Here is a 60,948-nt window from a genome sequence, read left to right as displayed (position 1 = left end):
CGCACCTGGAGTACTGCGTGCAGTTTTGGTCACCTTACTTAAGGAAGGATATACTGGCTTTGGAAGGGGTACGGAGACGATTCACTAGGCTGATTCGAGAAATGAGGGGGTTAACTTATGATGATAGATTGAGTAGACTGGGTCTTTACTCCTTGGAGTTCAGAAGGATGAGGGGTGATCTTATAGAAACATTTAAAATCATGAAAGGGATAGACAAGATAGAGGCAGAGAGGTTGTTTCCATTGGTGGGGGAGACTAGAACTAGGGGGCACAGCCTCAAAATACGGAGGAGCCAATTTAAAACCGAGTTGAGAAGGAATTTCTTCTCCCAGAGGGTTGTAAATCTGTGGAATTCTCTGCCCAAGGAAGCAGTTGAGGCTAGCTCATTGAATGTTTTCAAGTCAAAGATAGATAGATTTTTAACCAATAAGGGAATTAAGGGTTACGGGGAGAGGGCGGGTAAGTGGAGTTGAGTCCACGACCAGATCAACCATGATCTTGTTGAATGGCGGAGCAGGCTCGAGGGGCTAGATGGCCTACTCCTGTTCCTAATTCTTATGTTCTTATGACAGTGTAGAGGGTACTTTACTCTGTATCTAACCCATGCTGTACCTGCCCTGGGAGTGTTTGATGGGATAGTGTAGAGGGAGCTTTACTCTGTATCTAACCCGTGCTGTACTTGCCCTGGGAGTGTCTGATGGGACAGTATAGAGCGAGCTTTACGCTGTATCTAACCCGTGCTGTACCTGCCCTGGGAGTGTTTGATGGGACAGTGTAGAGGGAGCTTTACTCTGTTTCTAACCCGTGCTGTACTTGCCCTGGGAGTGTCTGATGGGACAGTATAGAGCGAGCTTTACGCTGTATCTAACACTGCTGTACCTGCCCTGGGAGTGTACAGGGGGTTTCCCTACTCGACTAAGCTCTAACAAGGATGTGTAGCCTGTGATCTCTGCGCTCCTCCAATTCTGGCCTCTTACTCATCCTAGGTCCAGGACTGGTGAAATAACCTTAAAGTCAGAGCCAGGCCGTTCAGAAGAGAAGTTTGGAAACACTTCTTCACGCAAAGGCTGGTGAAGTGTGGAACTGTGTCCCACAAAAAGTAGCTGCGAGCTGAATTCATTTTAAATCTGAGATCTCTGGGTGGATCTCCAGGGATATCTGGGGGGGTCGCTGTGGATCTCCAGGAATCTTTGTGTGGATCTCCAACCTCTGTCATCGAGCTACAGTACGCGGACGACGCCTGCGTCTGCGCACATTCAGAGGCTGAACTCCAGAATATAGTCGACGTATTTACCGAGGCGTATGGGCTAAACATCCGTAAGACAAAGGTCCTCCACCAGCCTGTCCTCACCGCACAGCACTGCCCTCCAGTCATCAAGATCCACGGCGCGGCCCTGGACACCGTGGACCACTATCCATATCTCGGGAGCCTCCTATCAACAAGAGCAGACATTGACGATGAGATCCAACACCGCCTCCAGTGCACCAGTGCAGCCTTCGGTCGCCTGAGGAAAAGAAAGTTTGAAGACCAGGCCCTCAAAACTGTCACCAAGCTCATGGTCGACAGGGCTGTAGTAAAACCCACCATCCTGTATGGCTCAGAGACATGTACAGTAGATCCCTCAAGTCGCTGGAGAAATACATCAACGATGTCTCCGCAAAATCCTACAAATCTCCTGGGAGGACAGACGCACAAACATTAGCGTCCTCGTCCAGGCCAACATTCCCCAGCATTGAAGCACTGACCACACTCGACCAGCTCCGCTGGGCAGGCCACATTGTCCGCATGCCAGACACGAGACTCCCAAAGCAAGCGCTCTACTCTGAACTCCTCCACGGCAAACGAGCCAAAGGTGGGCAGAGGAAACGTTACAAGGACACCCTCAAAGCCTCCCTGATAAAGTGCGACATCCCCACTGACACCTGGGAGTCCCTGGCCAAAGACCGCCCTAAGTGGAGGAAGTGCATCCGGGAGGGCGCTGAGTACCTTGAGCCTCATCGTCGAGAGCATGCAGAAACCAGGCGCAGGCAGCGGAGGGAGCGTGCGGCAAACCAGACTCCCCATCCACCCTTCCACCTGTGACAGAGACTGTGGTTCTCGTATTGCACTGTTCAGCCACCTAAGAATTCATGCTAAGAGTGGAAGCAAGTCTTCCTCGATTCCGAGGGACTGCCTATGATGATGATGAAATATTGGCCCCAGGACACTGGGGATAACTCCACTGGTCTTTGAAATAGTGCCATAAAATCTTTTACTTCCATTTGATAGGGAAGTTCTCATCCGAAAGATGGCACCTCCAACAATGTGGCAATCCCTCAGTACTGCCCCTCCGACAGTGCAGCACTCCCTCAGCACTGCCCCTCCGACAGTGCGGCGCTCCCTCAGTACCGCCCCTCCGACAGTGCGGCACTCCCTCAGTACCGCCCCTCCGACAGTGCGACACTCCCTCAGTACCGCCCCTCCGACAGTGCGGCATTCCCTCAGTACCGCCCCTCCGACAATGCGGCCCTCCCTCAGTACTGCTCCTCCGACAGTGCGGCACTCCCTCAGTATTGCCCCTCCGACAGTGCGGCCCTCCCTCAGTACTGCCCCTCCGACAGTGCGGCCCTCCCTCAGTACCGCCCCTCCGACAGTGCGGCCCTCCCTCAGTACTGCCCCTCCGACAGTGCAGCACTCCCTCAGTATGCCCCTCCGACAGTGCGGCACTCCCTCAGTACTGCCCCTTCCAACGATTGTGACAAGGAGATCCCTGGTTTGTGTGATAAATGCTGGCCTTCTATAACCCCGGTTAGTGACCCAGAAACAGAGATGCTGTGCAAGGTGAGTATTTCTGGCATCAGATAGATGATTTTAAAATTCATATTCAATTTTAGGTCTGCAACAATAATTAAGAAAGGAACAAACTTCAAGTATGGGATTTGAAGAACTTTAATGAATCTAAACGAGGTTTTCCTGAAGTTCTTCCTGTATATCACGTTAGTGTCACTACTCCCCGTTCCCCCCCACCTAAAATAAAACAAGGCCCTTTCCTGTGGCCGAGCCCTGGGCTGAATGGCTCCGGATCCGTGGACCACGATTCTCCAGTTCATTCTGATCCTGTTTCTCAAGTCTCTGCAGAATTCTTAGCTGCCCCAGAAAAGGAGGGTAAGGGGGGAATGGGGTAAGGGAGCGCACGGGGTAATAGGGAACGGGGTATGGGGGCCACGGAGTAAGGGGGGATAGGATAAGGGGGCGTACAGGGTAAGGGGGAACAGGGTAAGGGGGGAACAGGGTAAAGGGGCAAGAAGAATGGGGTAAGGGGAGGCGCACGGGAGAACAGGGTAAGGGGGCACCGTGCCAACATGGACACGATGTTGCAAAAGCCCTACCATGTTGCACTGCAACCCACACGGCCTGGGCAAACATGCGGATCAGGACTGGCACTGGATCAGGACTGGCACTGGATCAGGACTGGCACTGGATCTGGTCTGGCACTGGATCAGGATTGGCACTGGATCAGGATTCATGGATCGGGACGGACACTGGATCAGGTTTCATGGATCGGGACGGACACTAGATCAGGATTACTGGATCGGGATTCCTACATCAGGACGGGCACCAGGGACGGTAAGTTAATGGACACGGAGCTGGGAGCGGAAGCACTGCGTCGAGTGAGGATCAATGGGCCACACGGGGCTCCAGGTCAGGAGGTCAGGGAGTCAAGGGCCCCTCTGAACTCTGAAAGAAATTGGCAAATCTGATCCAGGAAAATTGTTTGTTGTGGAGAGGGGTTCAAACCCCAGGGGACAAGTTAAAGATGAGGAAAGTTTTCACCCAAAGGGGAATAGAGTGTGGATTCAGTTCCCAGGGGAGGTCATTGATGAAGAGAGTGCAAATATAGTCGGGGGAGAGGTGTTTCTGGAGAGAGAGTGATATAGGGAGAAGGTGGGTGGGTGGGATTAGGGAGCAGGTGGGTGGGTGGGATTGGAGGATATGGGGAGATGGTGGGTGGGGGGGGGGGGTTGGGATATGGGGATGGGGAGATGATAGGATTAGTCAACAGTGCACCAAAGGTCCAAGGTTTTACTGTCCTGATTATTGACATTAGGGGCAAAGTCCGTGCTGTATTGGCTAGTCCACAATGTTAACGGTATTTCAGGCTTCAATCAGCTCCTCGGGCTGAGGGGAAACAGAATTGATCCCAATCTGGGCCCAATCGGTCTGATAGACTCGGGCGCAAACACCCAGCTTCCTTCAGGCGGTTAGATGGACTTTTCCATAAGCTCTACAGAACTCTATCGCTTTGATCCCTAAACTGAAAACGTCAGAATTTCTGCCTCTCCGGCAAATCTTATTTTTTCCTTTTTTGTTTTTTGGCAAAACATTTGCTACTGTCCTTGTTGTTTGTCACGGTTTGGTGACAGCTGGTTTGCAGTAGTCTGGAGCACGGTCCAGGCCCGAGGTCGGCTATGCCGCTCGGTACTTTTGTATTCAGGGGCAGAGGTCGGCCATTCTCCTCTGGAGTCTCCTCCTGTGGGTAAACCACAAAACACAACTTCTGGCCGGCAAACGTCGTTGATTCTGAAAAAGAACACAACAGCTGGATCAAAACATAACAAGAATTAGGAGCAGGAGTCGGCCATTCGGCCCCATCTTCTACCTGAATATATTTAAGAGGGAGATAGATAGATTTTCAGACACAAAAAGGCATTAAGGGGTATGGGGAAAAAGCAGGAATATGGTGTTGAGTTAGAGGATCAGCCATGATCATATTGAATGGCGGTGCAGACTCGAAGGGCCGAATGGCCTACTACTGCTCCTATTTTCTTTGTTTCTACCTCAACTCCACTTTTCTGCACTGTCCCCGTATTCCTTGATTCCTGGGAGTCCAAAATCTATCGATCTGTCTTGAATATTCTCAAAGACTGAGTCTCCACAGCCCTCTGGGGCAGAGAATTCAAAAGATTCACCACCCTCTGAGTGAAGAAATTCCTCCTCATCTCAGCCCTAAATGGCCGACCCCTTATCCTGAGACTGTGACACCTCTCCAGCCCGGGGGAAACATCCTCTTAGCATCTACCCTGACAATCCCCCTCAGAATCTTGTGCGTTTCAATGAGATCACCTCTCATTCTTCTAAACTCCAGAGAGTATAGGCCCATTCTACACAATCTCTCATCATAGCACAGCCCTCTCATCCCAGGAATCAATCTAGTGACTCTCCGTTGCACCGCCTCCAAGGCAAGTGTATCCTTCCTTAGATAAGGAGACCAACACCTTGCACAGTACTCCAGGTGTGGTCTCAGCAAGGCCCTGTACAATTGTAGCTAGACTTCCTTACTCTTATACTCCAACCCTCTGACAATAAAGGCCAATGTGGCATTGGGGTCAGGGGTTAGGACAGGAAGGATTGAGACGAGGAAGCTCTCATCACACTCTGCCTCAGGTCACTGCAGTAAATACAATGGGCCCACTTTATAGAAATTTCATGAATTTCCCCTTTCTCTTAATTCCCCTCCTTTCCTTGAGGGGCGAAATTCGAGGAAATCCTAAACAGGATTTGATAGACTGGATCGAGAGAAACTATTTCCTCTGGTGGGTGGTGTCCAGAACAAGGGGACGTAACCTTAAAATTATGGCCAGGCCGTTCAGGGGTGATGACAGGAAGCACTTCCTCACACAGAGGAACATAAAGAACAGGAGGAGGCCATTCGGCCCCTTGAGCCTGTTCCAACATTCAGTTCATCATAGGCAGTGCCTACGGAGTCGAGGAAGACTTGTTTCCACTCTTAACATGAGTCCAATATGAGAACCACAGTCTCTGTCACAGGTGGGACAGACACTGGTTTGCCGCACGCTCCTTCCGCTGCCTGCGCTTGGTTTCTGCATGCTCTCGGCGACGAGACTCAAGGTGCTCAGCGCCCTCCCGGATTCACTTCCTCCACTGAGGGTGGTCTTTGGCCAGGGACTCCCAGGTGTCAGTGGGGATGTTGCACTTTATCAGGGAGGCTTTGAGGGTGTCCCTGTAACGTTTCCTCTGCCCACCTGGGGCTCGTTTTCCGTGGACGAGTTCCGAGTAGAGCGCTTGCTTTGCGAGTCTCATGTCTGGCATGTGGACAATGTGGCCTGCCCAGCGCAGCTGATCGAGTGTGGTCAGTGCTTCAATGCTGGGGATGTTGACCTGGTCGAGGATGCTAATGTTGGCTGATTTGCACCTCCACTCCATCTACCCACCTTGCTCCCTATCCCGTGATACCCTTCCCCAACAAACATCTTTCGATCTCCGTCTTGAAAGCTCCAATTGACTTGAGCTCACCCTATCACCATATCCTTCTATTCCTTTCTCCCTCTTCTCTATGTCTACCCTATCGAACCCCCTTCATCATTTTAAAGACCTCTATCAGGTCATCCCTCAGCTTTCCCTTTCCTAGAGAAAAGAGATCGGCCTGTTCCATGTTTCCTGATATACCCATCATTCTAGTAAATCTTTTCTCTCCCTCTCCAGTGCCTCTGTATCCTTTTCATAATATGAAGACCAGAACTGCACACAGTACTCTAAGCCAGGTTTTATCTTTCCCATCACCGCCCCCTCCCAGGAGTAATATTCTAACGAAGCTGTCCCCGGGAAAGGTTCTGCAGTCGACATAAGTCTTAATGAGGGAAATCTCAGCCTCCCAGTCACTGTGTCTTGTGATTAGCAGAGCTGCACTTTGTGAACCAGCCAGGAGATGGCAACTGAGAGCTGCCTGTCCAGGCCCGGCCTGAACTGGGCCCAACACCAGGCCCGGCCTGAACTGGGCCCAACACCAGGCCCGGCCTGAACTGGGCCCAACACCAGGCCCGGCCTGAACTGGGCCCAACACCAGGCCCGGCCTGAACTGGGCCCAACACCAGGCCCGGCCTGAACTGGGCCCAACACCAGGCCTGGCTCCCTTTCCCGAGGGATACAGCTCACTATCCGACAACTGACCCTGTCCAAGGTGGCATTGTGGCCAGCGTTTAAAATTAATCTGTTCTGAGGCCCATTCTCCGTTGACCTGAAGCGACAATGCTTTGGAGAGGGTGTAGAACAAGATTTTCTAAAATGGTCCCCAATAATGTTAACTCGACCGCCTCCATATCGTGAGACAAACTGTGAAAAATCCTGAGATTTGGGAAGAGACGTGAGTTGCGATTTCATTTAACCTCCAACAGGCCACAAACTCTTTACAAAAACGATATTACTGCATCTGAAAATGCTTCACAAAAAACTTTTAAAAATCTTACCCGTTATCTCCATCTTTCATCTGGTGTCCCCCCCCCACCCACTCTCCCCCCCCTCCCCCACCCACTCTCCCCCCCTCCCCCACCCACTCTCTCCCCCCCCCTCCCCCACCCACTCTCCCCCCCCCTCCTCCCACCCACTCTCCCCCCCCTCCCCCCACCCACTCTCCCCCCCCCTCCCCCCACCCTCCCCCCCCCCCCCACCCCACCCACTCTCCCCCCCCCCCACCCCACCCACTCCTCCCCCCCCCACCCCCACCCAGCTCTCCCCCCCCACCCCACCCACTCTCCCCCCCCCCTCCCCCCCACTCTCCCCCCCTCCCCCCACCTCCCCCCCTCCCCCCACCCACCTCCCCCCCCCCCACTCTCCCCCCCCCCCCACTCTCCCCCCCCACCCCCCCCACTCTCCCCCCCTCCCCACCCACTCTCCCCCCCCTCCCCCACCCACTCTCCCCCCCCCCTCCCCCACCCACTCTCCCCCCCCCTCCCCCACCCACTCTCCCCCCCCCCCTCCCCCCACCCCCCCCACCCACTCTCCCCCCCTCCCCCACCCCTCCCCCACCTCTCCCCCCCTCCCCCCACCCACTCTCCCCCCCACACCCGCTCTCCCCTCCCCCACCCGCTCTCCCCTCCACCACCCGCTCTCCCCTCCACCACCCGCTCTCCCCTCCACCACTCTCCCCTCCCCCACCCACTCTCCCCTCCCCCACCCACTCTCCCCTCCCCCACCCACTCTCCCCTCCCCTTCACCCCCACCCCACAACCCCCCTCCCCCCACCACCACCTCATCCCACTCCCCCCTGCCCTGCCCCCCCCCCCACAGTATCTACTGCGCTCTCTACCTGCCCGCGCTCTCTCTCATCCTCGCCCAATCTCTCCCCCACTCCTCTCCCTCTTTCCTTCCGTATCTCCATCCCTCTCTCTGATCTTGATGTCTTTCCCCCTCCCCATGTCTCATCCTCTCCCTCTGTCTCTCTGTCTGTACCCCATCTTCCTGTCACTCTCCCCACCCCCCCCCCCCCAATTGCACCATGACATGGCCCACAGCAGTGCGTTGTGGCCGCGGTGTTCTCACCGAGCTGGACGTGTGGGGCTCCGGATGGTGTTACGACGGGAATGGAACGATATCTCCCAGCATTGGCAGCGAGAGGGACCCCTGCGTGGAGTGTGTGGCGGAGCCCGCCCTCAGGGGCCACTCAGTGAGTCGGCAATATCACAGGCCCAGTGTAAACATGAGTTTTCTGCGGTGAATCGCGAGCTCGTGAGTTGGGGCTGAATTTTCACTAAAAATCACGTGCGGGGCGATTAAATCGCGAGAGTTGACATTACTGTGTGCCGGGGATGAGGGACTTCAGTTACGGGGATAGACTGGAGAAGCTGGGGTTGTTCTCCTTAGAGCAGAGAAGGTTAAGGGGAGACTTGATGGAGGTGTTCAACATTATGAAGGGTTTTGATAGAGTAAATAAGGAGAAACGGTTTCCAGGGGCAGGAGGGTCGGTAACCGGAGGGACACAGATTTAAGGTAATCGGCAAATGAACCAGAGGGGGAGATGAGGAGAATGTTTTTACGCAGCGAGTTGTTGTGATCGGGAACGCGCTGCCTGAAAGGGCGGTGGGAGCAGATTCAATAGTAACTTTCAAACGAGAATTGGATAAATACTTGAAGGGGAAACAGTTACAGAACTATGGGGAAAGAGTGGGGGGAGTGAGACTAATTGGATTGCCTTTTCAAAGAGCTGGCACGGGCACGATGGGCCGAATGGCCTCCTCTGCTGTATCATTCTATGATTCTATCTTGTTTTGTAAGCTATGACGGGCACACAGCCAGACTGATCCCAAGTGTAAAGGGGACAGGTGATGAGGAAAATATATCGGCCGTTCCTTCATCGTCGCTGGGTCACAATCCTGGAACTCCCTCCCTAACAGCACTGTGGGAGCACCTTCACCACACGGACTGCAGCGGTTCAAGAAGGCGGCTCACCACCACCTTCTCCAGGAGCAATTAGGGATGGGCAATAAATGCCGGCTTTGCCAGCGATGCCCACATCCCAGGAATGAATTTAAATAAAGACTCAAAGTGTAGATCCGGGATAAGGGAAGGATATTCCGGCACATTATTAAATAGGATAGTTCAGGAAATCCCAAGTTTGTTAGTCAAACTCAAACTAAGGGGGAGTGTTTTCGGGCTGTTCCCTGATCTGCCGATGGAGGAAGGCAGGATTCACCTTCAGGCCAACGATAGTTCATCAGACCGTAAACTTATAGCCGACTGTTCTCTCTCCACAGATACTGCCAAACCCACCCATCTTTCCAGCATTTTCTGCTTTTAGTTTAAATTTCCAGCATCTGTAGCACTTTGCTTTCTGTTACATTCAGAAACAGCTGGACTCTTCCATGGGGAGTGGGGGTCTCCTGGAGGGGCTTCCATGGGGGAGTGAGGGTCCCAGGGATGGGCTTCAATGGAGAGTGAGGGGTCTCTGAGGGATGGGCTTCACCCCATGGTGTACTGCAGCCTGGAGATTCCCACTGTTTCTCATTCAGAGTCGCTGCTCCGCTCATCACCTGTGACTGGTGGGCCCCCTGGCCCCAATGTGCACAGCATGTCCCTGTTAAATCTCACAACCCTTTCGCTTCAGACCCTCTCTGCCAGTGGAGACCCTTGGGCTTGGTATCTCCCACTCCTCCCAGCATTACTGCCTCCGGCAATCTGAAGCATTTTACCGTGCTCATCACCACCTCGCCCCACACTCACCAATCACATCATCAAAATACTTTGGCTTCTTATTCCATTGGATCCCGAGCAGGTAGACGGGAACACCGGTCAGTATGATGACGAGGGCAGTGCCACACACCACGGGCTCAGAGTAGAAACTGAAAACCAGCAGGAAAGCCCAGAACAGCAGGTAAACGACCGGGAACAGGAGATTCACCTGGAGGGAAAGGTGCCATAAACTGAGGCTGAAATCAGGGTCATGGGAGCAGCGTTGACAGTGAACGAGAGCAGTCTATGGGTCACTCAATAACTTGTCTCTATACATCGCCTTTAATGTAGTGAATTGTCCCAAGGTGCTTCACAGGGACATAATCCAAACAAAATTGACACCGAGCCACAAGAGGAGATATTAGGGCAGGTGACCAAAAGCTGGGTCAAAGAGGTAGGTTTCAAGGAGCATCTTAAAGGAGGAAAGAGAGGTAGAGAGGCAGAGAGGTTTAGGGAGGGAGTTCCAGAGCTTAGGACCTAGGCATCAGAAGGCAGATGGTTGAGCGATTATAATCAGGGTTGCTCAAGAGGGCAGAATTTGAGGAGCACAGATATCTCCGGGGGGGGGGGGGGCTGGAGGAGATTACAGAGATAGGGAGGGGCGAGGGCCATGGAGGGATTTGTAAACAAGGATGAGAATTTTGAAATCGAGGCGTTGCTTAACTGGGAGCCAGTGCGGGTCAGTGAGCACGGGGGTGATAGGTGAGCGGGATTTGGTGCGAGTTAGGACACAGGCAGCCGAGTTTTGGATGAGCTGAAGTTTATGTAGGGTAGAATGTGGCACTGGTCAGGAGCGTGGGAATAGTCGAGTCTGGAGTTAACAAAGGCACGGATGAGGGTTTCAGAGCAAGTGAGGCGGAGGCGGGCGATTTCACGGAGGCTGTCTTGGTAATGGAGCAGATATGGGGCCGGCAGCTCAGGACCAAGTGGGACGCCCAGGTTGCGAACAGTCCAGTTCAACCTCAGGCGCTGGCCAGGGAGGGGAATGGAGTGGCTGGGACCGCAGTCTGGCAATTTAGAGACCAGGGAGGGGTTGAGAGAAGTGGTGGTGAGGTAAAGCTGGGTGTCGTCAGCGTACATGCGGAAATTGACGCTGTGTTTCCAGATTATGTCACCAAGGAGCAGCATGTAGATGAGAAATAGGAGGGGGCCATGGATAGATCCTTGGGGGACACCAGAGGTAACGGTGCAGGATGGGAAGAGAAGCCGTCAGAGGTGATTCTCTGTCTAGGTTTAGATGGATAAGATTGGAACCAGGCGAGTGCAGTCCCACCCAGCTGGACGATGGTGGAGGGCTGTTGGAGAAGGATAGAGTGGTCAACTGTGTCAAAGGCTGCAGACAAGTCAAGAAGGATAATTGACAAAAGAACCAGAGGGAAGATGAGGAGAAACTGGTTCACGCAGCGAGTTATTGTGATCTGGAATGCGCAGCCTGAAAGGGCGGTGGGAGCAGATTCAATAGTAACTTTCATAAGGGAATTGGTTCAATACTTGCAGGGGAAAAATTACAGGGCCATGGGGAAAGAGCTGTGGAGTGGGACTAATTGGATGGCCCTTTCACAGATATGATTGGCCGAATGGCCTCCTTCTGTGCTATATGACTCTATATACTAGCTTTAACGTAAAGCATCCCAAGACACTTTGTAGGAATGTCATCAGAGACGAATATTTGACACCAACCCACATAAGGAGATATTAGGAAAGGTGACCAAATGCACCATCATAGAGGTATGATACAGGGCTACGGGGAGAGCGTGGGATTGATACAGGGCTACGGGGTGAGCGTGGGATTGATACAGGGCTACGGGGAGAGCGTGGGATTGATACAGGGCTACGGGGAGAGCGTGGGATTGATACAGGGCTACGGGGAGAGCGTGGGATTGATACAGGGCTACGGGGAGAGCGTGGGGTTGATACAGGGCTATGAGGAGAGAGCAGGGCAGTGGGATTAGTTTGGGATTGATACAGGGCTATGGGGAGAGAGCGGGGCAGTGGGATTAGTTTGGGATTGATACAGGGCAATGAGGAGAGAGCGGGGCAGTGGGATTAGTTTGGGATTGATACAGGGCTATGGGGAGAGAGCGGGGCAGTGGGATTAGTTTGGGATTGATACAGGGCTATGAGGAGAGAGCGGGGCAGTGGGATTAGTTTGGGGATTGATACAGGGCTATGGGGAGAGAGCGGGGCAGTGGGATTAGTTTGGGGATTGATACAGGACTATGGGGAGAGAGCGGGGCAGTGGGATTAGTTTGGGATTGATACAGGGCTATGGGGAGAGAGCGGGGCAGTGGGATTAGTTTGGGGATTGATACAGGGCTATGGGGAGAGAGCGGGGCAGTGGGATTAGTTTGGGATTGATACAGGACTATGGGGAGAGAGCGGGGCAGTGGGATTAGTTTGGGATTGATACAGGGCTATGGGGAGAGAGCGGGGCAGTGGGATTAGTTTGGGATTGATACAGGACTATGGGGAGAGAGCGGGGCAGTGGGATTAGTTTGGGATTGATACAGGGCTATGGGGAGAGAGCGGGGCAGTGGGATTAGTTTGGGATTGATACAGGGCTATGAGGAGAGAGCGGGGCAGTGGGATTAGTTTGGGGATTGATACAGGGCTATGGGGAGAGAGCGGGGCAGTGGGATTAGTTTGGGATTGATACAGGGCTATGAGGAGAGAATGAAATGTTAGAGAGGAAGTAGCGCTGGAGATGAGACAGGAAATGCTTACCGACCTTAATTGGCCTGTGAAGGTTGGGCTTCTTCCATCGGAGAACGAGGAGAGCGGTGACGGTGATTCCGTAGCACAGGTAGTTGATGAACACGACGTAATTTATCAGCGTGTAAATATCCCCAATAATCAGCATCAACAGTGAGGTGACGCACTGGTGGAGGGAAAGGACCCAAAGCATTGGAGTGAGGAACAGAGGTCAGTGTAACACCGATAACCCACACCCCTCACTGTAACACACTGATATACCCCACACCCCTCACTGTAACACACTGATATACCCCACACCCCTCACTGTAACACACTGATATACTCCACACCCCTCACTGTAACACACTGATATACTCCACACCCCTCACTGTAACACACTGATATACCCCACACCCCTCACTGTAACACACTGATATACCCCACACCCCTCACTGTAACACACTGATATACCCCACACCCCTCACTGTAACACACTGATATACTCCACACCCCTCACTGTAACACACTGATATATTCCACACCCCTCACTGTAACACACTGATATACCCCACACCCCTCACTGTAACACACTGATATACCCCACACCCCTCACTGTAACACACTGATATACCCCACACCCCTCACTGTAATACACTGATATACCCCACACCCCTCACTGTAACACACTGATATACCCCACACCCCTCACTGTAACACACTGATATACCCCACACCCCTCACTGTAACACACTGATATACCCCACACCCCTCACTGTAACACACTGATATACCTCACACCCCTCACTGTAACACACTGATATACCCCACACCCCTCACTGTAACACTGATATACCCCACACCTCTCACTGTAACACTGATATACCCCACACCCCTCACTCTAATACTCTGATATACCCCAAATACCTCACTGTAACACTGACTAACATATGCAAAGTGCTTTAAAGCCACTGAAGTACTTTTGAAGTGCAGTCACTGTTCTAATGTCGGAAAAACAGCAATGTGATGATGACCAGATAATCTATGTTAGTGATGTTGGTTGAGGGATAAATATTAGCCAGGACACCAGAGATACGTCCACTGCTCTTCTTCGAATAGTGCCGTGAGATCTTATACATCTACCCGAGAGGGTGGGTAGTGATTCGGTTAAACATTTAATCAGAAACAGGGCATCTCCGACAGCACAGTGCTCTCTCCGTACTGCCCCTCCGACAGTGCAGTGCTCCCTCAGTACTACCCCTCCGACAGTGTGACGCTCCCTCAGTACTGGCCCTCCGACAGCACAATGCTCCTTCCGTACTGCCCCTCCGACAGTGCAGTGCTCCCTCAGTACTGCCCCTCCGACAGTGCAGTGCTCCCTCAGTACTACCCCTCCGACAGTGTGGCGCTCCCTCAGTACTGCCCCTCCGACAGTGCGGTGCTCCCTCAGTACTGCCCCTCCGACAGTGCGGCGCTCCCTCAGTACTGCCCCTCCGACAGTGCGGCGCTCCCTTAGTACTGCCCCTCCGACAGTGTGGCGCTCCCTCAGTACTGCCCCTCCGACAGTGCGGTGCTCCCTCAGTACTGCCCCTCCGACAGTGCGGCGCTCCCTTAGTACCGCCCCTCCGACAGCGCAGTATGGCGCTCCCTTAGTACCGCCCCTCCGACAGTGCGGCGCTCCCTCAGTACTGCCCCTCCGACAGTGCGGCACTTCCTCAGTACTGCCCCTCCGACAGTGCGGCGCTCCCTTAGTACTGCCCTCCGACAGTGCGGCGCTCCCTCAGTACTGCCCCTCCGACAGTGCAGCACTCCCTCAGTACTGCCCCTCCGACAGTGCAGCACTCCCTCAGTACTGCCCCTCCGACAGTGCAGCTCTCCCTCAGTACTGCCCCTCCGACAGTGCGGCACTTCCTCAGTACTGCCCCTTCGACAGTGCGGCACTCCCTCAGTACCACACTGGCAGTTTTAGCCTGGATTCTGTGCTGCAGATTCTGGAGTGGGATTTGAAGCCACGCCCTTCTGACTCAGGCGAGAGTGCTGCCCACTGAGCCACGGCTGACAATCTGTTAGAAGTGACACGGGTCATTCCGTCTGTTAGTTGTGGACAGCTGGCCTCTGGGAAGAGTCGGGAGGGTATGATTTAAATGTTAGTGAGCCGGATTCAATCTTCCTTACGGAGCAGAGGAGCGCCGGGATCGGTGTGCAACGTTTCATGTGGATCATCGTCAGCAGACTCGGCAGGTGACCCTCGCGGGCTCCGGCATAGCACAGTCTGAAACACAGAGTCACGTGAGACATCACAGCATCCCGTACACACTCCCAGCGCAGGTTAGATACAGAGTAAAACTCCCTCTACACTGTCCCATCAAACACTCCCAGGGCAAGTACAGGGGGTTAGATACAGAGTAAAGCTCCCTCTACACTGTCCCATCAAACACTCCCAGGGCAGGTACAGGGGGTTAGATACAGAGTAAAACTCCCTCTACACTGTCCCATCAAACACTCCCAGGGCAGGTACAGCACGGGGTTAGATACAGAGTAAAGCTTCCCCTACACTGTCCCAAACAATCCCAGGTTCAGCTCGGGATTAGAGTGCATGACCTCTCCAATGACCTCATCTAAGACCGTGGCCTTTGGTATTTAAGGTTTGGGGGCCAGACTAGTGATCGCTCCCTGGGCCCGACCCACCCTCGGTTGGGTTTACCCAGAGGCCGAGTTTCCCAGAGAAGTGATGGGATTGGAGGGAAATGCACTGGGCCCTGGGCCCTGGGCCCTGCCCTCTGACCCCATTGACCTGCAGGGAACGGATAGCGTCGCCAACTCTGGAGGTTTCATCAGCTGACCTGCCGCCTACACTCTCCCGCCATTGGTCGCTCCCAGAGACAATTGCAGAGCCAAAAGACTCTTTGTTAATCAATTGGATGATTTCGGACCATCTCCAAAAGAGCCTTTCTCCCCCCAAACTCCAATACTATTATAATAAATAAAAGTGTTCAGTGCAAATGAAAAAAAGAAGTTGTTTTGATTGACCACTGCTTGTTCTCATGGGTTTAGCTCTCAGTGGCCTGAAAATTGATCTGCAATTCCTGGAGAATTCAGGCCCATCCTGGGGGGGGGGGGGGGGGTGACGGCCCACGGGGGGGAGGGCAGGGGGTGGGGGTTGGGGGCAGAGTGGTTTGGCACCATCATTCCTGTGGGGGGAGGTCCCTGGGGGTGGAGATTCCTGGGGGGGGTTCCCTGGGGGAGAGGTCCCAGGGGTGGGGGGGGGGTTCCCTGGGGAAGAGGTCCCAGGGGTGGGGGGGGTTCCCTGGGGGTTCCCTGGGGGAGAGGTCCCGGGGGTGGGGGGGGTTCCCTGGGGGAGAGGTCCCGGGGGTGGGGGGGGGGTTCCCTGGGGGTTCCCTGGGGGAGAGGTCCCAGGGGTGGGGGGGGGTTCCCTGGGGAAGAGGTCCCGGGGGTGGGTTCCCTGGGGAAGAGGTCCCGGGGGTGGGGGGGGGGGTTCCCTGGGGAAGAGGTCCCGGGGGTGGGGGGGGGTTCCCTGGGGGAGAGGTCCCGGGGGTGGGGGGGGGGTTCCCTGGGGGAGAGGTCCCGGGGGTGGGGGGGGGTTCCCTGGGGGAGAGGTCCCGGGGGTGGGGGGGGTTCCCTGGGGGAGAGGTCCCGGGGGTGGGGGGGGGTTCCCTGGGGGAGAGGTCCCGGAGGTGGGGGGGGGGGTTCCCTGGGGGAGAGGTCCCGGGGGTGGGGGGGGTTCCCTGGGGGAGAGGTCCCGGGGGTGGGGGGGGGGGTTCCCTGGGGGAGAGGTCCCGGGGGTGGGGGGGGGTTCCCTGGGGGAGAGGTCCCGGGGGTGGGGGGGGTTCCCTGGGGGAGAGGTCCCGGGGGTGGGGGGGGTTCCCTGGGGGAGAGGTCCCGGGGGTGGGGGGGGGTTCCCTGGGGGAGAGGTCCCGGGGGTGGGGGGGGGTTCCCTGGGGGAGAGGTCCCGGGGGTGGGGGGGGGGTTCCCTGGGGAAGAGGTCCCGGGGGTGGGGGGGGGTTCCCTGGGGAAGAGGTCCCGGGGGTGGGGGGGGGTTCCCTGGGGAAGAGGTCCCGGGGTTGGGGGGGGGTCCCTGTGGGGTGATGGAGGGGGGCTCCCCGGGAGGAGGTGATGATTCTGACCTGGACGAGGTGAAGAGAAAACCGTTGATCCCTCCGAACGTTGACAGGGCGACGGAGAAGGGCATGATCCACGGCATTGACCCCAATAACTTCTCCCCAAACGTCTGCGGGAACAGAAATAAAGAAAATCTTGTATTTATATAGCGCCTTTCACAGCCTCAGGATGCCCCAAAGCGCTTTACAGCCAATGAAGTGCTTTTGAAGTGCAGTCACTGTTGTAATGTGGGAAACACAGCAGCCGATCTGGCCACAGCAAGCTCCCACACACAGCAACGTGATAATGACCAAATAATCTGTTCATTGAGGGATAAATATTGGCCCCAGGCCAGCGGGGAGAACTCCCCCTGCTCTTCTTCCAAAAGTGGCCCCGGGATCTTTTATGTCCACCTGAGAGAGCAGACGGGGCCTCGGTTTAACGTCTCATCCGAAAGACGGCACCTCCGACAGCGCAACACTCCCTCAGTACTGCCCCTCCGTCAGTGCGGCACTCCCTCAATACTGCCCCTCCGACAGTGCGGCGCTCCCTCAATACTGCCCCTCCGACAGTGCGACACTCCCTCAGTACTGCCCCTCCGACAGTGCGGCACTCCCTCAGTACTGCCCCTCCGACAGCGCGGTGCTCCCTCAGTACTGCCCCTCCGACAGTGCGGCACTCCCTCAGTACTGCCCCTCCGACAGTGCGGCACACCCTCAGTACTGCCCCTCCGACAGTGCGGCACTCCCTCAGTACTGCCCCTCCGACAGCGCGGTGCTCCCTCTGCAGGGAAGCGGGAGGAGGAGGGGGTATTCCCCCGACCAGAGGAGATACCGTTTACCCCTCTGTGGTGCTGTGGGACGGGAGCCTGCTGGAATGGCTCCAGCTGACCACGCACGGTGAGGAGCTTGACTTACGACGGCCACAGCTCCCGAGTCCAGCAGCTCCTGCGGGTTCATGGCCGTCACGTAGGCCACGTTGGAGAACACATACACAAAGGTCACCAGCGGGATGGAGATGAAGATGGCACGAGGAATATTCCTGGAAGAAAGATTTGAAAAATATTTGAGATTATTCTGCAGCATTGGGAAAGCACAAGAAATACAGAATGAAAGATCTTGCATTTATATAGCGCCTTTCACATAAGAGGGAGACAGATAGATTTCTAGAAACAAAAGACATCAAGGGGTATGGGGGAAAAGCGGGAATCTGGTGTTGAGATAGAGGATCAGCCATGATCATAGTGAATGGTGCAGGCTCGAAGGGCCGAATGGCCTACTCCTGCTCCTATTTTTGATGTAACACCACCAGCAGCAGCAGGAACAGTGAGCAGGGATCGGCACCGTGTCCCGGCGGGGGGAATGACGCGGGTAACTCTACATTGCGACAGTTGTGGCAGCACTCAGACCTCCCCTCCCGCCCCCTCCCCCCCTCGCTGGGCCGGACCGGGCCCCACCTGCATGGATCAACCAATTCTTCCGTCACGTAGTTGAGGAAGTTCCAGCCGCTGTAGGAGAAGGAGCCCTGGAGGAAGGCGAGCGCGATGTGGCCAATGCCGGGCGTGCTCTGACTGTCAAAGGCATTGCTGGGCTTCAAGGCTTCATAGTGGCCTGCAGAAACAGAAAACACCACGTGGGGGTTAACACCCCGGGCACCAGAGGCTCACCGCCTGCAATACGCCCACACAGAGTACAACAAAAACGTGCATTTCTATAGCACCTTTCACAGCCCCAAGAGGTCCCAACATGATTTACAGCCAATCAATTGGTTTTGGAGTGTGACCAATGCTGTAATGTGGGAAACGCAGCAGCAAAATTTGTGCACAGCAAGCTCCCACAAACAGCAATGTGATGATGGCCAGATCATCTGTTTTAATGATGTTGGTTCAGGGATAAATATTGGCCCCAGGACATCGGGGAGATCTCCCCTGCTCTTCTTCCAAATAGTGACCATGGGATCATTTACGTCCCAGTGCTGAGGGAGTGCTGCACTGTCGGAGGGGCAGTACTGAGGGAGTGCTGCACTGTCGGAGGGGCAGTACTGAGGGAGTGCTGCACTGTTGGAGGGGCAGTACTGAGGGAGTGCTGCACTGTCGGAGGGGCAGTACTGAGGGAGTGCTGCACTGTCGGAGGGGCAGTACTGAGGGACTGCTGCACTGTCGGAGGGGCAGTACTGAGGGAGCGCCGCACTGTCGGAGGGGCAGTACTGAGGGAGCGCCGCACTGTTGGAGGGGCAGTACTGAGGGAGTGCTGCACTGTCGGAGGGGCAGTACTGAGGGAGCGCCGCACTGTCGGAGGGGCAGTACGGAGAGAGCGCCGCACTGTCGGTGGGGCAGTACTGAGGGAGCGCCGCACTGTCGGAGGGGCAGTACTGAGGGAGTGCCGCACTGTCGGAGGGGCAGTACTGAGGGAGCACTGCACTGTTAGAGGTGCCGTCTTTCAGATGAGACGTTAAACGAGGTCTGCCCTCTGGCCTCATTGTCACTCTCTGAATAAGAGTTCGTCCAGGTGTCATGGTCAATATTTATCCCCCACCCAGGGCCACGTTCCAACGCCCCGCGCCCTTCGGTTAATGGGGAGGGTCGCCACGCACTGTGCTGGGCCTCTGCTGGTCTTACCTGGGTCCCCCGGCAGTGCGGTGCCGAGACCCTCGAGACCCCCGGGCAGCGTGGTGAGAAGACCCCAGCCCGAGGGGAAGTGCAGGCGGGACGGTGATGGGCCGGACCACCAAAGGGAGGCAGAGGTCGTGTTGACCAGCCGACGCGGCCCACCTCCCTGTGACCTGCGGCCCGCCCGTGGATGTGCGCCCGGTTCGCGAGGCGCGAGGCTGTCGCTGGCACCGTCACCGCTGGTAGTGCGGCGGCCCGGAGCGTTACTGTGGCAACACCTCTAACACCCGCGCGATTCCATAAGAACCGGTAGCGCCCCCCGAAGGCACGACCGGGCAATCTCAACCCCGGCACGTTGGAATGTTCCCGCTATAACCTCCTCCCTTCCTGTACCAATACAGACAATTCCTTCGGCACCCCTCCACCAAATCCCACAATATTTATGATCTACACGGGTTCCCAGTCCGGCAACGCCTCGATTTCAAAATTATCCTCGTTCTTTTCAAATCCCTCCATGGCCTCGCCCCTCCGTATCTCTGTAACTCCTCCAACCCCCCCCCGAGATGTCTGCGCTACTCCAATTCGGGCTGCTTGTCGATCTCCTGATTATAATCGCTCAACCATTGGTGGCCATGCCTTCTGCTATCTGATGTTAGATAGATGTTAGCTAAACTCCCCGATGTTTCAGACTTCTTCTGTGAGGAACATGTCCTTTACCTTTGCAGATCTGCACAAACCCGACCACAATGATGAGTCCGAGGGCCAGGAGTTTCCCCGCGGTGAAGAGGTCCTGTACTCTGGTCACCCATCGCACACTGAAACAGTTCACCCAGGTCAGCAACACTGCGGGAAGAGGAATTGAGTGAGTGGCGATCAAACCCTTCGATACATTACTCTGTATCTAACCCGAGCTGTACCTGCGCTGGGAGTGTTTGATGGGACAGCGTAGAGGGATCTTTACTCTGTATCTAACCCCGTACTATATCTGCCCTGGGAGTGTTTGATGGGACAGTATAGAGGGAGCTTTACTCTGTATCTAACCCCGTGCTGTACCTGCCCTGGGAGTGTTTGATGGGACAGTGTAGAGGGAGCTTTACTCTGTATCTAACCCCGTACTATATCTGCTCTGGGAGTGTTTGATGGGACAGTGCAGAGGGAGCTTTACTCTGTATCTAACCCCGTGCTGTACCTGCGCTGGGAGTGTTTGATGGGACAGTGTAGAGGAAGCTTTACTCTGTATCTAACCCATGCTGTACCTGCCCTGGGAGTGTTTGATGGGACAGTGTAGAGGGAGTTTTTCTCTGTATCTAACCCCGTGCTGTATCTGCTCTGGGAGTGTTTGATGGGACAGTGTAGAGGGAGCTTTACGCTGTATCTAACTCGGGCTGTACCTGCCCTGGGAGTGTTTGATGGGACAGTGTAGAGGGAGCTTTACTCTGTATCTAACCCGTGCTGTACCTGCGCTGGGAGTGTTTGATGGGACAGTGTAGAGGGAGCTTTACTCTGTATCTAACCCGTGCTGTACCTGCGCTGGGAGTGTTTGATGGGACAGTGTAGAGGGAGCTTTACTCTGTATCTAACCCCCTGTACCTGCCCTGGGAGTGTTTGATGGGACAGTGTAGAGGGAGCTTTACTCTGTATCTAACCCATGGTTATTCCAAACTGACATTTATTCATAACCTTTGTAAGAATTTGGCAAAAAGAGACTTTTGGACATTGCTTGGACATATTTTCTGTTACTGCAGAGAAGCAGACAGCACTGACTTGTGGTCGGTCCAAATATGCCCCACAGGAATACACATCAGCTGCGCGGGGATGGGTTAATGGCTGAACGCAGGAACATCATGGTTGATGGGCGCCTTTTGTCATGGAATGGGAACCCATCAGTGAGACATTATGTAAAGTGGCCGGTGTTTCAGGCCATCGAAAGACAAAAGAAAGCTATTCGACCACAGACTTGACCAAGCCGCATATCGAGGTACAGCCCAGTAACAAAGAGACAGGCTGGAGATGTGTCTTGCTTTTCAGTTGCACAGCCTCAAGGAAAGAACAGTTGAACTTTTGGCACAAGGAGCAGCATTTTTCAGGTATAAGAGACGGCAGTTGCAGCCATCTCTCTCTCTCTCTCTCTCTCTCTCTCTCTCTCGTGCTCCTCTCTTCTACGCCTGCTCGCTTCGCTCAACGCACAAGGACTGAGCAGTCCGTCTGGGATGGAGAGAAGAAACACCATTGACGAGCAAAGGGAGCCTCGTTACTTCGACTGGGAAGCTGGCCTTGAGACTGGACTGGAGCACCACAGACTGGTACAGACCCAGAGGATACGCCTCATCGGGAGAAGCAGCGAGTAAGTCAGAGGGGGTAATTGGTGAGCATTGATCCCAGCCCGCACATCTTTAAGACCACCGCATAGTGTGAAGGGGTGCCGTGTGTCCCAACCAAGTCTTAAGGGTTTTAGTGGGAGGTTTTTGCACGGATCGGAAGCGTACGCACGATTCTGTTGAACAGATTTCAGAGGTGCAATTTTGAATCTGAGCAGGGGTGTTTTAGACGAGGGTACTTCACGTTAGGGGCCTGTTCAGACGGGCCAGACTGTGTGTTGTACTGTGTTTGTTTTACACCACCAGGGTGTATTTTACTGGGTGCATGTGTGTGCTTTAACTTGAATAAAAGCACTGTGACAGTTGAGACCGAAAGATCTGTCTATGACTGTATATTACAGTTCACCACTATAATTCTGGTGTCTAGAACTGTTGTAAGAGGGGGTGATTCGAAACCACCACGGGCAAAACCACTTTTTAAGGGATGAATTGACAATGAAATGTGTTTATCGGTAGTCGACTATATGATTATTGTTCTCCAGACGGGGCCTGACTGAGGCTGTGTACAACTGAAGCATAACTTCCACCTCTTTGTATTCCAGCCTATTTCAGATAAAGGCCAACGTTCCATTAGCCTTTTTGATCACTTTTTGTACCCATACAATAGCTTTTAATGATTTGTGTACCTGGGCAGCCAAATCTCTTTGCCCCTCCATATTCCTTGTCTCTCATCATTAAGAAATGATTCTGATTTGTCTTACTTGGATCCAAGGTGGTGACTTCACACTTCCTCACATTGAATTCCATCACCACAGGTTTGCCCTCTCACTGAATCTATGTCCCTTTGTAACTTCCTGCTCCATCTACAAAACTAACTGTGCCTCCTAACTTGGTGCCATCTGCAAACTTGGATACACAACTCCATTCCTTCATCTAAAATCACTGATAATTGTGGTGAAATGCTGAGGCCCCAGTAGAGATCCCTGGGGAACACCACTTGTCACAGTACATTCCCTTTATTCCTACTTCCAACCAATTACCAATCCATGTCACAAGGTTACCTCCAATTCCATGTGCTTTCATTTTTGTTAATAGAAACATAGAAACATAGAAACATAGAAAATAGGTGCAGGAGTAGGCCATTCGGCCCTTCGAGCCTGCACCGCCATTCAATGAGTTCATGGCTGATCATTTTTGCAACTTCAGTACCCCATTCCTGCTTTTTCTCCATACCCCTTGATCCCTTTAGCCGTAAGGGCCACATCTAACTCCCTTTTGAATATATCTAACGAACTGGCCTCAACAACTTTCTGTGGTAGAGAATTGCACAGGTTCACAACTCTCTGAGTGAAGACGTTTCTCCTCATCTCGGTCCTAAATGGCTTACCTCTTATCCTTAGACTGTGACCCCTGGTTCTGGACTTCCCCAACATCGGGAACATTCTTCCTGCATATAACCTGTCCAATCCAGTCAGAATTTTATATGTTTTTATGAGATCCCCTCTCATTCTTCTAAATTCCAGTGAGTATAAGCCTTATTGATCCAGTCTTTCTTCATATGTCAGTCCTGCCATCCCGGGAATCAGTCTGGTGAACCTTCGCTACACTCTCTCAATAGCAAGAATGTCCTTCCTCAGATTAGCAGACCAAAACTGCACACAATACTCAAGGTGAGGCTTCACTGCAGCAAGACCTCCCTGTTCCTATACTCAAATCCCGTCGCTATGAAGGCCAGCATGCCATTTACCTTCTTTACTGCCTGCTGTACCTGCATGCCTACCTTCAATGACTGATATACCATGACACCCAAGTCTCGTTGCACCTCCCCTTTTACCAATCTGTCATCATTCAGATAATAATCTGCCTTCCTGTTTTTGCCACCAAAGTGGATAACCTCACACTTATCCACATTATACTGCATCTGCTATGCATTTGCCCACTCACCTAACCTGTTCAAGTCACCCTGCAACCTCCTCACAGCTCACACTACCACCCAGCTTAGTGTCATCTGCAAACTTGAAGATATTACATTCAATTCCTTCGTCTAAATCATTAATGTATATTGTAAATAGCTGGGGTCCCAGCACTGAACCCTGCGGCACCCCACTAGTCACTGGCTGCCATTCTGAAAAGGACCCATTTATTCCCATTCTTTGCTTCCTGTCTGCCAACCAGTTCTCTATCCATGTCAATACATTACCCTCAATACCATGTGCCTTCATTTTGCACACTAATCTCTTGTGTGGGACTTTGTCAAAAGCCTTTTGAAAATCCAAATACACCACATCCACTGGCTCTCCCTTGTCCACTCTGCTAGTTACATCCTCAAAAAATTCTAGAAGATTTGTCAAGCATGATTTCCTTTTCATAAATCCATGCTGACTTGGACTGATCCTGTCACTGCTTTCCAAATGCGCTGCTATTTCATCTTTAATAATTGATTTCAACATTTTCCCCACGACCAATGTCAGGCTAACCGGTTTATAATTCCCTGTTTTCTCTCTCCTTCCTTTTTTAAAAAGTGGGGTTACATTAGCTACCCTCCAATCCATAGGACTGAACCAGAGTCTATAGAATGTTGGAAAATGATCACCAATGCATCTACTATTTCTAGGGCCACTTCCTTAAGTACTCTGGGATGCAGACTATCAGGCCCTGGGGATTTATCAGCCTTCAGTCCCTTCAATTTCCCTATCACCATTTCCTGACTAATAAGGATTTCCCTCAGTTCCCTCTTCTCACTAGACCCTCGGTCCCCTAGTATTTTCGGGAGGTTATTCGTGTCTTCCTTAGTGAAGACAGAACCAAATTATCTGTTCAGTTGGTCTGCCATTTCTTTGTTCCCCATTATGAATTCCCCTGATTCTGACTGCAAGGGACCTACATTAGTCTTCACTAATCTTTTTCTCTTCACATAGCTATAGAAGCTTTTGCAGTCAGTTTTTATGTTCCCAGCAAGCTTCCTCTCATACTCTATTTTGCCCCTCCTAATTAAACCCTTAGTCCTCCTCTGCTGAATTCCAAATTTCTCCCAGTCCTCAGGTTTGCTGCTTTTTCTGGCCAATTTATATGCCTCTTCCTTGGATTTAACACTCCCTAATTTCCCTTGTTAGCCTCGGTTGAGCCACCTTCCCATTTTTATTCTTACGCCAGACAGAACTTGATCAAATGCCTCTGGAAATCCATATAGATACCATCCGTAGACACTCCCTTATCCACCAGGCTCATCATCATAGGCAGTCCCTCGAAATCAGGATAACTTGCTTCCATGCCAAAAAAGGACGAGTTCACAGGTGTTTCAATGAAGGACCTGAACTACATGTTGAAGGGTGGAAGATGCCTGTGCGTGGATTTTTTTAACAGGAGATGGCCGTTGCACACCAGCCACCACACGGGCTTGACAGATGGGCATGGTCTTGGTCCAGTGGCAAGGATTAACCAAGAAGACTGGAGACCAGCTCTGCTGCACGGACCTAGTGCGCTCACATATCTCAGACTGGACTGGCCCGCGCTGCCCCAGAGCCCCTGGCCCCGAACTCACGCCTCCCCTGGGCCCCGATCACGTCCCTCCACAGTCTCTCGCCGCTCCTGCTGTGTCTGCCCACGCTCCAATCACCGACCTGGACCTTGCTGACATCACTCTTCACTGCCGCTATCCACCAGGCTAGTGACATCCTCAAAACATTCAACTAGATTAGGTAGACATGCTCTACCCTTCACAGATCCGTGCTCTCTTTGATCAGTCGATAACTGTCCCAGTCGTCAGCCACTCTGTCTCTGGTTTTGAGGGTGGGTTGGGCTCGGTGAGCACAAGCAGAGATTGCGGGGTGAGGAGGCCTCGTCACCATAACCTCCATCAGCGTCGCTCCCGAGCCCGAGTGCAGCACTGGTGAGCGGGGGATCACCACAGTATCGACCCAGGGGTCCTTCCCCCCACGTTCAGGCAAGGGGTGGGCTGGGCGGGTAACTGTCTTCATCATCGAGATCCCCTCCCCACAGGTCCGGCCTGGGTGGGGTAAGGGGGCACTGCCCCCTGTGTCCACTCATGGCCCCCGGTCTCTCTGTCCCAGTCAGTCACTCTCCCCCCTGCCCCGGCCCACTCATACTTGCCTTGGAGGTGGTGCAACGAAGGTTCACTAGATTGATTCCTGGGATGAGAGGACTGTCCTATGATGAGAGATTGTGTAGAATGGGCTTTTACTCTCTGGAGTTTAGAAGAATGAGAGGTGATCTCATTGAAACATATGCGCTAGTCAGGGGGATTGACAGGGTAGATGCAGGGAGGATGTTTCCCCCGGGCTGGAGAATCCAGAACCAGGGGTCACAGTCTCAGGATAAGGGGTCGGCCATTTAGGACTGAGATGAGGAGAAACTTCTTCACTCAGAGGGTGGTGAATCTTTGGAATTCTCTGCCCCAGAGGGCTGTGGAGACTCAGTCTCTGAGTATATTCAAGGCTGAGATCGAGGGAGTCTAGGGGAATCATGGGACATGGGGATTGGGCAGGAAAGTGGAGTTGAGGTCAATGATCAACCATGACCTTATTGAATGGCTCGAGGGGCCGAATGGTCGACTCCTGCTGCTAATTCTGATGTATTTGCAATCTCCACACCTATTTCTCTCAATACCCTGGGGATGTAAACCTTCAGTTGCAGCAGATTTGTCCAACTTAAGTTCCATTACCATTTAACAATTTATATGAGATGGGCTAAGTGTGTCTGCACATTGAGTGAACTAGGAGTGGACAAGGCAGCTCGCGTTCCTCTTCTCTGCTCAGGTCCGGCCGCCCGAGAGTTACATAAGAACATCAGAACATAAGAATTAGGAACAGGAGTAGGCCATCTAGCCCCTCGAGCCTGCTCCGCCATTCAACAAGATCATGGCTGATCTGGCCGTGGACTCAGCTCCACTTACCCGCCCGCTCCCCGTAACCCTTAATTCCCTTATTGGTTAAAAATCTCTCTATCTGTGATTTTAATACATTCAATGAGCTAGCCTCAACTGCTTCCTTGGGCAGAGAATTCCACAGATTCACAACCCTCTGGGAGAAGAAATTCCTTCTCAACTCGGTTTTAAATTGGCTCCCCGTATTTTGAGGCTGTGCCCCCTAGTTCTAGTCTCCCCGACCACTGGAAACAACCTCTCTGCCTCTATCTTGTCTATCTCTTTCATTATTTTAAATGTTTCTATAAGATCACCCCTCATCCTTCTGAACTCCAACGAGTAAAGACCCAGTCTACTCAATCTATCATCATAAGGTAACCCCCTCATCTCCGGAATCAGCCGAGTGAATTGTCTCTGTACCCCCTCCAAAGCCAGTATATCCTTCCTTCAGTAAGGTGACCAAAACTGCACGCAGTACTCCAGGTGCGGCCTCACCAATACCCTGTACAGTTGCAGCAGGACCTCCCTGCTTTTGTACTCCATCCCTCTCGCAATGAAGGCCAACATTCCATTCGCCTTCCTGATTACCTGCTGCACCTGCAAACTAACTTTTTGGGATTCATGCACAAGGACCCCCAGGTCCCTCTGCACCGCAGCATGTTGTGATCTCTCCCCATTCAAATAATATTCCCTTTTACTGTTTTTTTTTCCAAGGTGGATGACCTCACATTTTCCGACATTGTATTCCATCTGCCAAACCTTAGCCCATTCGCTTAACCTATTTAAATCTCTTTGCAGCCTCTCTGTGTCCTCTACACAACCCGCTTTCCCACTAATCTTTGTGTCATCTGCAAATTTTGTTACACTACACTCTGTCCCCTCTTCCAGGTCATCTATGTATATTGTAAACAGTTGTGGTTCCAGCATCGATCCCTGTGGCACACCACTAACCACCGATTTCCAACCCGAAAAGGACCCATTTATCCCGACTCTCTGCTTTCTGTTAGCCAGCCAATTCTCTATCCATGCTAATACATTTCCTCTGACTCCGCGTACCTTTATCTTCTGCAGTAACCTTTTGTGTGGTGCCTTTTGGAAATCTAAATACACCACATCCATCGGTACACCTCTATCCACCATGCTCGTTATATCCTCAAAGAATTCCAGTAAATTAGTTAAACATGATTTCCCCTTCATGAATCCATGTTGCGTCTGCTTGATTGCACTATTCCTATCTAGATGTCCTGCTATTTCTTCCTTAATGATAGCTTCAAGCATTTTTCCCACTACAGATGTTAAACTAACCGGCCTATAGTTACCTGCCTTTTGTCTGCCCCCCTTTTTTAAACAGAGGCATTACATTAGCTGCTTTCCAATCCGCTGGTACCTCCCCAGAGTCCAGAGAATTTTGGTAGATTATAACGAATGCATCTGCTATAACTTCCACCATCTCTTTTAATACCCTGGGATGCATTTCATCAGGACCAGGGGACTTGTCTACCTTGAGTCCCATTAGCCTGTCCAGCACTACCCCCCTAGTGATAGTGATTATCTCAAGGTCCTCCCTTCCCACATTCCCGTGACCAGCAATTTTTGGCATGGTTTTTGTGTCTTCCACTGTGAAGACCGAAGCAAAATAATTGTTTAAAGTCTCAGCCATTTCCACATTTCCCATTATTAAATCCCCCTTCTCATCTCCTAAGGGACCAACATTTACTTTAGTCACTCTTTTCCGTTTTATATATCGGTAAAAGCTTTTACTATCTGTTTTTATGTTTTGCGCAAGTTTACTTTCATAATCTATCTTTCCTTTCTTTATTGCTTTCTTAGTCATTCTTTGCTGTCGATAAAAATTCTCCCAATCTTCTATTTTCCCACTAACCTTGGCCACCTTATACGCATTGGTTTTTAATTTGATACTCTCCTTTATTTCCTTGGTTATCCATGGCTGGTTATCCCTTCTCTTACCACCCTTCTTTTTCACTGGAATATATTTTTGTTGAGCACTATGAAAAAGCTCCTTAAAAGTCCTCCACTGTTCCTCAATTGTGCCACCGTTTAGTCTGTGTTTCCAGTCTACTTTAGCCAACTCTGCCCTCATCCCACTGTAGTCCCCTTTGTTTAAGCATAGTATGCTCATTTGAGACACTACTTCCTCACCCTCAATCTGTATTACAAATTCAAACATACTGTGATCACTCATTCCAAGAGGATCTTTTACTAGGAGATCGTTTATTATTCCTGTCTCATTACACAGGACCAGATCTAAGATCGCTTGCTCCCTTGTAGGTTCTGTAACATACTGTTCTAAGAAACAATCCCGTATGCATTCTATGAATTCCTCCTCAAGGCTACCCCGTGCGATTTGATTTGACCAATCGATATGTAGGTTAAAATCCCCCATGATTACTGCCGTTCCTTTTTCACATGCCTCCATTATTTCCTTGATTATTGCCCGCCCCACCGTGAAGTTATTATTTGGGGGCCTATAAACTATGCCCACCAGTGACTTTTCCCCTTACTATCTCTAATCTCCACTCACAATGATTCAACATTTTGTTCATTAGAGCCAACATCATCTCTCACAACTGCCCTGATATCTTCCTTTATTAACAGAGCTACCCCACCTCCTTTTCCTTCATGTCTATCTTTCCGAATTGTCAGATACCCCTGTATGTTTAATTCCCAGTCTTGGCCACCCTGCAACCACGTTTCTGTAATGGCCACCAAATCATACCCATTTGTAATGATTTGTGCCGTCAACTCATTTACTTTATTTCGAATGCTGCGTGCGTTTAGGTAGAGTGTTTTAATACTAGTTTTTAAACCATGATTTTTAGTTTTAACCCCTCCTGCAGCCCCTTTATATTCATACATATTGTCCCTTCCTATCACCTTGTGGTTTACACTTACCCCAGTGTAACTCTGCTCTGTTGCCTCCTGTCTTTTGCATTCTTTCTTGACGTCCTGTTCATCTGAGCTCTCACCCACTCTAACTAGCTCAGAGCCCTCTCCTGGGTTCCGAATACTCCTCGCATTGAGGCACCGAGCTTTCAGGCTTATTACACTTTGACCCTTTAGAATTTTGCTGTACAGTGGCCCTTTTTGTTTTTTGCCTTGGGTTTCTCTGCCCTCCACTTTTACTCATCTCCTTTCTGTCTTTTGCTTTTGTCTCCATTTTGTCTCCCTCTGTCTCCCTGCATTGGTTCCCATCCCCCTGCCATATTAGTTTAACTCCTCCCCAACAGCACTAGCAAACACTCCCCCTAGGACATTGGTTCCGGTCCTGTCCAGGTGCAGACCGTCCGGTTTGTACTGGTCCCACCTCCCCCAGAACCGGTTCCAATGCCCCAGGAATTTGAATCCCTCCCTGCTGCACCACTGCTCAAGCCACGTATTCATCTGACCTATCCTGCAATTCCTACTCTGACTAGCACGTGGCACTGGTAGCAATCCCGAGATTACTACTTTTGAGGTCCTACTTTTTAATTTAGCTCCTAGCTCCTTAAATTCGTCTTGTAGGACCTCATCCTTTTTTTTTACCTATTTCGTTGGTACCAATGTGCACCACGACAACTGGCTGTTCACCCTCCCTTTTCAAAATGTTCTGCACCCGCTCCGAGATATCCTTGACCCTTGCACCAGGGAGGCAACATACCATCCTGGAGTCTTGGTTGCGGCCGCAGAAACGCCTATCTATTCCCCTTACAATTGAATCCCCTATCACTATAGCTCTCCCACTCTTTTTCCTGCCCTCCTGTGCAGCAGAGCCAGCCATGGTGCCATGAACTTGGCTGCTGCTGCCCTCCCTTGGTGAGTCATCCCCCTCAACAGTACCCAAAGCGGTGTATCTGTTTTGCAGGGGGATGACTGCAGGGGACCCCTGCACTACCTTCCTTGCACTGTTCTTCCTGCTGGTCTTCCATTCCCTAGTTGGTTGCGGAGAAACTGTCGGAATGAGCCGTGTCCGGCTGTCACACTCACGGAGGCAGACCGCGGCCAGGAGTCTTGAGGCAATGTACGGAGGCACACACGCTGGGAAGACTGGCTGCAGCACGTAACTGGAGAAGGTGAGCGCCATCACGGCCTGTGTGGTGGGATAGATGACCAGCAGGGCGCTCCACAGCACCAGGAACCTGGAGCAAAACAAGAGGCGTTATATCAACCCCGGGCACATCGCAACAACAGCACCGCACAGCCCGCTCCCACCGCCCCGTGAAGGGTTAATGCCCCGTGACCAGGGTCGCCAACCCTGGTTGGCCATTGTTCCTCGGAGGCTGCATCACATGACCTCCTGCCTCCGATAGGTTTATAACTAATAAGTGAAGGTGCTTAGAGGAAAATGGAAAAAGATCATTTATTTTATTGCTCCTGTGCTTTCTCTCCCGGGTGTTGTGAGCAGCAATCTTCTGGAGATTACTCTTCAATTCCGAAAGATCGCAGGCCAATACTGGAGGGTTGGTGACCCCTAACTGGGGCAGGGCTGGTGGTGGGGGGAGGGGTCGCTGGGACAATCTCCATCCTACTCCCACAGGGTGGGGTGGGGGGGCACCAAGAGGGGTAATTGAGGGGGAAATCAGATTGCGTGTGAGTGTGACGGCGCTCTCGTATCCCTACAGACGATCACGGAGCAGGTGGTGAGTCAGGGTCAGTGAAGAACAGGGGCGGTGATAGGGTCATGACCATCGCTCCCAGTATGCCCGGGCTCGGGGGGGGGATGGGGGGGGCGGGGGGAGAGTGGGGGAGGGGGGGAGGTGGGGGCAGGAACAATACAGTCACGGTACCTGCTCCAGATCATTATCCAATGACCTGCTGTGTGTGTGCAGACGGGCAGTGGTGCTCCGTGCAGTCGAATAGCCTGCTGACGTTCGCTGCCCAGCCTCACACCCAAAGTGTAATCACTTGGAGCCATATCCCAGTGTGGTGGGGAGAAAGCTCTGCAAATCCCCCCAATCCGCAAATACTTGGGAATTCCCACAATCCCAATACTCGGGAATTCCCCCAATGCACAAATGCCCCCAATGCACAAATGCCCCCAATGCCCAAATACCCTGGTAATCCTCCGAACACGTCCTTGACGTAGGCATAGTCTCCTCCCGACTTGGGGATCGTCACTCCGAGCTCCGCATAGCAAAGGGAGCCAATCACGGTGATTAGTCCGGCCAAGACCCAGATTATCAGAGCCAGACCCACGGAGCCTGCGTGTTCCAGGACACCTTTCGGGGAGATGAAGATTCCCGAACCGATGATGTTACCTGTGGAAAGGACACATGCTGACATCACAAGGTTTTACAATTCTCAAACATTCACACGCGATTCGCCTTCTCACTGACTCTCAGCACAGAATGAGGCCAGTCGTCCCTTCATGTCAGGACTAGCTCCTCCCCTGGAGCTTCTTACGCTCATCCCACTTCCCCGCCCTTTTATCTGTCTTCTTTTATATTCTTCCTTTTCAAAGCTGTTCCAGTACAGCTACAACACTGGCATCTACCCGACAATGTGGAAAACTGCCCAGGTATGTCCTGTCCACAAAAAGCAGGACAAGTCCAATCCGGCCAATTACCGCCCCATCAGTCTACTCTCAATCATCAGCAAAGTGATGGAAGGTGTCATCGACAGTGCTATCAAGCGGCACTTACTCACCAATAACCTGCTCACCGATGCTCAGTTTGGGTTCCGCCAGGACCACTCGGCTTCAGACCTCATTACAGCCTTGGTCCAAACATGGACAACAGAGCTGCATTCCAGAGGTGAGGTGAGAGTGACTGCCCTCGACATCAAGGCAGCATTTGACCGAGTGTGGCATCAAGGAGCTCCAGTAAAACTGAAGTCAATGGGAATCAGGGGGGAACTCTCCACTGGCTGGAGTCATACCGAGCACACAGGAAGATGGTTGTGGTGGTTGGAGGTCAATCATCTCAGCCCCAGGACATCGCTGCAGGAGTTCCTCAGGCAGTGTCCTAGGCCCAACCATCTTCAGCTGCTTCATCAATGACCTTCCCTCCATCACAGGGTCAGAAGTGGGGATGTTCCCTGATGACTGCACAGTGTTCAGTTCCATTCACAACTCCTCAGATAATGGAGCAGTCCGTGCCCGCATGCAGCAAGACCTGGACAACATTCAGGCTTGGGCTGATAAGTGGCAAGTAACATTCGCACCACACAAGTGCCAGACAATGACCATCTCCAACAAGCGAGAGTCTAACCACCTCCCCTTGATATTCTACGGATTACCATCACTGAATCCCCCACCATCAACATCCTGGGGGTCACCATTGACCAGAAACTTAACTGGACCAGCCACATAAATACTGTGGCAACAAGAGCGGGTCAGAGGCTGGGTATTCTGCGGCAAGTGTCTCATCTCCTGACTCCCCAAAGCCTTTCCTCCATCTACAAGGCACAAGTCAGGAGTGTGATGGAATACTCTCCACTTGCCTGGATGAGTTGCAGCTCCAACAACACTCGAGAAGCTCGACACTATCCAGGACAAAGCAGCCGCTTGATCGGCTCCCCATCCACCACCTTCAACATTCACTCCCTCCACCACCGGCGCCCCCTGGCTGCAGTGTGCACCATCTACAAGATGCACTGCAGCAACTCGCCAAGGCTTCTTCAGCAGCACCTCCCAAACCCGCGACCTCTACCACCTAGAAGGACAAGGGCAGCAGGCGCATGGGAACACTACCACCTCCACGTTCCTCTCCCAGTCACACACCATCCCGACTTGGAAATATATCGGCCGTTCCTTCATCGTCGCTGGGTCACAATCCTGGAACTCCCTCCCTAACAGCACTGTGGGAGCACCTTCACCACACGGACTGCAGCGGTTCAAGAAGGCGGCTCACCACCACCTTCTCAAGGGGCAATTAGGGATGGGCAATAAATGCCGGCCTTGCCAGCGATGCCCACATCCCAAGAAATAATTTTTAAAAACACTTCTGCGACTCCGTGAAAAGGTGTTGCAGCTCCTGCCTCAGTAGCCGCTAGCAGTAAATCATTCCACGTCCTCATAATCCTCCGAGTGAAAACATTTCTTCTAACTCCCACCTTCAATGAGGATCCTCACTGTGTCCCAGCGTTACCCACTCACCAACTAATGCGGACATTTGTCCACGAGTTACCCTCTCAAAATCTGCCACAATTTGCAAAACTTCCATTAGATTCCCCCTTAACCTTTTAGTTTCAATCCGGAATGCACTGAAAGGCAGAGGAAGCAGATGCAATAGTAACTTTCACAAGGGAATTGGATAAATCCTTGGATGAAAAAAATTACAGGGTTGTGGGGAAAGAGCAGGGGAGTGGGACTGATTGGATCGCTCTGTCACAGAGCCGGCACAGGCTCGATGGGCCGAATGGCCCCCTCATGTGTTGATTCTATGCTTTGGAAGTAGAGGAAGATGGACAGTTTGGGGCAAAGTGTGCAATGGGATAAGTTGGATTATTCTGACAAAGAGCTGACACGGGTATGATGGGCCGAATGGCCTCTTTCTATGCGGTAAACTTCTGTGGTTCTGTCGATTTACTCTCTCCTTTCATGTGTCATAGAAACATAGAAAATAGGAGCAGTAGTAGGCCATTCGGCCCTTCCAGTCTGCACCGCCATTCAATATGATCATGGCTGATCATCACCTCAATACTCCTTCCTTGCTTTCTCTCCATACCCCTTGATCCCTTTAGCCGTAAGGGCAATATCTAACTCCCTTTTGAATATATCCAATGAACTGGCATCAACAACTCTCTGCGGCAGGGAATTCCACAGGTTAACAACTCTCTGAGTGAAGAAGTTTCTCCTCATCTCTAAATGGCTTACCCCTTATCCTTAGACTGTGATCCCTGGTTCTGGACTTCCCCAACACCAGGAACATTCTTCCTGCATCTAACCTGTCCAGTCCCGTCAGTATTTTACACATTTCTATGAGATCCCCTCTCATTCTTCTAAACTCCAATGAATACAGGCCCAGTCGATCCAGTCTCTCCTCATATATCAGTCCTGGCATCCCGGGAAATAGTTTGGTGAACCTTCGCTGCACTCCCTCAATAGCAAGAACGTCCTTCCTCAGATTAGGAGACCAAAACTGAACACAATATTCCAGGTGTGGCCTCACTAAGGCCCTGTACAACTGCAGTAAGACCTCGCTGCTCCTATACTCAAATCCCCTAGCTATGAAGGCCAACATACCATTTGCCTTCTTCACCGCCTGCTGTACCTGCATGCCAACTTTCACTGACTGATGAACCATGACACCCAGGTCTCGTTGCACCTCCCCTTTTCCGAATCTGCCGCCATTCAGATAATATTCTGCTTTCCTGTTTTTGCCACCAAAGTGGATAACCTCAGATTTATCCACATTATACTGCATCTGCCATGCATTTGCCCACTCATCTAACCTGTCTAAGTCACCCTGCAGCCTCTTAGCATCCTCCTCGCAGTCATTCAGCTTAGTGTCATCTGCAAACTTGGAGATATTACACTCAATTCCTTCATCTAAATCATTGATGTATATTGTAAAGAGCTGGGGTCCCAGCACTGAGCCCTGCGGCACTCCACTAGTCACTGCCTGCCATTCTGAAAAGGACCCGTTTATCCCGACTCTCTGCTTCCTATCTGCCAACCAGTTATCTATCCACGTAAAACATTACTCCCAATACCATGTGCTTTAATTTTGCACACCAAACACTTGTGTGGAACCTTGTCAAAAGCCTTTTGAAAGTCCAAATACACCACATCCACTGGTTCTCCCTGTTGTGTATGGAGAAAGAGTCAGACTGAACACTGTGAGCTCAAAGTAAAGCGTGACCGTAGTCTTTTATTGCAGGTCTCCACAGTGCCTCTCCAACCTGTGAGGCCTTCTTAAATACCTGTGCTCCCAAGGGATAATGGGATCCCTTGGGACTCCGGGGAATGAGCCCTCTGGTGGCTGTACAGTGTAAATACAAGTCCACATATAACAACACTCCCCTGTCCACTCTACCACTTACATCCTCAAAAAATTCTAGAAGATTTGTCAAGCATGATTTCCCTTACATAAATCCATGCTGACTTGGACCGATCCTGTCACTGCTTTCTAAATGCGCTGTTATTTCATCTTTAATAATTGATTCCAACATTTTCCCCACCACTGATGTCAGGCTAATCTTAGAATAAGGGGCTGCCCATTTAAAATTGAGATGAGGAGGAATTTCTTCTCTCAGAGGGTTGTAAATCTGTGGAATTCGCTGCCTCAGAGAGCTGTGGAAGCCGGGTCATTGAATAAGTTTAAGACAGAGATAGACAGTTTCTAAACCAATAAGGGAATAAGGAGTTACAGAGAGCGGGCAGGGAAGTGGAGCTAAGTCCATGATTGGATCAGCCATGATTGAATTTTTTGAGGAGGTAACCAAGAGGGTCGATAAGGATAGTGCGTACGATGTAGTATATATAGACTTTAAGCAAGCTTTTGAGAAGGTCCTACATGGTAGACTGGTCATGAAGGTTAAAGCCCATGGGATACAGGTTCAAAGTGTCAAATTGGATCCAAAATTGGCTTGGAGGTAGGAAGCAAAGGGTAATGATTGATGGGTGTTTTTGTGACTGGAAGGATGTTTCCAGTGGGGTTCCGCAGGGCTCAGTACTGGGTCCCTTGCTTTTTTTGGTATATATCAATGATTTAGATTTGAATATAGGAAGTATGATTAAGAAGTTTGCAGATGACACTAAAATTGGCTGTGTGGTTGATAATGAAGAGGAAAGTCATGGGCTGCAGGAGGATATCAATCTACTGGTCAGGTGGGCAGAGCAGTGGCAAATGGAATTTAATTCAGAGAAGTGTGAGGTGATGCACTTTAGGAGAGCTAATAAGGAAAGGGTATTACACATTAAGTGGTAGACCACTTAATAGTGTAGATGAACAAAAGGACCTTGGAGTGCTTGTCCACAGATCCCTGAAAGTAGCAGACCAGATGGATAAGGTGGTTAAGAAGGCATACGGAATGCTTGCCTTTATTGGCCGAGGCACAGAATATAAGAGCAGGGAGGTTATGCTTAAATTGTGTGGTTAGGCCACAGCTGGAGTACTGCATGCAGTTCTGGGCACCATTTTATAGGAAGGACGTGATTGCACTAGAGAGGGTGCAGAGGAGATTTACTGCGACGCTGCCTAGAATGGAGAATCTTAGTTATGAGGACAGATTGGATAGGCTGGGTTTGTTTTCATTGGAACAGAGGAGGTTGAGAGGAGACCTCATTGAGGTGTGCAAAATATTGAGGGGCCTGGACATAGTTGATAGTCAGGGCCTATTTTCATTGGTGGAGGGGTCTATTACGAGGGGACATAGTTTTAAGGTAGGTGGTGGAAGGTTTAAAGGTGATTTGAGGGGAGGCTTCTGTTATATATGCAGACTATAGATATACTGTCTGTGTAGTCACTGTATAGTTGCATAAGATGGAGACTTATTACCTGATGTACTATCAATAAGGTTTACACTGTGTATATACTATGCTGGCACCACTAGAGGGTGCAACTGGTGGAGATCGGGGTTTCCTGCCCCTGTGGCAGAGGCTGTCCACTAGAGGGCACTACGGTGGAGACCTGAGGGTCACCTGCATAGGTGTGCAGGGCCCAGTATAAAAGGCTGCCCACCATGCTTGTGCCTCATTCTGGAGTTACGAATAATGGACCAAGGTCACTACAGTTTGAGTACAACACATTGCCTCGTGGAGGCATTCATAAGTGCATTACAGACATAACAACTGGCGACGAGAATACGGACTTTCATGTGATTATGGCTACCTTTGGCACACTAAAAGACTTCGCAGAGGGTGATGATTGGGATGCCTTCACGAAAAGGCTCAAGCAATATTTCGTGGCAAACGACCTGGTAGGGGAGACAGACACATTGGCGGAGAAGCGCAAGGTTATACGGCTGACCAGTTGTGAGCCCGAGGTCTACCGCCTCGTCAGGGACTTGCTGGCACCCACGAAGGCCAAGGAAAGGACATACGATGAGCTGACTGAACTAATTCGCGACCAACTAAAACAAAACAGAGCATCCTCATGGCCAGGCACAGATTCTACACTCACCGCAGACCTGAGGGCCAGGAGATTGCAAAATATGCTGCCGACCTCAGGAGACTTGTGGCACCGTGTGATTTCGGCACGCACCCCAACGACGCATTGCGAGACATCTTCGTCATGGGAATTGGCCGCGAGGGCCTCCTTCAGAAGCTATTATCTGCCGATACCACAGTCAACTTGCAGAAGGCCATCAGCATCAGTCAGGCATTCATGACCTCGACCTGCAGCACCAAGCAAATTATTCACCCTGTGGACTCAAACCCGGCAAGTGCTGTACACAGAATGATGCCTTTCACAGGCAAGACTGTAGAACGTGGCTCTGCCCAGGGCAGAGAGCACAGACCTCAGGGTTCCAGAACTCAGAGTCCGCCGAGGGGTGCTAATCGAGTAGCACCATGCTGGCGTTGTGGAGGAAACCATAGGGCTCACCAGTGTTGGTTTGCTGAGTACATATGCAAAGCCTGTACCACGAAGAGCCACCTCCAGCGTGTGTGTAAAAGAAATATAACTCACCGTCTAGCAGAGGAGTCAGTAGATGACTTTGAATCCAGCGGGGAGTATGATGATTTGGCCAGAGAGGCAGCTCAGCCCCAAGAAGAAGTGTATGGAGTATATACCTGCACCACCGATTGTCCAGTGAAGATGGAAGTCGAGATAAACGGCGCTCCAGTCTTCATGGAAGTGGTCACGGGAGCGAGCCAGTCAGTGATGAGCCAGGATGCCTTTGAGAGGCTGTGGAATGAAAAACGACCCGAGCTGGTCCCAGTACAGGAAATGTTGTGCACCAACACCAAGGAGCTGATCCCAGTCCTCGGTAGTGTGGATGTAAGTGTAATCCATAATGGCCTGGTGCACAAGTTACCTCTGTGGATTGTTGCAGGTGATGGTCCAGCGCTACTCGGAAGAAGGTGGATGGGGAAGATCTCGTGGAAATGGGAAGACCCCTTCACTCCAGCAATCGATGTCCCCCCCGTGCTCAGAGGCAGAGCAAAACCTCACCTTCGCTTGGGCCAGGCACCAGAGAACAGACCAGTGCAGCACCTGAGGCACAGACTGTCCATCACGACTGCGTGGCAATGATCCGACCGGAACGACCTAAAAGTACCTTCCCGGCTCCAGTGGCAGGACTCCTGAGGAGGAAGATCGAATTCACAGACACTCTTCCAGCTTTTGTGGCAGAATCGCGGGAGAGAAGGATCAAGGCAGTCGACCTCGAGGACAGAGGCAAGATGGCGTCCCTGTTACAGCGAGGTGTAGCGTGACTGGAAAAAAAGATGGCCACGGCCAGATCACAAGGTGCAACGCTGAGGGACCAACACGTGGAGTCTAACAAAGGAGTTGATTGTGGTAAAGCCAGCAGGAGACCTGCAACCAACTGAACTTAGAGACAGTATATGCATGGCAATCAATGTAACGAACCGATTAAGATTGTGAACAAAATGTTGTTGCGAGATGTCGGTACTATTCCTAATGTAAAGAACAAAATGTTGTTGCAAGATGTCGGGAATATAATGTCCCCAAAAGTAGCAAGCGAGCGAATTCGGGAGGATAAAGGCGCTGATCCTGATGCCCTGCCCCAGCTGTCCCCACAAGTTATGGGCCAGTGACCTCAGGGGGGTGAAGGCACTGATCCTGATACCCTGCCCCAGGTCTAGCCCACGCTGCAGGCACCTGGTGGCATTATTCGCCACGGACCTGGAAGCGAAAATGGCACCACAACACACAGTCGGCCGCCGTTGCCCACCCCCCGGGTGGAGACGGTGCAGCCCCCAGACCCAGTCACTACCTCGACCATGTCCGGGAGCGAAAGGTCAGAACCAACGAGTTCCCCAAACGGGACCTGGAACAGCCAGGTTCCCAACACCGTTAGAGAGCAGGCAGAAGATCCTGCAGCCCTCAAAGGAGGACAGGGAGGCCACACACATCTGTGGCTCTGCCCACCACTAGGCAACGGTAAAGGCCCCGAGTCCTGGCTAGGTGAGTGAACCTAGCCCACCCTGCTAGCAGGGGGCACAGGACCCCGTCTGGTTGCTCTGGAACCTGCGTCCTCACATACCTGTACTGCTACCTCAGTACTCACCATGACTGAACCTTGAATGCAGTCTACCCAATCCTGGCGCAGGACCGCAAAACGTAACGAACGTAAGTCACTGAACCAAGGTGTCACGATGCAAACTGTAACTTCCTTTCTTTGTAATTGCACTGTGTCTGATCCTGTATGTTAATGTAACGGGCCATCTCGCTGTGGTGGGGTTGGGGGGGGGGGAATGGATGTATGTAGCCTTGGATACACACATGGGTCACACCCAGAACTCACTGGAACCTCCACTGCATCATCGAACCATCCAAACTGGTAACCACTACCCAACGTTGTGGCAAAAGGACTTGGGGGTTAACAGGGAGAGAGCCAAGCCAAAGCACAGCCAAGGTACAAGGGCTATTGGCACTTAAGTCTGGGGAGAGCTAAGCCAGTGCACATAGTGCAAAGGTAATCGACACAAAGACTTGAGGGAGAGTGATGTTATATATGCAGACTATAGATATATTCTCTGTGTAGTCACTGTATAGTTGCATAAAATGGAGACTTATTTACCTGATGTACTATCAATAAGGTTTACACTGTGTATATACTATGCCAGCAGCACTAGAGAGTGCAACTGGTGGAGACTGGGGTTTCCTGCCCTTGTGGCAGAGGCTGACCACTAGAGGGCACTGCGGTGGGAGACCTGAGGGTGACCATAGGTGTGCAGGGCCCAGTATAAAAGGCTGCCCACCATGCTTGTGCCTCACTCTGGAGTTACGAATAATGGACCAAGGTCACTACAGTTTGAGTACAACACATTGCCTCGTGGAGTCATTCATAAGTACATTACAGACATAACAACTTCTTTACGCAGAGGGTTGTGGGGATCTGGAACTCGCTGCCTGGAAGAGTGGTGGATGCAGAAACCCTCACCACTTTTAAGAGATGGTTGAATCGGCACTTAAAGTGCAGTAACCTGCAGGGTTATGGACCTAGAGCTGGTAATTGGGATTAGACTGGACGGAGCAGATATAATGGTAAGTACTGAAGGGAATAGAATACGGCCAGGGTGATCTCCTGGATTAGTTTTGATCACCTGGATGGGTCGGAGAGGAATTTTCCCAGATTTTTTCTCCCTAAATTGGCCTGGGTTTTTATCTGGTTTTTGCCTCTCCCATGGCTCCGGTTGGGGTGGAGTGTACAATGTTTTAGTATAAGGGATGTCGCAGTTGTGTGGGGTGGACTGGTTGGGCGGAAATGGCCTGCTTCTGTGCTGTAAATTTCTATGTTTCTATGATGGTATTAAATGGCGGAGCAGACTCAAGGGGCCATATGGCCTACTCCTGCTCCTATTTCTTATGTTCTAACGCCGCGACCTCCTGCATCCCGGAGATCGTGATGTCATCCGGAGCGTAGCGCTCCCTGCAGCATCGCCGGGCATTGTGGGGGAGGCTGGCCGCTGGGGGAGTGGTGTTTAATGGATCGCCGGTGAGCTCGGGGGGGAAATCTTTATGTAGCACTTAGGGCATTTTCTTTTTGACAGGTTCTCCTATGGCAATTGTTCGAGAGCTTGGGATGGATCGTCATGCGTCGTGGCTGCTATCAGCGAGCAGGGTCCATTTATTGCAGAGCCCGCAGCGACGGTTTTCCTCCGATCCCGGCTGTGCTGCACGGGACTCTGTGCAGTGCTCTGCCCATACCGCCCCTCCTGACTGCTCTCGCGCTCTTAAGGGAAGCGGTAACGCTGGATTTAACCCCTCCACTTCCCTCCTGGTGCGCTACACCCGAAGTTCGTGTCTGCTAGAATTGGCAAACACTCGGCGATACGTTTACTCACCCGCAAGGGTATCCGGAGCTGTTATGTATGCAATAAATGTACAAAGTGAGCACTGTTTAACTGAACAAGGCACACCCTTGGCTCTGCTTTATTACGGCCCAAAGTGCCTGACTCACAAAATGGCTGGCCTTTTATACCAGAGCAGCACCATGTGCGTGTTGCTCAGTGGCCTCCAACAACGGCACCATCTGGTGGCTACAAACAGCATGTACACACATGACAATACCCCCCTCTGAGATCTTTTACAGGTTGAGACGGTCTGGTGCTTTACGCTCCTGGGTTGACCGTCTCAGTTCGATTCCGGCCTTGGGTGAGTGTGCGGGGTCTGTTGTGGCTGGTGGCTGGATGGCTGACTTGTTGGGGGTGGCAGCGGCCATGTCAGGAATTGCAAGTCCATTTTTATTGAACAAGTCCGTGATGGAAATTCCGGGTTCACTGATGACCCTTGAGTCCACTGAAGGCTGCTGGTAGGTTGGTTGGTCGTCGACGGTTTCTTTGTCCGACTGCTCTGGCTCGTCTGTGTGCCTCAGCTTTGTCTGATCCATGTGTTTCCTGCAAGTCTGTCCATTCTTGAGCTTAATAACAAATAATCTGTTGCCCTCCTTGGCCATGACCGTACCAGCGATCCATTTGAGACCCTGACCATAATTCAACACATATACAGGATCATTAACAGAAATCTCGCGTGACACAGTTGCGCGATCGTGGTACCCTTGTTGACTCTGTCTTCTGTATTCAACATGATTACTCAAATCCAGGTGTACAAGAGATAACTTGGTCTTAAGACCTCTTTTCATCATGAGTTCAGCAGGCGAGACCCCTGTGAGTGTGTGGGGTCTTGTCCTGTAACTCAGCAGTATGCAGGACAAGCAGGTCTGCAGAGACCCTTGGGTTACTCTCCTTATGCTTCACTTGATAATTTATATGCATGTTCTGCTTGCCCGTTGGACACAGGCTTGAATGGTGCTGACCTTACATGTTTTATGCCGTTAAGTTTTACAAACTCCTGAAACATTGTCGCTCACCACTATGTCAGGCAGACCCTATGTCACGAACATGACATTGAGATTCTCGATGGTTGCTGTGGACGTACTGGATGACATGATTATGCATTCTATCCACTCGAATAAACATCCACCACCACTAAAAACATCTTGCCCAGGAAGGGACCTGCAAAATCTACATGGATCCTGAACCAAGATTTGGATGGCCATGACCACGCATGCTTCCAGCTCAGAATCAATTCCTGGCCACAATACGTGGGATCTGGTGATGGCCTTCATCATCACTATACCAGGATGTGTGCTGTGTAACTCACGCACAAACTTCTCTCCCTTTCTTAGGCATTACAACTCGATTGCCCCACAATATGCAATCTGCTTGAATACACAGTTCATCCTTGCGACGAATGTACAGTTTTGCCTCCTCGCACATTTGCTTAGGTATGGCAGACCAATCCCATTTGAGGATGCAACATTTTACCACTGATAATATCGGGTCCTGGCTGGTCCAGGTCTTAACTTGTTGAATCGTGACAGGGGTACCTTCACTCTCAAAGTGCCTGACTCTCAAAATGACTGGCCTTTTTATACCAGAGCAGCACCATGTGCGTGTTGCTCAGTGGCCTCCAACAATGACACCATCTGGTGGCTACAAACAGCATGTACATGTCAGGGTCGATTCGCAGTTTCTAGCCCTTAGAATCATACAGTGTTTCCGTTTCAAGTATTTCTCTGATTCCTGCAGAGGGAATGAGAGGATACCAGACACAACGGCTCCATCAGGAAGGGGTGCTTACACCTACAAGCAATTGCCCCGTTCTGCTGACACTAAGCTTGTTCATGGAGATTTGGGCCGGGCCGTCGCTCGCTGCTCCCTCCGATGGCCCCGGCCTGCTGATGGTCTTGCAGGCCCGGACCGTGCCGATTTCCCAGCCGGCATCAGCAGGCCGGGGCCATTGGAGGGAGCAGCGTACGGCGGTATACCACTGCAGGGAGCAGCGTATAGTGGTATACCACTGCAGGGAGCAGCGTGTGCTGCTGCAGGAGGGCGACGGCTGCGAGGCCAGGTCGCTGATTGCAGTGCGGGCAGGCACAGCAGGAGGGGCGAAGGAGCAGCAAGAGTTTGTAGAGGGAAGTGATCGGGGCCCAGGAGAGGCGTGAGTTTAAGGATCAGAAGAGGCGAGGGCCCAGGGACAGCACGGACCAGCCCACACTGCGATATGTGTGCTACACTGGGTCCGTGCAGCAGAGCTGGTCTCCAGTTAGTTTTGGGTAATCCTTACCATTGGACCAAGACTGTATTTTTATCTAAGCTGATACCACACGGTATTTTTGTGCCCTTTGCAATATATAACAAAATGGAGTCCTGGTCCTTCCAGAAATTTCTGCATAAAGCAGTCGGTTTGCATAAACAGCTAAACCTGGCTTGAAATGGCTGATGGCCACCAGACAGCTGGGAGGCAAGTCCTGCTGAGACAAGTACCCCCCATGGTGCTCTCCTATTGTCTATACGACACCAGTTCCACTCCACCCCACCCTTTTCGAAGTACTCAAACCACCAGCCATTATCTCTTGTAGAGACCTCATCCATTTGATGCAAAAAGATAACTGACTAGGAAACTGGACAATCCTGACACAATGCAAGACAGGTAATAGCTCATTATCACACTCTCATGGAGTAATGGCCGGCTGGCCAACTAATAACCCTGACAAAAGGAAATATCTGGAAACCATGTCAGGACAAGGATGTAGTAATTAACTCTATCTGTATTCACTGATTGCGAGACAGAGCCAAGACACATGGAGAGGCCATAACTTGGGTTTTACTGTATAAATATCTTGTGAAACTGTACCATTTCGGAGGTGTTCACTTAGCCATTGACTGAGTGTGACCTTTCCCTTGCTAGCAAGTAAATTAAAGAAACTTCTGTCTGAGTCGTTTATCGGAGGTCGAGATTTCGACAGTTACTTCTTGGAGGTTCCACCGAGATACATACTCTCTGTCCTGTGAGTAAAACGGATACAGGCATAGTGCCTCTCCAGTGAAAGGCTTCAGTGGCCAAACAAGGTGAGCCTTTTGCTCACAAGAGGTTTCTTCACTGTTGAATTAGTTATGTAATCTGTTGTCCACAGGGGAGGTACTGCAATCTACGAAACTCGACATTTAAAAGCTAAAGGTATTTTTTATAACCATTTCTTTCTCAGCTCGCAAGCAGAAGAGATCTGGTTCTGGAAATATCTCGAAACAGCCCGGGGAAGGTTTCAGTAGGTAAGGTAGAAACAGCGCTAGTCGATCGAAAAAGATTCCTGAAGGTTCTTATGTGATAAGATTAGAAAAAAAAAAGCGCTAATCGATCGAAGGTTCTTATGTGATAAGAGTTAGGGTAATGGGACCATAAGTTTTATTAGGATAAGTTAAGGACTTGGTCTGTAGTGGCGTACAACGCAGACTGAGAATTGATTTATTTGTTTAGATAGAGTTTAAAGGTTATGATTTGTGTACTCGCGTGAATATTGTTTGTCCTAGTTGTCCTTGTTATACTGTTGTGTGCAATACCTTTGAGCGACATTGCAATTAGAGAAACGGGAAGAGTCACTTGGGAAAATTGTGATTCGGGAAAAAAACAAGGATTGATTAAGAAAAGAAACAGTAACTGATTGATCAACTACGGTTGGTTCGTGCCAACATATCTCACACACCCAGACTGAGCCCGAATTAAGAGCCTTTTCAGGCCACGTAACGGCCAGGAGAAGTGGGCGTAGAGAACTCGGTTGGCCGAAAGGATTGTGAGATCAGAAACTGTGGAAAATCTTAATCATCCAGAATGGGGGCTGGAGCAAGTAAACCACCACCAAAAGGGACCCCAGCCCATTTTATGCTCCAGAATTGTGGTCAGTCTTCAATTGACAACCTAAGAGAATGGGTAAAGTGGACTAAGGGTGAAAACAGGCCATTTCCACCCGATGGTTCATTCAATTTAGAGAGAATAACATGTCTAGAAGAATGCCTTATAGACAGAGACCCAGGTAGAAGAGGTAAAAAGAAAGTGAATTGGTCAGCGTTTGGAGATTGGAAAAGGGAAGCTGAGGAACGACACGAGAAGAGCCTAAGAGTTAGCAAGCAGTGTACTAGAGGGAGAAAGCAGGGGGATGAACGAGTAGAGCAGGTGAATCGCCCTCGACATAGCAAACATCCATCTGTTATGGTTGCTAAAGAGACAAAGGCACACTCACCAAGTGCCCCTAAGGGTTGGGAAAAAGATGAGGATGAGGAATGGGACGATGATTGGACTCCCTACAGCCATCGACCACCTCCGTATGTTCCACCCCCGGGGGGCATTCCAGGCCAACAAGGAGGAGACGATCCTCGGGCCGGAGCACAAGTAAATGGGGTAACACCCGCTCCCAACAATGCAGGTGCGGCTGCAGGAAAAATAGATCAGTCACAAGGGAATCAATACCGTGACGGCCCTGCAGGTGGCACACAAAGTCTTACCCGTGGACCAGGGCCCAGTGCCCCAGAGCCATCATCATCTGTAGACCCAGTAAGACTTTTTCCCAGTCCACTCTCTGGGGGGGCTCCGATCCCTATTTATCGACAATGGTCACCAAGTGAGTTAAGAATAATTGTGGAAGGATTGGCAGACCCTAAAACCAATATTGAAAAGGCCATAGACCAGTTAAAAGTGATCATCTTGTGCCACAAACCCAGTATATGAGATGGTCAAATCTTACTGAAAGCATGGTTAAAGGACACGAAATATGCCGAACTTGAGGTAAAATTCAAAGATTTTAAAACCCATCGAGAGGCTCCCAATGCAGATCCCAGCACGAAGCCAGGAGAGGGGTTCTGGGAAAGATGTTGGGAAGCCTTACATTCGGTGTTCCCAAGGAAAACGAATTGGTCCAAAATTATGGAAACTACACAAAGAAAGGAGGAGGATGTTGAGGATTATGTAGAAAGAGTGCGAGAGATCATGAACCAATGTTCAGGCATGAAAATAGAGGAGGTAGAAGCTCCTATGATCAGCGCCGTGGTAAACGGGCTACGACCCGAACTCAGAGATCCCTTTAAACTAGTTTGTCTCGGATGGCGACAGGAATCGCTATCCAAGGTTGTATCTATGTTAAAGGACATACAAGAGCGAAATAGAGAATCTAAAAGCAAGGTCACCGTGTTTGTGGAACAAGCAGCTCCAACAACACCCACCCCGGTGACACCGTCCTACAGCACCCCCCAGGGTAGAGGAAGAGGGCGAGGCAGAGGAGGAAATTTCAGGGGAAGAGGGAGAGGAGGTGCAGGGCGGGAACAATATGATACCTGTTACAATTGTGGTCAGATTGGACACTGGGTTAGAAATTGCCGGGCAAAACAGCAACAACCAAATTATGATTGGACTCAACAGGCAGGTAATAGAGCACCCCCTCCCCCTCCAGGACCCAACCCGTATGCGACCCAAGTCCAGGTACATGCTAGACCTCAGACTCATTTCTCTGTTCAAGATCCATTTGGATCACAGAATCAAAAGCAATTCGGTAACCAAATTGCCCGTATAATGATCAATGACGCCCAATCCCAGACCCGAGTGCGGCGAACAAACAGTTACCCGTCGTTTCGTTAAATGCCATAGGAGAACCTGAAGTAAAAATACGAATACAAGGAAAGGATATCTCATTCCTAGTGGATACTGGTGCCACCTATTCGGTCCTTTCAAGGGAGGATACGAGGAGAATTCCCACTTCCACTAATCAAACCTCAGTGATTGGACTATCTGGACACGCGCAGCAAATGTTTTTCTCCAACCCTATCAATGTACAATTAGAAGATTACGAAGATAGTCATTCCTTCCTACTGTCTAATGAGGTTCCAGTGAATCTGTGTGGACGTGACCTATTATGTAAAATGAGTGCCGCGGTCCTCTGTTCCCCAGCTGGTCTGGAGGTTCGAGTCCCCATAGATAAATGTGGCGCATATCCACTACTTCAACCCACAACTCCCATATTGTATGCCTGGAAAAATTTGGACCCCACACTAAGCAAAACCCTATCCTATTTGGTTGGTTCATATTGGTGCGTAACAAGGTTAATCACAGACTACCTCAAATCTCAAACCTTGGGAAATTGGTACGAAACATTACACTGCACAGCATATTGTGACAACACGGGATCAGACGCTACAGCACAAATCTTTTATCAACCTTTCCTGCACCAGAAACATCAATTGATGATCGAACAAATTTTTTATCGGACCTGAAGGCATAGCGGCAGGGGTTGAATTATCCTCCCACAGTCAAAGCTTGTTTAGGGTTAAAGGGAGAATTCCACACTGCACCCTTGCGGTTGCAGGCACACATAAACCCCAGGATTTGGGATGAATGGTTAAAAGAATGCAAGGATCCCCAGTGCAAGAGGAATGGAATTTTGGGGCAACATGAAAGGGGGGGAGGCTATTCTGTCAAGTTGAATGGGAAAATATACTTCGATGCTGTCTTAGAAGAAAGGATGCTTTCAGCCACTAGCTTCCTATTACAACAAAGCACAGTAGAACTTCTTGCTAAGGTTCCAGAGCAACTATGGTCTACACACGCTAATGAAGTAGAAAAGATGCTCACCGCCCAACCATATAAGGTAGCGATCAATTCAACCGCCCCACTCCCCAAGAAGCCCCAACATCCCTTGTCCCCAGCCGCAGGACAAGGTATCGAGCCAGTCATTAAGTCCCTGCTGGCCCAGGGAATAATCGTTCCAACTAGAAGTCCATGTAACACACCGATCTTTCCGGTGCAGAAGCCCAAGTGACAAATGGAGATTTGTCCAAGACCTACGAGCTGTGAATCATTCTATATTCCCAACTTATCCGGTGGTACCCAACCCGGCAATTATACTTGCCAGTATTCCGGCATCCTCAACGTATTACACAGTAATTGATCTGTGTTCAGCATTTTTCTCAATACCCATTCACCCAGAGTCTCAATTCCTGTTTGTCTTCACGTATAAAGGACGCCAATATACATGGACAAGACTCCCGCAGGGATTTACCGAGAGCCCTACTATATTCTCACAATGCCTAAAGAGGGATCTGGAAGATGTAATTTTACCAGCAGGTTCTACACTTGTGCAGTATGTTGATGACTTATTGCTCGCCTCATCCTCCAAATTGGCCTGCGAAACGGACTCCCTTGTGTTATTAAAAGCCCTGGCCTCGAAAGGACACAAGGTGTCAAAGGCAAAGTTACAATTTGTCTCAGAAAAGGTTCGGTATCTAGGGCACGAATTGGTCAGAGATACGAGACAATTGACACAAGACCGAGTAAAAGCAACCTGCTCTGCCCCACTACCAGTAACCAAGAGAGAAATGAAACACCTCCTCGGCATGACAGGATACTGCCGGCAATGGGTTACGAGTTATTCTGAGATCGTTAGACCACTGTTAGACATGTCCATGCCCGCACTACCAGAGAAGTTGATTTGGAATGAGGTATCCCGGAATGCTTTCCAGAACCTTAAACAGTCCCTCACTTCAGCACCCGCCTTGGGATTACCAGATTACACTAAGGTATTCAACTTATTTGTTCATCACAAGTCGGGTTTTGCACAATCTGTTTTGACTCAGTTACATGGGGACAGGCAGCGACCGGTAGCATATTTCAGTACCCAACTAGATCCAGTGGCACGCAGACTACCAGGATGTCTTCCTTCGTTGGCAGCAGCTTATTGCGCTGTACAACAGGCTCAGACAATAACTCTAAATCATCAAAGTGTTTTATATATCCCACACTCTGTCGAGATTTTACTTACTAAGTGTGCCACCCAACACCTAACTTCTGCAAGAACCACTAAGTATGAAGTCGAACTGTTATCAAATCCGAACCTTATCAAAAGATGCACTACCTTAAATCCAGCCACTCTACTCCCCACGGAAGAAGACAGCAAACCCCATTCATGTGAAATGGTAACCGAATTAGTGACTAAACCACGTATCAATCTAACAGATGTACCAATGTGTAACCCTGATCTAGTGTACTATGTTGACGGATCAGCCCTACGAAATGATAGGGGCCAACCTAGAGCGGCTTATGCAATTGGAACCCAGTGTAATGTTGTCGAAACAGCCTCTCTTCCAGACTCCTTTTCAGCCCAACAAGCCGAATTGTTTGCGTTAACTCGAGCCTGTATTCTGGCTGAAGGACAAACAGTTAATATCTACACTGATTCCAGGTATGCTTTTGGGGTATCACATGATTATGGACAAATTTGGAAGATTCGCGGGTACCTGACTTCTTCAGGAACCCCTATCAAAAATGCAGAACAAGTGGAAAATCTTCTGCGAGCCATTCAATGCCCCTTGAAACTTGCCATTATCAAATGCCAAGCACATACAGGGCAGTCGAATGAGGTGGCACTTGGGAACGCCAGAGCTGATAATGCAGCTAAGTCAGCAGCTCTGTCAAAAGGGGGGATGCAGGTGTCATTGTTCCCACTAAGGAAAAATAATTGCTCAGACCCGCCACCCACTATTAATGACGTGCTGGCCTTTCAGACACAGGCCAGTACGGAGGAGGTGGTGACCTGGACGAAGGATCAATGTTATAAAAATCCAGAAGGAATATGGGTTCACCACGACGGCCGCGTGGTGGCCCCTAGATCCTTACTTCCATGGATAGCCCGATGTGTTCATACATTCACACATGCAGGCAAAGGGGGATTGGCAGATTATATTTTGGCAACTTGGTATGCACCAGGTATTTCGGCAATCGCAAAACAAATCTGTGAAAATTGTGTTACCTGTCAGACAATGAATCCGGGTAAGACGGAAAAAGTAGAATCTGCCTCCCACCCAAATCCAGTCGGGCCTTTTGTACATTTACAAATGGATTTTATTGAATTACCTATGTGTATGGGATTCAAGTATGTATTAGTTATTGTAGATGTGTTCTCTAGATGGATTGAAGCCTTTCCTTGTAAAAAGGCCGATGCCACTACTGTTGCTAAATGTTTGTTAAAAGAAATCGTGCCGCGCTTCAGAATCCCTGCTAAGCTTTCTAGTCACATTTCACGAGAACTGTTATAAGGGAAATGTGTAAAGCTTTACAGATTAATCAACGTTTTCATTGCAGTTATCATCCACAATCAGCTGGACTTGTTGAAAGATATAATGGAACGCTTAAAAATAAGCTGGCAAAACTATGCAATGACACTGGACTGAAATGGACAGAACTGCTGCCCTTAGCTTTGATGGTAATGCGATCTGCAACCAACAGAACAACAGGCCTGTCACCGCATGAGATAGTTATGGGACGTCCCCAACGACTACCTTTTACAGCACCATTTACTGCAAAACAAATGGACATCCACAAAATGGAGGAAAATATGTTGAATTATTGTATTGCACGAACCAAATGTATTTCCAGCTTTCATTCACAGGTAAAGGAAGCTCAAGTCAAGCCAGCGGAAGGGAAGTGTCATAACCTGGAGCCAGGGGAATTCGTTTACATCAAGATTTTTAAAAGAAAAAGCAGTCTACAGCCAAGATTCGAAGGACCATACCAGGTCTTGCTGGCGACCAATACTGCAATCAAGGTCAAGGAAAGACCAACATGGATCCATGCATCCCATTGCAAACGGGCACCCGACCAGGAGGAAGGGAAGAAGGAACCAGAGGAACAGAAAAAGGAAGACTGAATAAGGAACTGTATGGACTATGGGGACTGATGGTGCTGGGCTTGACAGGGTTTTACTTTGCATTATTGATTATACCAGGGGTACAGACATGCCACCGAAGGGAATTGCAAGTAAACGTATTTATGGCACTGAGTCATAGGTATGCTCAAGAAAGAAACTTGTCTGGTTGTTGGATATGTTCCCATGTACCTGTCCACTCTTAAGGGGGTATTCCCCTGAGATCTGTCCCCTTTAACGAATGGTAGAATGGTTGATAGTGCAAAATAGGACAAACCTAACCAAGGTGTCAGAAACGAAGGGGCAAACAGAATGGAGGTCAGCAGGGTATAAACTTACAGCCTTCCAGGGATGGTACCAGCCCAATTATGATAATAACCGTCAGCCTCCCTTCCTAAGCATTACTCCCAGAATAGGAAATCCTGAAGGTATAATATGCCTAGTGAGTAATGAGACTAAAGGACCAGAAATGGGACACAGCAAGTGTTCCCAAATGACTAAATGGCAAGCCACAACTAATCCCACGGATGGGAGAAAGATAGCAACCGTTGGCTGGACAATGGTCCATAACAAAGCCCCAGGTGAAGGGTGGGAAGGTGAGACCACTCGAGTATGGATGGCGCGAAAGGACCAAGAGCTGACGTCCTATAATTGCACCTACTTTATTTGTGGCCAGAAAGCCTACCCATGGTTACCAGCCAACTGGACAGGGTCCTGTTACTTAGGATATGTGGTAACCTTTATCAGATCAATAAAGTCTCTAAGGGATGCCTATGGAAGTCATAGATTTAAACGGGATTTGACATGGCTAAACGGAATATTCAAGGTAATGGTGCCACCCTATGGAATAGCATCAACCGAATGGCAGTTACGGGAACTGGCTAACTTAGTCGAATCAGTAGCCAACGCAACTTCCCAAGCCTTTGAAGGGGTAAATGATGAAATGGTAGCTATTTGAACAGTGGCTCTACAAAATCGTATGGCCTTAGATTATCTCCTCGCCAAGGAAGGAGGGACATACGCATTAATAGGTGGAGAATGCTGTACATATATCCCAGATAAATCAGAAGAAATCGGCAGTCTAGCTGAATACATCAGGAAAAAGGTAATAGAGTATAAACAGACAGTTGGCCAGGACGGTATCACCTTGTGGGGTTGGGCATCGGGATGGTTGGGATCCCTAGGGAGATCTGTGGGACAGGGTTTGATCATATTCCTGCTGATAGTCTTCGCCCTGTATCTATTATTTGTCGTCGTTAAGTGTTGCTGTGCCAGGGTGGGAAAAACTATGTTACCGACCGAGACCACGGCTAGAGTTATGGTAGCAACAACTGCTGAAGGCTCTTGTGTGGAAATGGAAATGGAGAGACTGCACAAGATCAGAATGGATTAAGTTGTCCTTGTGAAGGACAAAATGGGGGAATGTGGAAATGTATTTTTATCTAAGCTGATACCACACGGTATTTGTGTGCCCTTTGCAATATATATATAACAAAATGGAGTCCTGGTCCTTCCAGAACTTTCTGCATAAAAGCAGTCGGCTTGCATAAACAAATAAACCTGGTTTGAGATGGCTGATGGCCATCAGACAGCTGGGAGACAAGTCATGCTGAGACAAGTACCCCCCATAGTGCTCTCCTATTGTCTATACGACACCAGTTCCACTCCACCCCACCCTTTTCAAAGTACTCAAACCACCAGCCATTATCTCTTTTACAGACCTCATCCATTTGATGCAAAAAAATAACTGACCAGGAAACTGGACAATCCTGACACAATGCAAGACAGGTAATAGCTCATTACCACACTCTCACCGAGTGATGGCCGGCTGGCCAACTAATAACCCTGACAAAAGGAAATATCTGGAAACCATGTCAGGACAAGGATGTAGTAATTAACTCTTTATCTGTATTCACTGACTGCGAGACAGAGCCAATACACAGGGAGAGGCCATAACTTGGGTTTTACTGTATAAATATCTCGTGAAACTGTACCATTGCGGAGGTGTTCACTTAGCCATTGACTGAGTGTGACCTTTCCCTTGCTAGCAAGTAAATTAAAGAAACTTCTGCCGGAGCTGAAGGTGTCTGAGTCGTTTATCGGGGGTCGAGATTTCGACAAGACCTCGCTCTGTCAAGCCCGTGTGGTGGCTGGTGTGCAACGGTCACCCCACGTTAAAAAAATCCACGCACAGGCATCTTCCACCCTTCAGGATGTAGTTCGGGATCTGGAATATTAGGTCCTTCATTGAAACACCTGTGAACTCATCCCTTTTTGGCGTGGAAGCAAGTCATGCTCGATACGAGGGACTGCCTATGATAATGATGATGGTGATGATCATGGGGACAATGCAACACTTTGGAAGAATTACCCAGGCTGGGAATTTTCGGGGCTGAGAGGGAGACTTGAGCAGTTCCGGACTGTCCTGACCTGAATCCCGAAATCTGCAGCGATCCAGAGCTGCTTCACTCTCAACAGCAAACACCTCCCCGAGAGGTCGGGATTCACAGCCTATCCCGAGCTTCCCAACCCACACACTTCCCTGTCTCTCATCCAGGGCCGTGGAAATTAGCTGTGGCCATCATTGCGAGCAGGCTATCTGAAGCCAGCTAGCTCGGCACGGTCTGGGACAGACCTCCCTGCTGTAGTTGACTCAGGACATCGCCTTGCGCTGCACTCATTATCATCATAGGCAGTCCCTCGGAATCGAGAAAGACTTGCTTCCACTCTAAAAGTGAGTTCTCAGGTAACTGTACAGTCCAATACAGGAATCACAGTCTCTGTCACAGGTGGGACAGACAGTGGTTGAGGGAAGGGGAGGGTGGGACTGGTTTGCCGCACGCTCCTTCCGCTGCCTGCGCTTGGTTTCTGCACGCTCTCGGCGATGAGACTCGAGGTGCTCAGCGCCCTCCCGGATGCACTTCCTCCACTTAGGACGGTCTTTGGCCAGGGACTCCCAGGTGTCGGTGGGGATGTTGCACTTTATCAGGGAGGCTTTGAGGGTGTCCTTGAACCGTTTCCTCTGCCCACCTTTGGCTCGTTTGCCGTGAAGGAGCTCCAAGTAGAGCGCTTGCTTTGGGAGTCTCGTGTCTGGCATGCGAACAATGTGGCCTGCCCAGCGGAGCTGGTCGAGTGTGGTCAGTGCTTCGATGCTGGGGATTTTGGCCTAGTGACGCTAACGTTGGTGCGTCTGTCCTCCCAGGGGATTTGGAGAATATTGCGGAGACATTGTTGGTGGTATCTCTCCAGCGACTTGAGGTGTCTACTGTATATGGTCCTTGTCTCTGAGCCATACAGGATGGCGGGTATTACTACAGCCCTGTGATTGCGCTGCAATCACCCACAGAGCAATGACGTCATGGGAACCAACACGTCAAGTTCCTCTCCCAGTCACACACCATCTTGACTTGGAAATATATCGGCCATTCCTTCATCGTCGCTGGGTCACAATCCTGGAACTCCCTCCCTAACAGCACTGTGGGAGCACCTTCACCACACGGACTGCAGCGGTTCAAGAAGGCAGCTCACCACCACCTTCTCAAGGGCAATTAGGGATGGGCAATAAATGCCGGCCTTGCCAGTGACGCCCACATCCCAGGAACTAATTTTAAAAACAAGCCACTGAGGGAAATGTAACACTGCTGCATTTGTTACAGAAACACTTTGCTGTGTGCCGAGCGCTCCTGATCATTCCAATTAGTGGATGTTGAACACTAAGGGCTGGTTAGGCCGGGCTGTGTTCTCAGGCCTGTTGGGAGTTGTGTCGGTGGAAGTGAAGTTGTGTGGAGGGCCATTCTGACTCAGTGCCAGGTTCCGACGGCTACTACAGGAAGTCGTGCCTGGACCAGGTCCTGGGGCAGCTCCTTAACCAGAGTTAAATGGGATCCGAGCTGGGTTGCTAGGGGCTTCTCGCACAGAATGGATAAAAGTGCAGCTGCCCCAGCTCCTGGCTCTGCATACAGACGACGCAGAGACCCTGGCAGCGACATCATTCAACTGTGACAAACAAGACATTTCTCTTGCGGCTCCGTCTGTGTGACAGGGTGGTTGGCTGAGGCTCGCAATGTGGCCAGTTAACCCCGCCAAGGCCACTGCGGCCTTCCGCAAGCAAAATCATTTGCACAAAATCAGTGTAATGGGTTCACCTAGGGGATTCTGTATCTGGTTCCCGGGTCTATATCTCCACCCGGGCATCTACACAGGAACAGGAGGCCATTCAGCCCCTCGACCCCCACCCTACAGCATTCAGCCCCTCGAGCCTGTTACACAGGAACAGGAGGAGGCCATTCAGCCCCTCGAGCCTGTTACACAGCAACAGGAGGAGGCCATTCAGCCCCTCGAGCCTGTTACACAGGAACAGGAGGAGGCCATTCAGCCCCTCGAGCCTGTTACACAGGAACAGGAGTAGGCCATTCAGCCCCTCGAGCCTGTTACACAGGAACAGGAGGAGGCCATTCAGCCCCTCGAGCCTGTTACACAGGAACAGGAGGAGGCCATTCAGCCCCTCGAGCCTGTTACACAGCAACAGGAGGAGGCCATTCAGCCCCTCGAGCCTGTTACACAGGAACAGGAGGAGGCCATTCAGCCCCTCGAGCCTGTTACACAGGAACAGGAGTAGGCCATTCAGCCCCTCGAGCCTGTTACACAGGAACAGGAGGAGGCCATTCAGCCCCTCGAGCCTGTTACACAGGAACAGGAGGAGGCCATTTAGCCGCGTGAGACTGTTACACAGGAACAGGAGGAGGCCATTCAGCCCCTCGAGCCTGTTACACAGGAACAGGAGTAGGCCATTCAGCCCCTCGAGCCTGCTCCACCATTCAATTAGATCGTGCCCCATGTGCACCTTAACTCCATTTACCCGCCTTGGTTCTGTAACCCTTAATACTTGTACCCAAGAAAAACCCATCAATCTCAATTTTGACATTTTCAATTGACCTCCAGCCTCAACAGCTTTTGGGGGAGAGAGTTCTAGATTCCCACTGCCCTTTGTGTGAGGAAGTGCTTCCTGACACCACCCTGAACGGCCTGGCTCTAATTTTAAGGTTATGCCCCCTTGTTCCGGACTTTCCCACCAGAGAAAGTAGCAGGAACGCAGGAACATGGGAAGGCCATTGAGCCCCTCGAGCCTGTTCCACCAGTTAATGAGATCATGACTGATCTGCGACCTAACTCCATACACCCGCCTTTGCCCCATAGCCCTTAATACCTTTGGCTAATAAAAAACTATAAATCTCAGATTTAAAATTAACAATTGATCCAGCATCAAGTGCTGTTTGCAGAGGACAGTTACAAACTCCCACCACCCTCTGTGTCGAGAAGTGTTTCCTAATATCACTCCTGAACAGGTCTGGCTCTAATTTTTAGACTGTGTCCCTTAGTCCTAGACTCCCCAACTAGCGGGAATAGTCTCTCTCTATCTACCCTATCAGTTCCCCCTAATATCCTGTAAACTTCGATCAGATCACCCCTTAACCTCTGAAATTCTAGGGAATTCAACCCGAGCTTGTCTAATTCTCCTCGTAACTTTACCCTTGAAGAACATAAGAACATAAGAATTAGGAGCAGGAGTCGGCCATTTGGCCCCTCGATCCTGCTCCGCCATTCAATAAGATCATGGCTGATCTGATCATGGACTCAGCTCCACTTCCCCGCCCGCTCCCCATAACCCTTCACTCCCTTATTGCTCAAAAATCTGTCTATCTCTGCCTTAAATATATTCCATGTCCCAGCCTCCACAGCTCTCTGGGGCAGAGAATTCCACAGATTTACAACCCTCAGAGAAGAAATTCCTCATCTCAGTTTTAAATGGGCGGTCCCTTATTCTAAGACTATGTCCCCTAATTTTAGTTTCCCCTATGAGTGGAAACATCCTCTCTGCATCCACCTTATCAAGTCCCCTCATTATCTTATAAGTTTCGATAAGATCACCTCTCATTCTTCTGAACTCCAATGTGTATAGGCCCAATCTACTCAATCTATCCTCATAAGTTAACCCCCTTATCTCCGGAATCAACCTAGTTACCCTTCTCTGAACAGTCTCCAATGCAAGTATATTCTTCCTTAATACTGCCATGTATGTACATGCTGTTTGTAGCCACCAGATGGTGTCATTGTTGGAGGCCATTGAGCAGCACGCACATGGTGCTGCTCTGGTATAAAAGGCCAGCCATTTTGTGATTCAGACACTTTGGGTCGTAATAAAGCAGAGCCAAGGTCGTACCTTGTTCAGTTAAACAGTGCTCAGTTTGTACCTTTATTGCATACATAACATTTGGCGACGAGAATACAAGAACCTTTGTTTGCAAAACGAGCACGATTGGATTTTAAGAGCGATTCATGGAAGGGAGAAGATTGGGCAGACTTTGTGAGCCATTTGAACCAGTACTTCGTGGCCAACAAAATGAAGGGGGTCGACGATGCAGATCGGTGCCGGGCCGTGTTCCTCACTGTGTGCGGTTCGAAGATCTACCGTCTGATAAAGAATCTACTCATACCTAGTGATCCAACAGAGAAAACGTACGAGGAGTTGTGTACATTGGTACGGGAGCACCTCAAGCCAGACGACGGCATCATCATCTCGAGATACAGGTTTGATACACACGTTCGGTCGGAGGACCAGAGCGCGGCGGAATTCGTTGCCGACCTGAGACGTCTAGCGGGGCCGTGTAAGTTCGGGACGGTGTTGGCAGACATGCTGCGGGACTTCTTTGTTATCGGTATCAACCACGAGGTGATCCTGTGCAAACTTCTGGCGGTGGAGGAGTTGGATTTAAAAAGGGCCATCCAGATCGCTCAATCATGTGTGACGACGGACAGGAGTCTAACGCAAATATCGGTGAAGAACCGAACCTCGGCAAGTACTGTAAATGCGATTGATTTGCCGTTCGGCAGAGCGGCACATGGCAGGGCCTATCCGGCTGTGTTCACGAAACCTGTGGCTGCCCAAAGTCCACCAGCGGGAATGTATCCGACTTCTCCGTGTTGGCGTTGTGGGGGAAATCATCCGATTTAAGCAATATAGTGAGTGGGGCATCTCCAGCGCAAGTGTCCGCAGATGAGCAAGCGTGCTGCGACACACCACGTGGAGGATGAGAGTCAGACTACCGCGGATCTGGATACGCAATCCGAGGTGCCAGAGGAGGAAGTGTATGGACTGCACTCTTTCATAACCGAGAGTAAACCAATTTTGATTAAAGTGAAGTTTAACGGGATACCGGTATCGATGGAACTGGACACGGGGGTGAGCCAATCGATCATGAACGAGAGGGCATTTAATAAGCTGTGGGATACTAAGACTGTGAGGCCCAGGCTGAGCCCTGTTAATGCCAAGCTGCGCACGTACAGCAAAGAGCTGATAAAGGTGATTGGCAGTGCACAAATTAATGTGTCGTATAACGGTTCAGTTCATGAGTTACCGCTGTGGATTGTTCCAGGCAATGGCCCAACGCTGCTCAGCAGGAGCTGGTTGGAGAAAATCAGATGCGACTGGAACGACATAAAGGCATTGTCATCGGAGGAAGATACATGTGCCCAAATATTGAGCAAGTTCCCCTCGCTGTTTGAACCGGGTATCGGCAACTTCACGGGAGCCAAGGTGCAGATCCACGTGGACTCAGATGCAAGACCCGTCCATCATAAAGCTCGGGCAGTTCCGTATATGATGAGGGAGAAGGTCAAAATTGAACTGGACAGACTCCAGCGTGAAGGGATCATATCACCGGTCAAATTTAATGAATGGTCCAACCCCATTGTTCCTGTGCTGAAAAGTGATGGCACAGTCAGAATCTGTGGAGACTGGAAGACTACAATCAACAGAGTTTCAAAACAAGATCAGTACTCGTTACCGAAGGCTGATGACTGTTTGCGATGCTAGCTAGAGGGAAGTCGTTCACAAAACTGGACTTATCAGCCTATACGACACAGGAGTTGGTTGAGACTGTTATGTATGGAGAAAGAGTCAGACTGAACACTGTGAGCTCAAAGTAAAGTGTGACCTTATTCTTGTATTGTAGGTCTCCAGAGTACCTCTCCAACCTGTGAGGCCTCCTTAAATACCTGTGCTCCCAAGGGACTATGGGATCCCTTGGGACTCCAGGGGATGAGTCCTCTGGTGGCTGTACAGAGTATATACAAGTTTACATATATAACAACACTCCCCCCCCCAAAGTCAATAGTGTAACTATTTACAATGTGAGTCGATCTGGGGCCCTTCTTGCCCTGGTTGATCGTCTCGGTGTTAAAGCTGGTATCGTTGAATCAATTGTTGGGCCCTCACTGGGCTGCTGTGATGCTGTGCAGCTGGCCTTGCTGGGTTGCCTGGTGTGTTGGGCCCTGCTGGGCTGTTGTGGATGATGGGTTCTGCTTCGTGGCCAACCGTGGTGCTGGTTGCTACTGGTGTGTGTGTTGGGGGATCAAAAAAGGTAAGGTCCAAGGTGTGTTGCTCAGGATAGTCCGTGAATCTGAGTTTGATTTGGTCCAAGTGTTTCCGGTGAATGAGTCCATTTGAAAGTTTGACCCGAAACACCCTGCTCCCCTCTTTGGCCACGACAGTGCCGGGAAGCCACTTGGGACCTTGTCCATAATTCAATACAAATACAGGATCATTGATTTCAATCTCGCGTGAAACATTTGCGCTATCATGGTATGCACTTTGTTGAAGCCGCCTGCTCTCTACCTGTTCATGTAGATCAGGGTGAACTAACGAGAGCCTTGTCTTAAGTGCTCTTTTCATGAGCAGTTCAGCGGGTGAGATCCCAGTGAGTGAGTGGGGTCTCGTGCGGTAGCTAAGCAGGACTCGGAATAGGCGAGTCTGCAGTGAGCCTTCAGTTACCCTCTTCAAGCTCTGCTTGATGGTTTGCACTGCTCTCTCTGCCTGACTATTGGATGCTGGTTTAAATGGGGCCGATGTGACATGTTTGATCCTGTTACAGGTCATGAATTCTTTGAAGTCAGCACTGGTAAAACATGGCCCATTGTCGCTCACCAGGACATCGGGTAGGCCGTGTGTGGCAAACATGGTCTGCAGGCTTTCAGTAGTGGCAGCGGACGTGTTAGCCAACATTATATCACATTCAACCACTTGGAGTACGCATCTACAACCACAAGGAACATTTTACCCAAGAACGGGCCTGCATAGTCGACGTGTACCCTAGACCACGGTTTGGAGGGCCAAGACCATAAACTTAGCAGCGCCTCCCTGCGGAAATTGCTTAACTGAGAGCATGTATTACATCTGTGAACACAGGACTCTAAGTCCGCATCGACACCGGGCCACCACACGTGGGATCTGGCTATCGCTTTCATCATTACGATGCCTGAGTGGGTACTGTGGAGGTCACTGATGAAGATGTCTCTGCCCTTCTTGGGAACCACTACTCGATTGCCCCACAGAAAGCAGTCTACCTGCATAGACATTTCATCTTTGCGCCAATGAAATGGCTTTATCTCTTCCTGCATTTCAACTGGGACACAGGACCAGCTCCTGTGAAGCACACAGCTTTTGACTAGAGATAATAAGGGGTTCTGGCTGTCCAGGTTTTGATCAGCCGGGCAGTGACGGGTGATTGCTCACTCTCAAATGCTTCCATAACCATGGCTAGATCTGCGGGCTGCGCCATTTCCACCCCCGTGATGGGCAATGGCAGCCTACTGAGAGCATCGGCGCAGTTTTCTGTGCCTGGCCTGTGGCGGATGGCATAGTTGTATGCGGACAACGTGAGCGCCCATCTCT

General features: G+C 50.7%; 1 protein-coding gene across 1 annotated transcript; it reads right to left on the bottom strand.

The window, feature by feature from the left end:
* Nucleotides 1-4,331: 4,331 nt before the first annotated feature.
* On the bottom strand, nt 4,332-31,901 carry LOC139278235 (large neutral amino acids transporter small subunit 2-like). The gene is made up of 10 exons (XM_070896877.1): nt 31,672-31,901; nt 30,606-30,757; nt 20,139-20,264; nt 18,270-18,423; nt 17,731-17,854; nt 16,840-16,943; nt 14,870-14,966; nt 12,732-12,881; nt 9,995-10,172; nt 4,332-4,561 (listed from the first exon to the last, which is right to left on the bottom strand). The coding sequence occupies exons 1-10, from the start codon at nt 31,899-31,901 to the stop codon at nt 4,332-4,334; spliced, it is 1,545 nt and encodes a 514-aa protein (XP_070752978.1).
* Between the last annotated feature and the right edge of the window lie 29,047 nt (nt 31,902-60,948).

Source organism: Pristiophorus japonicus, chromosome 13, assembly GCF_044704955.1.
Source record: "Pristiophorus japonicus isolate sPriJap1 chromosome 13, sPriJap1.hap1, whole genome shotgun sequence".
Lineage (NCBI taxonomy): Eukaryota > Metazoa > Chordata > Chondrichthyes > Pristiophoridae > Pristiophorus > Pristiophorus japonicus.
Note: the sequence above shows the minus strand (reverse complement) of the source record. Positions and strands in the feature narration are given on the sequence as shown.

Excerpts from the sequence above, each read along its gene's own strand:
- LOC139278235 (XM_070896877.1), bottom strand. The coding sequence starts at position 31,901 with ATGTCAGCATGTGTCCTTTCCACAGGTAACATCATCGGTTCGGGAATC. Across the intron at positions 20,265-30,605 it reads CCTGGCCGCGGTCTGCCTCC|TGTTGCTGACCTGGGTGAAC; the intron begins GTGAGTGTGACA and ends CTCTTCCCGCAG. Across the intron at positions 4,562-9,994 it reads GTATTTTGATGATGTGATTG|AATCAACGACGTTTGCCGGC; the intron begins GTGAGTGTGGGG and ends GTTCTTTTTCAG.